Below are 67,577 nucleotides of genomic sequence, written 5' to 3'. Positions count from 1 at the left end.
TTAAAACGAAAAACGCAATTTTGCTAATTTTGGAAAATTTTGTTTTCACGCCGTACAATTTATGGTAAAAATGACATGTGTTCTTTATTCTGAGGGTCAATACGATTAAAATGATACCCATTATTATATACTTTTATATTATTGTTGCGCTTAAAAAAAATCACAAACTTTTAAACCAAATTAGTACGTTTATAATCCCTTTATTTTGATGACCTCTAACTTTTTATTTTTCCATATAAGTGGCGGTATGGGGGCTCATTTTTTGCGCCATGATCTGTACTTTTTTTGATACCACATTTGCTTATAAAAAAACTTTTAATACATTTTTTATAATTTTTTTTTAATTAAATGTATTAAAAAAGTAGGAATTTTGGACTTTTTATTTTTTTTTTTCGTTCACGCCGTTCACCGTACGGGATCATTAACATTTTATTTTAATAGTTCGGACATTTACGCACGCGGCAATACCAAATATGTCTATAAAAAATGTTTTTTACGCTTTTTGGGGGTAAAATAGGAAAAAACGGACGTTTTACTTTTTTATTGGGGGAGGGGATTTTTCACTTTTTTTTACTTTTACTTTTACATTTTTTTAAATTTTTTTTTACACTTGAATAGTCCCCATAGGGGACTATTCATAGCAATACCATGATTTCTAATACTGATCTGTTCTATGTATAGGACATAGAACAGATCAGTATTATCGGTTATCTTCTGCTCTGGTCTGCTCGATCACAGACCAGAGCAGGAGACGCCGGGAGCCGCACGGAGGAAGGAGAGGGGACCTCCGTGCGGCGTTATGAATGATCGTATCCCCACAGCAGCGCTGCGGGCGATCCGATCGTTCATTTAAATCGCGAACTGCCGCAGATGACGGGATCTGTATTGATCCCGGCACCTGAGGGGTTAATGGCGGACGCCCGCGAGATCGCGGGTGTCGGCCATTGCCGGCAGGTCCCTGGCTTCGATCAGCAGCCGGGATCAGCCGCGCATGACATGGGCATCGCTCCGATGCCCGCGGTTATGCACAGGACGTAAATGTACGTCCTGGTGCGTTAAGTACCACCTCGCCAGGACGTACATTTACGTCCTGCGTCCTTAAGGGGTTAAAGGGGTACTTCAATCAAATATTGTTTTTATTTATCCTTTATGCCCAGGCTGTCACCATTAAAATAATAAACTTTGACTTATCTGCCACCGATATCGGTCTCCTGTCTTCTTCCAGGTTTTGAGGCCTGGCAAGTAACACACAGTGGGTCATCTAATCATGCAATGGGGCCCAGGCACCAGGAAAAAAGCCGGGCCCAAGCCCATTACATGTCACTGCCACTCAGCCCATCACTGGCTAGGGCAGAACATCCCTGCGGTTGGCTTAGTTGACTTGTAGTGTTATTGAGCTCCGGAACCAGGGACATCTGCAGCACAGGGAAAGCGGCAGAAGGTAAGGTAAAGATGAATACTTTAAAGGAAAACGGTCACCCATTCACCCGCACTATAACCCAATACACCGGGTTATAATGCGGGTGAACAGGAGACAGATGCAGGGTCTCAAACCTTGAGTCTGGAGGCCCGATCCCCCAAAATGTCCCCCTCTTCCAGCGCTGACTTGTGCTCTGGAGGCGGGCCCGCCGGCTAGATTTAAATACTCTTAAAGGGGTACTCTGCCCCTAGCATCTTATCCCCTATCCAAAGGATAGGGGATAAAATGTCAGATCGTCGGGGTCCCGCTGCTGGGGACCCCCGGGATCTCCGCTGCGGCACCCCGCCATCATTACTGCACAGAGCACACTCGCTCTGTGCATAATGACGGGCAATACAGGGGCCGGAGCATCGTTACATCACGGCTCTTCCCCCTTGTGACGTCACAGCCTGCCCCCTCAATACAAGTCTATGGGAGGAGGCGTGGCAGCCTCGCCCCTGCATTAAAGTCCGTGACGTCACGAGGTGGAAGGCCATGATGTCATGAGAGACGGCACGATGCTCCGGCCCCTGTATCGCTGGTCATTATGCATAGAGCGAGTGTGCTCTGTGCAGTAATGATAGCCGGGTGCTGCAGCGGAGATCCCTGGGGTCCTCGGCGATCTGACATCTTATCCCCTATCCTTTGGATAGGGGGATAAGATGACTAGGGGAAGAGTACCTCTTTAAGCGCTGGTGTTTGTGCCTATTGAGCGCTCATCTGACCAACATTTATGAATATTTAAATCCAGTCTCAAAAGCGCAAATCAGCGCTGGAAGAGGGGGAACTTCAGAGGAGCGGGGTTCTGGACTGCAGGTACGTAGAGCAGTCCGAGACCCTTCATCAACCACATGTTTACCCGCACTATAACTCGGTGTATTGGGTTATAGTGTGGGTGAAAGGGTGACTGTTTTCCTTTAATGGTGGCAGTCTGGCCATATCGGATAAATGAAACATTTTGCTGGAATATCTCTTTAAAAGTAAACAAATGCTGTTTTGTTGGTGGCCAGGTCTGATGACTTTTGCTTTCTGGTGTCAGGAAATGCCCAGTCACTGGTCACAGTGCAAACTAGCTTTGACCGAGATATCTTATGCACAAAAACGTATCTCCTATCCACAGGATTGGGGATAAGTTTTAGATTGCTGAGGGTCCCAGTAGTTGGACCCCCTGTAATCTCCTGTATGGGGCTCTGGCTCTCTCCAGGGACGGAGCATGTACAAACCCCACACAAAGTGGCAGCTGACACCCCCCTTCATACATCTCTATGGGAGAGCCGTTCTACAAGCTCTATTCCTGGGGAGAGCCAGAGACTCATACAGGAGATTGCAGGGGTCCGACCACTGGACCCCTAAGGATAGGGGATAGGTTTTTGTTCATGATACTTCTCCTTTAACCTTGACAGTGGTGGAGAAAGAGCCAATCAGCAGGAATTGGGGGTTTCTGCCAACTAACAGAACAAAATACTATTTCTGAGTGCCCCCTGAAGCCTCCATATAAGAGATGGGGTCACACATCATATCCTCCCAGCATGCCCGGTTAGACACCCCTCCTCACCTGGCTATAAAGGCCTCCTGCCTCTGTCTCATCATCTCCTCCTTCCCCTTCTCGTAGTAGTCCCCCCACTGTTTGCCATGGTAGGACCGGCTGGAGGGGGCGCGCTCTCTGGAGCGGCTCCGGCGGTGGCCATTGCTGGCGCCCCGTTCTCGGGACTTGGATCTCCGGCTCTTCTTCTCCGGGGACCTGTCGCTGCTACTGCTACGATGTCGCTTCCGCGGTGAGACCGGACTGCGGCTTCGGGAACGGTGTACCGGCGGCATGCCCCACACCTACGTTGTTTACACGGAACCGGAAACTGTATCTACGGAAGCCGAGATGTGTCCTGGACGGAAACGCGCTGGTGACGTCACTCAGCGCTGATTATCCTTCTACCTAAAGCGTTGCATGACGGGATAGATATGCACATTTAAACACATAAGTTACTGTAACCTCTCCTGACAGCTCCTTTTATAATTTGTAGGGTTATTGTGCATACTTAGAGATAACACTAGACAGCCCCTTGAACAGCACTAAGGGAGAATTGTCGGTTTAGAGGGCGTGGCTAGAAAGGGGTTAACCCAAAATGACAATAATAACACTGGTATAAGGGAAGGGGAGACAACAATGGAGATGGAGACAACACTGCTGAAAGCCTGGATCATGTTATCTACAAAACTGTTACCCAACAAGTGGCCCTCCAGTTGGTGCAAAACTACAACTCTCAACAATTTTGCACCAGCTAGAGAGACACACTGATCTGCAGCATTGGTGGTCAGGGAATGGCTGCTGTGGTCTCATAATATATACCTCAGGATGACATCATGATGGTATTAAAGTAAGCAGAAAAGTGTATTAGGGTGCGTTCCCACACGGCGTATACGCAGCATATTTCACTCTGCGCAAAATTTACAGCAGTAACGGGAAATACGCTGCGTATTCCTTGCTCACTATACACACAGGGCTTTCCGGTGTGAGGTGTTTTTTTGCGCCCCCGTAGATCCATGCGTCCGCTCCTCCCCCAGCTCTCCAAACATTTCCGAAGCTAGAGCTGGGGGAGGGCAGAGCAAGGGAAGGGAGGAGGTTCACGCCCCCTCCCTCATCTCTCCTCCCTGAGGACGTAGAGCAGTGCTGTGCTCCCAATGAGCTCTATGTGTAAAGGGGGACATACTGCATGGGCTAAATGTCCCCCTTTACACATAGAGCTCATTGGGAGCACTGCTCTATGTCCTCAGCTCGGGGAGATGAGGGAGGGGACCTGCCGTGGAGATCTGCTCGGGGAGATGAGGGAGGGGACCTGCCGTGGAGATCTATGTCCTCAGGGAGGGGACGTGCCGTAGAGATCTGCGTCCAGCCGAGCTCAGGGAGGGGAGATGAGGGAGGGGGCGTGAACCTCCTCCCTCCCCTTGCTCTGCCCTCCCCGAGCTCTAGCTTCGGAAATGTTCGGAGAGCTGGGGGAGGAGCGGACACATGGATCTACGGGGGCGCAAAAAAACACCTCACAGCGGACCCGCCTGTCACAGTCACGCCAGCACACGGCCCCACCTCTAAAACTCACTACACGCATAGGGCTGCTGCCGAAAAGCCCTGTGTGTATAGTGAGCAAGGAATACGCAGCGTATTTCCCGCTGCTGCCGTAAATTTTGCACAGAGTGAAATACGCTGCGTATTAGCCGTGTGGGAACGCACCCTTAGGGTACATTCCCACACGGCGTATTTGCTGCGCATTTGCTGCTGCGTATTTTATTTTCTCTGTTGAAGTCAATGGGTAGGAAAATACGCAGCACCAAATACGCCACGTGGGAATGCACCCTTAGAAATTAATATCACCCTAGTACAGTCATGGCCATAAATGTTGGGACCGCTGAAATTTTTCTAGAATATGAAGTATTTCTCACAGAAAAGGATTGCAGTAACACATGCATTGCTATACACATGTGTATTCCCTTTGGGGGAGATTCATCAAAACCTGTTCAGAGGAAAAGTTGCTGAGTTGCCCATAGCAACCAATCAGGTCGCTGCTTTCATTTTGCAGAGACCTTGTTAAAACTGAAAGAAGCGATCTGATTGGTTGCTATGTGCAACTGGGCAGCTTTTCCTCTGAATAGGTTTTGATAAATCTCCCCCTTTGTGTGTATTGGAACTAAACCAAAAAGGGAGGAAAAAAAGCAAATTGGACATAATGTCACACCAAACTCCAAAAATGGTCTGGATAAAATTATTGACACCCTTTCAAAATTGTGGGAAAATAGTATTGGTTCAAGCATGTGATGCTCCTTTAAACTCACCTGGGTTAAGTAGCAGGTGTGGGCAATATAAAAATCACACCTGAAAGCAGATAAAAAGGAGAGAAGTTCACTTAACCCCTTAAGGACCGGGGTTTTTTCCGTTTTTGCATTTTCGTTTTTTGCTCCTTGCCTTTAAAAAATCATAACTCTTTAAATTTTGCACCTAAAAATCCATATGATTGCTTATTTTTTGCGCCACAAATTCTACTTTGTAATGATGTCAGTCATTTTGCCCAAAAATCTACGGTGAAATGGAAAAAAAATCATTGTGCGACAAAATTGAAAAAAAAAAAAAGCCGTTTTGTAACTTTTGGGGGCTTTCGTTTCTACGTAGTACATTTTTCAGTAAAAATGACACCTTATCTTTATTCTGTAGGTCCATACGATTAAAATGATACCCTACTTATATAGGTTTGGTTTTGTCATACTTCTGGAAAAAATCATAACTACATGCAGGAAAATTAATACGTTTAAAATTGTCATCTTCTGACCCCTATACCTTTTTTATTTTTCCGTGTATGGGGCGGTATGAGGGCTCATTTTTTGCGCCGTGATCTGAAGTTTTTAACGGTACCATTTTTGCATTGATAGGACTTATTGATCGCTTTTTATTCATTTTTAAATGATATAAAAAGTGACCAAAAATGCACTATTTTGGACTTTGGAATTTTTTTGCGCATACGCCATTGACCGAGCGGTTTAATTAATGATATATTTTTATAATTCGGACATTTCCGCACGTGGTGATACCATATATGTTTATTTTTATCTTTATTTACACTGTTTTTTTTTTTTTATGGGGAAAGGGGGGTGATTCAAACTTTTAATAGGGGAGGGGTTAAATGATATTCATTCACTTTTTTTTTGCAATGTTACAGCTCCCATAGGGACCTATAACACTGCACACACTGATCTTTCACATTGATCACTGGTTTCTCATAGGAAACCAGTGATCGATGATTCTGCCGCTTGACTGCTCATGCCTGGATCTCAGGCACTGAGCAGTCATTCGGCGATCGGACAGCGAGGAGGCTATCCCGAACAGCCCACTGAGTTAACCGGCAGCTTTTACTTTCACTTTTAGCCGCTGCGATCGGCGCTGCGCGCTATTAGCGGCGGGTCCCGGCTTCACTATGACTCCGGGCCCGCCGTGATATGATGCGGGGTTATATCACGGGAGCAGGACCAAGGACGTACCGGTGCGTCCTTGGTCCTTAAGGGGTTAATCTTTGCATTGTGTGTCTCTGTGTGCCACACTAAGCATGGACAACAGAAAGAGGAGAAGAGAACTGTCTGGGGACTTGAGAACCAAAATTTGGAAAAATATCAACAATCTCAAGGTTACAAGTCCATCTCCAGATATCTATATTTGCTTTTGTCCACAGTGCGCAACATTATCAAGAAGTTTGCAACCCATGGCACTGTAGCTCATCTCCCTGGACGTGGACTGAAGAGAAAAATTGATGAAAGGTGTCAACGCAGGATAGTCCAGATGGTGGATTAGCAGCCCCAAACAAGTTCCAAAATTTTCCTGCAGGCTCAGGAAGCATCAGTGTCAGTGCGAACTATCTGTCGACATTTAAATGAAATTAAATGCTATGGCAGGAGTCCCAGGAGGACCCCACTGCCGACACAGAGACATAAGCAAGACTACGTTTTGCCAAAATCAACTTGAGTAAGCCAAAATCCTTCTGACAAAACATCTTGTGGACAGATGAGACCAAGATAGAGGTTTTTGGTAAAGCACATAATTCTAGTGTTTACCGAAAAGGAATTGAGGCCTACAAAGAAAAGAACACAGTACCTACAGTGAAATATGGTGGAGGTTCAATGATGTTTTGGGGTTGTTTTGCTGCCTCTGGCACTGGGTGCCTTGAATGTGTGCAAGGCATCATGAAATCTGAGGATTACCAATGGATTTTGGGTCACACTGTACAGCCCTGTGTCAGAAAGCTGGGTTTGCGTCCGAGATCTTGGGTCTTCCAGCAGGACAATGGGGAAGATTTATCAAAACCTGTGCAGAGGAAGAGTGGTGCAGTTACCCATAGCAACAATCAGATTGCTTCTTTCATTTTTAGAGAGGCCTACGGAAAATGAAAGACGCAATCTGATTGGTTGCTATGGACAACTGCACTACTCTTCCTCTAGACATGTTTTGATAAATCTCCCCCAATTATCCCAAACATACGTCAAAAAGTACCCAGAAATGGATGGCAACAAAGCGCTCTGAAGTGACCAGCAATGAATCCAGATCTAAATCCCATTGAACACCTGTGGAGAGATCTTAAAATTGCTGTTGGGAAAAGGAGCCCTTCCAATAAGAGAGACCTGAAGCAGTTTGCAAAGGAAGAGTGGTCCAAAATTTCGGCTGAGGGGTATCATAGTTCATAAGGTTGAAAAAAGACCAGATTCCATCTAGTTCAACCTATATACATAATGAGACCCTACTGAGTTGATCCAGACGAAGGCAAAAAACCCTCATACTAGAGGTAAAAATTCCTTCCCGACTCCAATTATGGCATCAGAATAAATCCCTGGATCAACATGCCGTCCCTAAATATCTAGTATACATAACCTGTAATGTTATTATTCTTCAAAAATGCATCCAGACCCCTTATGAACTCTTTCACCATGACCACCTGCTCTGGGAGAGAATTCCAAAGTCTCACTGCTCTTACAGTAAAGAACCCTCGTCTGTGCTGGTGTAGAAACCCTCTTTCCTCTAAACGTAGAAGATGCCCCCTTGTTATAGATACAGTCCTGGGTATAAATAGAACATGGGATAGATCTCAGTACGGTCCCCTGATATATTTATACATAGTTATTAGGTCTCCCCTAAGCCTTCTTTTTTCTAAACTAAATAACCCCAATTCTGATAATCTTTCTGTGTACTGTAGTCCTCCCATTCCCTGTATTACCCTGGTTTCCCGTCATTGAACCCTCTCCAGCTCCACTATATCTTTCTTGTACACTGGTGCCCAGTACTGTACACAGTATTCTATGTGTGGTCTGACTCGTGATTTGTACAGTGGTAGCATTATTTTCTTGTCGTGGGCATCTATACCCCTATTGATGCACTCCATGATTTTATTTGCCTTGGCAGCAGCTGCCCGGGTGTAAGAAGCTTCATGATGGTTATAGGAAGCAACTGATTTCAGTTATTTTTTCCAAAGGGTGTGCAACCAAATATTAAGTTAAGGGTACCAATAATTTTGTCCAGCCCATTTTTGGAGTTTGGTGTGACATTATGTCCAATTAGCTTTTTTTCCCCTCCCTTTTTGGTTTAGTTCCAATACACACAGGGAATAAACATGTGTATAGCAAAACATGTGTTCCTGCAATCCTTTTCTGTGAGAAATACTTCACTTCCTAGAAAAATTGCAGGGGTGCCAACATTTACGGCCATGACTGTATATAAAACTTACCTATATAGTTTTGTCAAAAATTGTACCGGCTTCAGTGTATTTTTTTGTGTGATTCGCCTGACAGGAAGTTGTGTAGTTCTTTCATTTTCAGTTTGGTGTTGTCTTCAACTCTTCCGTCTCACTGAAGACCATGCACCATTTGCTTCTCAGGATGCTTGGCTGGATCTTGTCTCTTAGCTCAAGCCGCATCCCCTGAATGATGTCATCACCTTTGACTGGCCCCTACAGCCTAGATCAATATCTCCCTGTCATACACACATATAACTTTATTGGTACGTTTGGGGAAGAATGAGGTGTGTTTACAGCATGCTGCCTTGTGCTGAACAACGCCACAGGCAGAGGAGCAGACATGGAATAAATACAGCAGGTGCTGTAGACTGCTCTCTGTAAGGAAATGTTCTGCAGCAGCTCTGGGTGGGAAATAGGCAGGAGCACTGTGAAAGGGGAGAGAGCAGGGTTGAGATCAACAGCTGAGGGAAAGCAATAAATTCTGGGAACTGTAGTACTGGGCAACTGCTTAACTAGGACTTTTGGTGGTTTCAGAACTGGGGCAAACAGGTAAGCAATGCAATCTACTTCTGCAGCATTGTTTTATTATATATTTTTTTTTACCTGCTGTTGGAGTACCCCTTTTAAAAGGTTCTTAGGACAGACCATTCATATCAGATCCAACACCTGGTAACACCCACTGATCAGCTGATTTTAAGGGGCTGCAGCACTCTTTTCTTTGCTTCCAGACATAGCTCTATATATACTGCTCAAAAAAATATAGGGAACACTAAGATAACACATTCTAGATCTGAATGAATGAACTAATCGTATAAAATTATTTTGCCTTTACATAGTTCAATGTGCTGATAACATAATCACACAAAAATTATCAATGGAAATCAAATTTATCAACCCATGGAGGTCTGGATATGGAGTCACACTCAAAATCAAAGTGGAAAACCACACTACAGGCTGATCCAACTTTGATGTAATGTCCTTAAAGGAGAAGTCCCATGTAGAAAAAGTATTGTGTTTTAAATGCAGAAGCAAAAGTTATATCACTTTGTAAATCACTGACTTCACCCATCTTGTATATAAAACCTGTTTTTCTAGCTTCTTTGTTCAGAGAGGAAGTTCAGCAGCTCCCTGTTCTGATGACTTGCGACCCCCCATTGAGCTGCATTATGCTGGGGGCCGTGATGTCACAATTTCCCATAGTTCTGCAGCTTAGCCAGCTCTGTGCACGGCAAGGGAACCTCCCATGTGCAGCTTCAGCCAATCATAGAAGCCGCAGTGAGCTGAGCTCACTTGTCTTCATCTCCTCGGCAGGGAAGCATCTGACAGCCAGCTCAGTGTTTATAACAGCAAGAACGATGTCCCAATGTCCCGAGAAGAAGCAGAGGGGGAGGGGGAGATCCCTGCTTTCCCCTGCACTGATCACAATCTGACAGCAGGTCAGTCTGAAAGAACGATGTCCTGAGAATAGAAGCAGGGGGAGGGGAAACACTGAGCCTGCTGTTAGGAAAGTGATCAGTGTCTAGGTCAGTGTATCCCAACCAGGGTGCCTCCAGCTGTTGCAAAACTAAAACTCCCAGGCATGCTGGGAGTTGTAGTTTCACAACAGCTGGAGGCACCCTGGTTAGGAAGCACTGGTCTAGGCTGGGCTACTTCTATGATGAACTGAAAGGCATTATGGGAGACAGGAAGTCAGGGACCTCCATGGACCAGGAAGTACCGATCTTTCAGAGGGGATTGCAGGAGAAGTGAGAGGGTGAGATACATGAGGAGCAGATTGTCAGAATGGTGAGCTGATGCACTTTCACATGATAGAAAAAAAAAATTGTGACTTGGTCCATGATACTTCTTCTTTAAAACAAATCAAAATGAGGCTCAGTAGTGTGTGTGGCCTCCACGTGCCTGTATGACCTCCCTACAACACCTGGACATGCTCCTGATGAGGTGGCAGATGGTCTCCTGAGGGATGTCCTCCCAGACCTGGACTAAAGCATCCGCCAACTCCTGGACAGTCTGTGGTGCAACGTGGCATTGGTGGATGGAGCGAGACATGATGTCTCAGATGGGCTTAATCGGATTCAGGTCTGGGGAATGGGCGGGCCAGTCCATAGCATCAATGCCTTCCTCTTGCAGGAACTGCTGACACACTCCAGCCACATGAGGTCTAGCATTGTCTTGCATTATGAGGAACCCAGAGCCAATCGCACTAACAATGGTCTCACAAGAGTTCTGAGGATCTCATCTCGGTACCTAATGGCAGTCAGGCTACCTCTGTCAAGCACATGGAGGGCTGCCACCCCACACCATAACTGACCCACCGCCAAACCGGTCATGCTGGAGGATGTTGCAGACAGCAGAATGTTCTCTACGGCGTCTCCAGACACCACCACGTCTGCCAAGTGCTCAGTGTGAACCTGCTTTCATCTGTGAAGAGCACATGGCACCAGTAGCAAATTTGCCAATCTTGGTGTTCACTGGCAAATGCCAAACGTCCTGCATAGTGTTGGCATTTGTGGCCTGCTGGAGGTCATTTTGCAGGGCTCTGGCAGTGCTCCTCCTTGCACAAAGGCAGAGGTAGCGGTCCTGCTGCTGGGTTTTTGTCCTCCTACAGCCTCCTCCACGTCTCCTGATGTACTGGCCTGTCTCCTGGTAGTGCTTCCTTGCTCTGGACACTACGCTGACAGACACAGCAAACATTCTTGTCACAGCTCGCATTGATGTTCCATCCTGGATGAGCTGCACTACCTGAACAACTTTTGTGGGTTGTAGACTCTGCCTCATGCTACCAGTGGGAAGCCTATCAGGCTGAATTTGTGGGAGGGGCTTTGGCTATTTAACATCCATCGGCCCCTCGCTCTGGGCGTATGCTGGGTTGGCGAAATTGCGGGGGTTCTTTCGTTGCGTACGCTGGGTCAGGTGTGTGGTGGTGCAGGTAAGTGCCGGGTGACCGGCAGGTTTCTTTACTGGGGCCCTGGTCTGTTGCTATTGCTCCCCTCGTTTGGCGGGCAGGCTCTGGCACCCAGCGTGTTATGTAGGCGGCGGTCCGTCGGTGCAGCGCGTGCCCGGGCTGGCCGCAGTGAACACGGCCTCTGGATCCAGCGGCAGCTGGCGGCATGGCAGGCGCGGGGAGACGCGACCCACGTGGGTCTCCCTGTGCCGGCGTCTCACGTGTAACACGGGGCTCTGAATGGGCGGAGTCACAGCATGCCAGTGAGCCGGCGGTATAGCTCCACGGATGGCCAGCAGGTGGCGCTGAAAAAAAAAAAAAAATGTGTGTGTGAGGAAATGTGTTAGGCTTACAGAGTGTATTGGTACCATGCAATAATAAGGGGCTGGCTCATGGTGCACCGGTGTCAGGCCACAGTTCCTGACACATGCACTGTCGCAGACAAGGGGCAGCTTGTAAAGTTAATAATACGATAATCCATATTACTGTGGCTTCGGTTTAGGGGGGGGGGGGGTGGTCATGCATATCGGGGTACCGGGTCAGAGGCTTGGGGTAGTCAAGTAATTAGTGGGGTTGGGGTAGTTTCAGGCATAGGGGGGGGGGCTAGGGGGTGTCAGCATGTATGGGTCAGAGGTGGCAGGTGGCGCGTAAACCATATGGTTAGTACACTGTTAGTTTCTCTTGCAGATTAGGTGGGCTGTATCCAGTTAGGTGGTCGTTACGTTCCTGGTCATTGCAAACTTGGCTACGGTCAGTACCAACCGTACGGCGGTTGTTCATGTTATTTATTCACGTTTCACGGTGGTCATCACTTTCGCTAGCAGACGCTAGTTCACGTCATTTCAGTCAAATGCTTACATTAGTTAATGTTACGCACTGCTGCTGTTACACATAGGCCCTGAATCACTGTATATCTGACTCGACATGTCAGATAGGGTTCAAGGCGTCATTGCTACTGTCACGCATACAGAGCATTTCGTTTACACGGGTAGTGGTCACTGCGATCTTGACTCTTCTTCAAGGGTGACCACTTGCCTGCGGTGGTTGCTGACACGTATTCAGAGCCATCGCTAGTTAGTTAGAAACTGACACGACTCTTGGAGGGTAAGTCCGGTAGGGGTGGTAACAGGCAAGTTCAATGGGAAAAAGAGACTGATATTTGACTTGTCGGCTCCTCATGGGTCACTTGTCCCCAGTATCAACTCTCTCATTCCATCCGAGGAGTTTAGCATGCATTATTCTTCCATAGACCAGGCTATTCAGGTCATCTTGGCGCTCGGCCCAGGGACTTGGATGGCGAAGGCGGATATCACTGATGCCTTCAAGTTGCTGCCATTGCACAGGGACCAGTGGCAATGGTTTGGGCTCAAATGGCAGGGGGCATATTATTTTGCTTCTAAATTGACTTTCGGATGCAAGAGCAGCCCGTGGCTGTTTGACCAACTGGCCCAGGCATTGCACTGGCTGCTGGTTAATGTCTCTGGATGCAGCCAGGTCATCCATTACTTGGATGACTTTCTTCTGCTCAGTCGCCCGAGGGAAGAGCCGGACCAGTTGGTCAGATTGCTGAAACTGTTCACTGATATTGGGGTGCCAGTGTCTCCCAAGAAAACGGTCGGTCCAACTAAGTGTCTCACCTTTCTGGGAGTAATCCTAGATTCAGTCGCAATGCAAGTCAGCTTGCCCACTGACAAACTCAACCGTATCAGAGACACTATCCACAAGTACACGGTCTCTCAGGTCACGACCAAGGTGTTGCAGAGCTTGCTGGGAATGCTGGCATTTGCTATGCGAGCAGTTCCGCAGGGCAGAGCGTTCGTATCCAGAATATTGTCTTTGCTGCATGGTGTCCCGCATCAACACAGTAGGGTTTGGTTAGATTGCCAAGCCTTGGCTGACCTGAACATGTGGCACAATGGAATGGGACGGCTATGTTTGTCCCGCCAGCCTCCGAGTTGTCCCCCAAGATCTGCACCGATGCGTCATCTTCCACCGGTTATGGTGCAGTGTGGGGCGGCAGGTGGATGGCGGGCCAATGGTCCAAGCAGGTATTGGCTCTGGCAGGCTTCAGCAGCACTTCGGCACTTTTTGAGGTTTTCCCCATTGTAGCAGCTGCAGTGACATGGGGCGACAAGTGGTCAGGGCAGACGGTGGAGTTTCAGTGTGACAATCAGGCGACAGTGGCCATAGTCAACAAGGGCAGTTCCAGGCATGCTACTGTCATGTCATTCATGCGCAGGCTAGTCTGGGTGTCCTTACAACACAACTTCAATTTTGTAGCCAGACACATACCGGGGGTAGACAACACGGCCGCAGATGCTCTGTCCAGGGCTAATTTCCATCTCTTTTCACAGGTGGCTCCGCAAGAAGACGCAGTAGGAACACAACCCCCTTGCCTGGCACAATTAATCTTGGACTGAATTATTACACACAGGTGGCCCAGGAGTTAATGTCGGACGCCTTAGCCCCCAATACCAGAAAGGCCTATCAGGCAGCACACGACACCTTCAGGTCATATCTGTTGCAACATAGCATCCCCTTTTCTTACGACACCACTATCATTCTATCTTTCATCGGTTTCTGCCACTCTTCTCAGCACCTGTCTCATAGCACTATTAAATCTTACCTTTCGGGCATTCAGCATTTCATTTCTTTATCCCACCCAGACAGGCTATCTATCCTATCATCTCAGGCTGTCAAGGCTGCGCTCAGAGGGGTGGTGGCTCGTAGTGCCACAGCGCCACCTCTCAGGAAACCGATCAGCGGCGAGCTGTTCCGAGCCATGTCTGACGCATTAGCCAATAACCCGTTTGGCTTCGAGCGCAGTCTGATAATCAAATCTGCCATTTATCTAGCCTTCTATGGCTTCCTCCGGCCGGGTGAATTTTCATGTGTCAGGCGGGGAGCGACACATCCACAGAAGGCTCATTTAAGGTGGCAGGGTTCTTGGTTCGAAGTTTCACTGTCTGTCACAAAAACTTGCAGGTGGGGGGCGGTGGGGTGGGGTTGCCTTCAGGCAACAACTGGTGCCCGGTGGCGGTGTTGGCACAACTGGTTGAGTTCCTCCATGATAAGCCTCCGGAGTCGCCACTGTTGCCTTTCGGTGGGGGTGCTCTTACCACTTCTCTTTTCACATCGCATGTCCGCACGCTGCTTGGCAATTTAGGACACAACCCCAGAGAGTTCTCAGGTCACTCATTCCGCATAGGAGCAGCATCGGCGGCCTCCAGGCACAAGGTGCCTGTACATGTCATCCAGAAGTTGGGGAGGTGGCGTTCTGATGCATATACCACTTATGTCCCAGATCCCTCAAGGGAAATGGCAGAGGCATTTCAATTTTTGGCATTATAAATAAATGATACTTAATTACCCTAACTGGTGGTGTATTTTTGCCCTCTATAGGCGGACCCTCGACGCGGTTTTCAGGCACACCTCAACCGCTGTTCTATGTTATAAGTAGAGTTTTGTGTTAGGTCTTGGTAAATCTAGTTTCTTGCAGGTGGCCTTGCCAGGAGATAACAGGTAAGCCCATGCACGGTGCAAAGTCCTGACCACAAGTGGGAAGCCTATCAGGCTGAATTTGTGGGAGGGGCTTTGGCTATTTAACATCCATCGGCCCCTCCCTCTGGGCGTATGCTGGGTTGGCGAAACCCACCCTCCTCACCCTTTTCTTCATCACCATACATAAGGGAATGCCCTCTATAGGCGGACCCTCGACGCGGTTTTCAGGCACACCTCAACCGCTGTTCTATGTTATAAGTAGAGTTTTGTGTTAGGTCTTGGTAAATCTAGTTTCTTGCAGGTGGCCTTGGCAGGAGATAACAGGTAAGCCCATGCATGGTGCAAAGTCCTGACCACAACTAGAGTGAAAGCACCACCAGCATTTAAAAGTGACCAAAACATCAGCCAGGAACTGAGAAGTGGTCTGTGGTCATCAACTGCAGAACCACTCCTTTATTGGGGATGTCTTGCTAATTGCCTATAATTTCCACCTGTTGTCTGTTCCATTTGCACAACATCATGTGAAATTGATTGTCAATCAGTGTTGCTTCCTGAGTGGACAGTGTGATTTCACAGAAGTGTCATTGACTTGGAGTTACATTGTGTTGTTTAACCTCTTAAGGACCCAGGGCGTATGGATACGCCCTCACACCATGGGCCTTAAGGACCCAGGGCGTATACATACGCCCTGGCGTTTTCCGGTCTCTGCCGCGCGCCGGGCAGAGATCGGAACTGGATGCCTGCTGAAATCCTTCAGCAGGCATCCAGGGCAAACGCCGAGGGGGGCCATGTAGGCCCCCCATGTCGGCGATCGCCGCAAATCGCAAGGGAAATCGCCCTTGCGATCTGCGGCGATACCGGGCTGATCGGGTCTCTGGGACCCGACCGCCCGGTAATTTCGCATGATCCCGGCTGTCACAGACAGCCAGGACCATGCTGGTGCCTAGGAGCGAGGTGGCAAGCCTGCCACCTCCTCCTATACCTTGCGATCTGTCGGTTAGTTAACCAACCAATCGCAGGAGGGGGGGGGGGCGGTTACTTCCTCCCGTCCTGCCCGGCCCCTGAAAGTCCGGAGAGGACGGGAGGAAGACCGGAGTACGCGGCGGGGGACGGGGGAGTGCTGGGGACCAGCCCCGGTACTTACCTCGTCCCTGAAGACCCGGATCCCGGCGATGAAGATGGCGGCGGCGGCGACAGGTGAGTAGATCTTCAGCCGCGGTCGAGCCCTTTACAGCAATGCACGTCGCCGTAAAGCGACATGCATTGCTGTAATGGGACCCTGTAAACTACAACTCCCAGCATGCCCAGACAGCCCTTGGCGTCTGGGCATGCTGGGAGTTGCAGTTTTGCAACATCTGGAGGTCCACAGTTTGGAGACCACTGTGCCCTTCCAGATGTTGCCAAACTACACATCCTCAGCATGCCCTTACTGTCCAGGCATGCTGGGAGTTGTAGTTCTGTAACATCTGGCCCTTCAGATGTTGCAGAACTACAACTCCCAGCATGCCTGGACAGTTTTGGCATACTGGGAGTTGTAGTTTTGCAACATCTGGAAGGGCACAGATTGGGAACCACTGTATTAGTGGTCTGCAAACTGTAGTCCTTCAGATGTTGCAAAACTACAACTCCAAGCATGCTGGGAGTTGTAGTTCGGCAACATCTGGCTCTAAAGATGTTGCCGAACTACTACTCCCAGCATGCCTGAGAATGCTGGGAGTTGTGGTTTTGCAACAACTGGAGGCACACTGGTTGGGAAACATTGTCTGTTTCCTAACTCAGTGTTTCCCAACCCGTGTGCCTCCAGCTGTTGCAAAACTATAACTACCAGCATGCACTGATAGACTGTGCATGCTGGGAGTTGTAGTTTTTCAACAGCTGAAGGTCCCCCCTGTGAATGTACAGGGTACATTCACATGGGCAGGGGCTTACAGTGAGTATCAGGCTGCAAGTTTGCGATGCAGCAAATTTTGCGCGGCAGCTCAAACTCGCTGTAATCCCCTGCCCGTGTTACTGTACCCTAAAAACACTACACTACACTAACACAAAATAAAATAAAAAGTAAAAAACACTACATATACACATACCCCTACACAGCCCCCCTCCCCAATAAAAATGAAAAACGTCTGGTACGCCACTGTTTCCAAAATGGAAACTCCAGCTGTTGCAAAACAACTCCCAGTATTGCCGGACAGCCATTGACTGTCCAGGCATGCTGGGAGTTTTGCAACAGCTGGAGGCACCCTGTTTGGGAATCACTGGCGTAGAATACCCCTATGTCCACCCCTATGCAAATCCCTAATTCAGGCCTCAAATGCGCATGGAGCTCTCTCACTTCGGAGCCCTGTCGTATTTCAAGGCAACAGTTTAGGGTCACATATGGGGTATCGCCGTACTCGGGAGAAATTGCCTAACAAATTTTGGGGGGCTTTTTTTCTTTTCACCCCTCATGAAAATGTGAAGTTGGGGTCTACACCAGCATGTTAGTGTAAAAAAATAAATTTTTTACACTAACATGCTGGTGTTGCCCTATACTTTTCATTTTCACAAGAGGTAAAAGGGAAAAAAGCCCCCCAAAATTTGTAATGCAGTTTCTCCTGACTACGGAGATACCCAATATGTGGGCGCAAAGTGCTCTGGGGGCGCACAACAAGGCCCAGGAGGGAGAGTGCACCATGTACATTTGAGGTGATTTGCACAGGGGTGGCTGATTGTTACAGCGGTTTTGACAAACGCAAAAAAAACAAAACCCAACATGTGACCCCATTTCGGAAACTAGACCCCTCACGGAATGTAATGAGGGGTGCAGTGAGAATTTACACCCCACAGGTGTCTGACAGATCTTTGGAACAGTGGGCTGTGCAAATTAAAAATGTTGTACAGACCACTGTTCCAAAGTTCTGACAGACACCAGTGGGGGTAAATGCTCACTGTACCCCTTGTTACGTTCCTCAAGGGGTCTAGTTTCCAAAATGGTATTCCATGTGGGGGTTATTTTGCTCTCCTGGCACCATAGGGGCTTCCTAAATGCGACATCCCCCCTGAGCAAAATTTGCCCATTTTAATGAATTTTTTTTTTTTTTACGTATGCAAAAGTCGTGAAACCCGTGTGGGGTATTAAGGCTCACTTTATTCCTTGTTACGTTCCTCAAGGGGTCTAGTTTCCAAAATGGTATGCCATGTGGGTATTTTTTGCTGTCCTGGCACCATAGGGGCTTCCTATATGGGACATGCCCCCAAGCAAAATTTGCTCTCAAAAAGCCAAATAAGACTCCTTCTCTTCTGAGCATTGTAGTTCGCCCGTAGTGCACTTCAGGTCAACTTATGGGGTCCCTCCATACTCAGAAGAGATGGGGTTACAAATTCTGGGGGGTATTTTCTGCTATTAACCCTTGCAAAAATGTGAAATTTGGGGGGAAACACACATTTTTGTGAAATTTTATTTTATTTTTTTACATATGCAAAAGTCATGAAACCCGTGTGGGGTATTAAGGCTCACTTTATTCCTTGTTACGTTCCTCAAGGGGTCTAGTTTCCAAAATGGTATGCCATGTGGGTATTTTTTGCTGTCCTGGCACCATAGGGGCTTCCTATATGGGACATGCCCCCAAGCAAAATTTGCTCTCAAAAAGCCAAATATGACTCCTTCTCTTCTGAGCATTGTAGTTCGCCCGTAGTGCACTTCAGGTCAACTTATGGGGTACCTCCATACTCAGAAGAGATGGGGTTACAAATTCTGGGGGGTATTTTCTGCTATTAACCCTTGCAAAAATGTGAAATTTGGGGGGAAACACACATTTTAGTGAAATTTTATTTTATTTTTTTACATATGCAAAAGTCGTGAAACACATGTGGGGTATTAAGGCTCACTTTATTCCTTGTTACGTTCCTCAAGGGGTCTTGTTTCCAAAATGGTATGGCATGTGTTTTTTTTCCTGTTCTGGCACCATAGGGGCTTCCTAAATGCAACATGCCCCCAAAAAACCATTTCAGAAAAACGTACTCTCCAAAATCCCCTTGTCACTCCTTCGGTTCTGAGCTCTCTACTGCCGAACACTTTACATAGACATATGAGGTATGTGCTTACTCGAGAGAAATTGGGCTACAAATATAAGTATACATTTTCTCCTTTTACCCCTCGTAAAAATGCAAAAATTGGGTCTACAAGAACATGCAAGTGTAAAAAATGAAGATTGTGAATTTTCTCCTTCACTTTCCTGCTATTCCTGTGAAACACCTAAAGGGTTAAAAGGCTGACCGAATATCATTTTGTATACTTTGGGGGGTGCAGTTTTTATAAGGGGGTCATTTGTGGGGTATTTCTAAGATGAAGACCCTTCAAATCCACTTCAAACCTGAACTGGTCCCTGAAAAATAGTGAGTTTGGAAATTTTGTGAAAAATTGGAGTCTTCCAAAAGTAAAAACTTGTCAATTTTATGATGCAAACATAAAGTAGACATATTGTATATGTGAAATTTTTTTTTATATTTTGAATATCCATTTTCCTTACAAACAGAGAGCTTCAAAGTTAGAAAAATGCTAAATTTTCAAATTTTTTATAAAATTTTCAAATTTGTCACCAAGAAAGGATGCAAGTTACAATTTTTTTTTACCACTATGTTAAAGTAGAATATGTCACGAAAAAACAATCTCGGAATCAGAATGATAACTTAAAGCATTCCAGAGTTATTAATGTTTAAAGTGACAGTGGTCAGATGTGCAAAAAATGGCCGGGTCCTAAGGTGTAAAATGGCCTGGTCCTTAAGAGGTTCAGTGTTCCCTTTATTTTTTTGAGCAGTGTATTTTGCAGGGGCTCCACTTGGTATTTTTGCCCAGTAGCATTTATTTGGGACTGAGCTGGGGTAAGCTGTAGTACTATGCACAACCACTATACAATTTCCATGTATTTGTTTTTTTCATTTCCAATTCTGAACATTTATAGAATGATTCCCTTACGTCCTAACCAGTAGCACAGATGGGGTATTCCACCCCCCGCGAACTGGTAGGACAGATGGAAGTTTTACTGAACCTAATTAAACAATCAGTAAAGACACACCCACAACACCCTGTATAAGTAAGAGGGTCATCCTCTGCTCCATTGTGTTTTTTTCTGTCCTCCCGGACAGTGGGACAGATGGTGACTCCCTTACTCCTGTTATATAATAGGAGGGGGGGGGTTTCTTACTTGCAAATCTGGGCATAGTTTGCGCCCATCTGCTTCTATACCTCGGAGCCGCGACTCCAATCGCGGTCCTGGCCGGAAGTGCGTCAGCGGCGTCTGACGTCACTTCCTGTTTTTCTTTTCGCTCCCGGCTCGTTTTTTTCCGCCGTTTTTGCTAATAATACGGCGAAACCAAGCGAGGAGCCTCTTTCCATAACCCTCTAACTAATAGGGCTCCTTTCTTTCCTGTTTTTTAAGACAGGATTTCTTTATCTCTGTAACTCCGCCTTGTGGGCGGAGTCTTGTTTTGGCGCCAGCCAGGAGGATATTTAAACTCCCCCTAGGCTGTCATTCAGCCTCCTAGAGGGCAGAGCTGTTGGTACTTCCACAGTCCTGTCTTTTTGAGTCTAGTAGTGCATCCTTGCGGATACCACTGTTTCCCTATCTCTATATCTTACCTGGTCTCTTGCTGAGAACTTTGGGTATTTTAAATTATATTTTAGCTAGCCGCAATTTTTTTCTTGCCGCTACATTATCTAATCCGCCAAGCGCAAGCACCTCTCTTGCCATGACTGCAATACTCCCCTTGCGGATAATTATGAATTTTCCAGGTGCCCTCCTTGTAGGGCTAAGTCTCTACCTTCCCACCAGACTGAACCTACAGTCCAAGATATGTATATGTGGGTCTCCTCTAACATGTCGGCTATGACAAGCCTCTATTGAGGAGCTGAAACACGTTGTCCCTCAGAAACGCGCCAGACCTTCTTCACCTCCCAGAATGGAGACGTCTGTGGACGTGAAGCTGTCAATGGCCATCCTAAGCTGAATGTACCTGCTCTCATCAGATAGGTGGTCCCTGCTGAGGCAGACTGCTGCCCGGCAAGTACCGGCATGGGAGACTGTCTCTCAATCCTAGGTGCCATTGACATTTTAAAACAAAAGAAAAAAGAAAAAAAAAAAAAAAAAAAAGGATGAGGAGGTCACTGCATCCTATTTGTTTCCGCTGGAAAAGACCCAGCGTCTTCTGAGATCCATCCGGTCGGGGGACCAGGATGTTGATCCCGGGGAAGCCTCTACCTCCGCCTCTAAGGGACCTGGGGTCTTTAAAGCGGATGATACCCTTCTGTCCGTGCTTAGAACGGAATGGAAAAAAACAGAAAAGGGTCCGGTCTTAACTAAAAGATTTAAGACCATGTTTCCTATACAGGAATCTCAGCTTTCCTCCTGGGGCCCTGTCCCTAAGGTTGACATGGCAGTTGCCAAACTGTCCAAGAGGACAGTGGTCCCTGCTGAGGATGGGTCTTCCTTGCAGGATCCAATGGTTTGGAAGGCTGACTGTGCCATGAGGCGCTCCTACTCCACTGCTTCTGCGTCTGCATCAGTGGCGATAGCTTGTTCTGAGGTAGCAAACCTTTTGAAGACCCGCCTTTCTAACATCCAGTCGGATTTGGACCAGGGGGTTCCTAGAGATGAAATTCTTTCATCCTTCAAGACGTCCAATCTGGCCGTTGATTTTTTGTGCGATGCTTCCACCCAGCATCTTAAATTGGCCTCCAAGTCTATGGCCCTGGCTTCCGCTGGACGACATCCTCTGTGGTTAAAACCTTGGAAGGTTGACAACTCTTCCAAGAACACCTTATGTGCTATGCCTTACGAACCCGGCATTCTTTTCGGAGCTGAGCTGGACCTCATTATGGAGGGACTTTCTGACAAGAAAGGCAAGTCCCTTCCTTATTCCTCCTTTCGTGGTCGAGGGCGGCGCTCTGGGGGCGGATCAGCCCCCCAGCCTAAGCCTCAGAGAGAATGGGGTAATCAACGCCGGGGCGGAAAACGCTCCCGTGGCCCCAAAGACAACAGAAAGCTCTGACTGCGGGCTTCTACGAAGCTCTGGGTTCCTTGCCGAGGTGACCTTTCCAGTTTTCCATCCTGCCCCCCAGATTCCAGTTGGTGGTCGTCTTCACCATTTTTTCAAGCGCCTGGTCCCTCCACATTCAGGACCCTTGGGTCCTGAGATTAATCTCGGATGGTTATTCGATAGACCTCGAATCAATTCCTCCATCCAATTATGTGGAGACAAGAGTTCTTTCACCAATCAAACAGGGGGCGCTAGAATCCTACATTCTGGAATACATCCAGAAGAATGCCTTAGAGGAAGTTCCTCTTGCAGAGCGGGGGTCAGGAATTTATTCTCCAGTCTTCCTAGTTCCCAAGGTAACAGGAGACTGGCGGATGATTATAGATCTGAGATATCTCAATCAGTATGTAAAGCACAAACGCTTTCGTATGGAAACTATTCAATCTGTGGTCAACCTCATCTCGCCAGGGGATTACCTGGCTACTCTGGATCTAAAGGATGCTTACCTTCATATTCCTATTCATCCGGTATCCAGAAAGTATCTAAGGATCGCAGTTCAGGTAGGGGGAGTTCTAAAACACCTCCAGTTTGTAGCCCTCCCGTTTGGAATTTCTTCGGCCCCACACACATTTACCAAAGTGGTGGTAGCGGTAGTTGCTGCTCTAAGGCTCCAGGGGCTCAGCATCGTTCCCTACCTAGACGATTGGCTCCTCAGAGCTCCTTCTTCTGCGATCCTGTCCCAACATCTGCAACTAGCAGTATCCTTCCTTCACCAGTTAGGGTGGATAGTCAATTGGGCCAAATCCAATTTCCTCCCAACGACCTCAGTGAGGTTCCTCGGCTTCGTAGTCGACTCAATGTCCATGACACTTTACCTCTCTCCCGAGAGGAAATCTCGGGTTCAGGAATCGGCCCTCTTTCTCTCTGTACCCCGGAGAGTTTCCATTCGCACTCTCATGCGGATGTTGGGACTTACGTCCGCCACCGTGGATGCGGTTCCTTGGGCTCTTTGGCATCTACGCCCTCTTCAATCAGAGGTGCTCGCCACTTGGAATCTCAGGCCCTCGGGCCTAAACAAGTGCCACTCCCTGTCTTATCCAGTTCGGTCCTCTCTCAGATGGTGGTCTCACCTCGAGGACGGCAAGTCAATGATCCAACCCCCTTGGATCATACTTACTTCCGACGCGTCCCTTGTAGGTTGGGGAGCGCATCTCTTGGATCTGTTAGTGCGGGGATCTTGGTCTCCACAGGAGAGAGGGTTAACCTCCAATCTCCTCGAGATTCAAGCCATCAGATTAGCACTCCTCCACTTTGCTTCTCTTCTTCAAGGGAAAGCAGTAAAGATCCAATCCGACAGCATGACGGCTGTATTGTACATCAACAAGCAGGGAGGCACTCGATCACAAAGCCTCCTCAGAGAGGTGGGTCTGATCTTGGATTGTGCAGAGAGGAACCTAACCCACCTGTCGGCAGCTTCACATTCGGGGATCTCTCAATGTGATCGCCGACCGCCTGAGCAGAGGACTTTCAACTGGAGAATGGTCTCTCCATCCAGAGATGTTCAAACAAATAAATCTCAGGTGGGGTATGCCAGAAATAGATCTTATGGCAACAAGGTTCAACACCAAAGTGGTGAGATTTTGTTCCCGGTGCAGGGAAGACAACCCAGTAGCAATCGATGCTCTCTCAATCCCATGGAGGTTCAGGCTGGCCTACATCTTCCCTCCAATTTCCTTGATCCCAAGGGTATTGATGAAAATCAGGCAGGACCAAGCCTCTGTCATAGCCATAATTCCATTCTGGCCCAAGAGAGCTTGGTTTACCCAACTCTTGCAAATGAGTCGGGGACAATTCTGGAGGCTTCCCCCAGAGCAAGCACTAGTGTCGGGGGACACTCACAGCTGCTCAAATCTTCAAATGTTCAACCTGACAGCCTGGAGGTTGACCAGTCCCTTCCACATCTAGAAGGGCTTTCTAGTGCGGTCTTGAATACCCTCTCGCATTCCAGAGCGGAGTCCACTAACAGAGCCTATAAGAGAATTTGGACAACTTTTCAGTCTTGGTGCTCCAAGAAACAACTACCTGGACAGAATCCAGCTGTTGCCACAATCCGCAACTTTCTCCAGGAGGGATTAGACAAGAATCTATCTCCTTCCACACTCAGAGTTCAGGTATCAGCCATCTCTGCCTTTCTCAATAAACCATTTCTCAAGACCCACTAGTCAAAATATTCTTGAGGGGATCCTCAAAGTTAAAACCTACAATTATACAACCTGTCCCAGCATGGGACTTATCGATGGTGCTCAAGGGGTTAGCATCTCCCCCCTTTGAGCCCTTGGAGGAGGTGGACATGAAGTTCGTTACCATTAAAATAACTTTTTTACTGGCAATCACTTCAGCCAAAAGGATTGGGGAACTTCAAGCGCTCTCGGCACTTGAACCATATACTAAGTTTTTGCCAGATCGAGTGTTACTCAGATTCATGCCATCCTTTATACCTAAAGTTCCATCATTCCAAAATATTAATCAGGTTATATCCCTGCCAGTATTTTCTCCTCCTCCATCCTCCAATGAAGATAGTGCTCTTCATTGCCTAGATATCTCGAGATGTCTCCAGATCTATATAAGAAGATCTTTGGAGTTTCGGAAGGATGAAAATCTGCTAATTCTCTTTTCAGGACCCAAGAGAGGTCTTAAAGCTTCAAAGCCCTCCATCAGTAGATGGGTAAAAGATGCCATTCGTATTTCCATGGTATCCCAAGGTAAGGAGCCTCCTGAGTTTGTAAAAGCTCATTCCACCAGGTCTGTATCTACCTCCTTTGCGGAAAGGAGTCTTGTTCCCTTGGAACATATATGCAAAGCTGCTTCCTGGAGTTCACTCTCCACATTTATCACCCACTACAGACTTGACAGTAGATTGGCCAATTTCTCCTCATTTGGAAGGACAGTATTATCTGCCGTCAGGCATGAGAGCCCTCCCTCATAGGGTTTCTGCTTGCCATTTCCCCATCTGTGCTACTGGTTAGGACGTAAGGGAATCGTTAATTTCTAACGATAATTTGTTTTGCCTTAGTCCTAACAGTAGCACAACTTTCCCTCCCTAGTTAAGTTATTTTCTTCTATTATTTGCCTTTAGTTCTTCTTGTTACTACACAATGGAGCAGAGGATGACCCTCTTACTTATACAGGGTGTTGTGGGTGTGTCTTTACTGATTGTTTAATTAGGTTCAATAAAACTTCCATCTGTCCTACCAGTTCGCGGGGGGTGGAATACCCCATCTGTGCTACTGTTAGGACTAAGGGAAAACAAATTATCGTTAGAAATTAACGATTAATGGATGACAGAATGATAAAACAGCATGTCATATCCTCTGTATAACTATAGTGATAAATCCAGGGACCACTATATGGCACTCACTGTATAAAAATGCTGGGCCTTGTCTCCACTTGTGGTGGCTGCAGGCATACAGCATATTATATTTTATAATGGAAACCGATTGTTTTGCAAAGACAACCTCTTTTACATGTGTAGCTCCCTATATATTTGCAAATTTAGAAAGAAAGAGATTCACATTATTTGTTAATTAATTGCTTTTTCCTGCATAATCACTTAAATGTACGTGGGGGAAGGAGCTGACTTGCTGCAAGTGATCGGAGGAGAGGAAAGGGGCTCCTTTGGAGGAAGTTGGCCACTACTGTCAGAAACATAATGATTGGCTGAGGGGCAAAATGATGTATTGACCCCCCGCCAATAGGAAGTGGAGCACGGGGGGGACTGGGGGCAGTGATACTATAGGCAGCTGGGAGCGCAGGAGGTAAGTATAGTTTTTTTTATTTGTTTAATCAGGCACCCTGGGCATCTTTCTAGAAAAAATCTTATCACCCAGGTACCTCTATAAATCGATTATTATAATAGCTTGTGCATTTTTGAAGCAATCAGGTTGTGTTCACACTGTGCACTTTCGTTGCGTTTTTAACATGCATTCTTTGTCTTTATTGGTGAACTTACCGAAAGACATGGGGTTTCAGAAACCAATAGTGAAAACACATGTTAAAACACACACAGACACAAGAAGATGGGAGGTGTGACATCACGGTATTTTGGCCACACTAGCGGTATTTTTTAATTAACTCTCCCCCCCCCCCCCCCTGCTCGAATATAGAGTGATATGTGACACTATGCACTGTATACAGCAATCCCCCCCCCCCCCCATGCGGACCTCACCACTAGACTCTGGAGGTGGACGGGTTAATTTGCCAGCACTGGGCTGTGGGCTGTACGTGATGCAACGTGCAGCTACAGCAGTGAGGGGTGCACCCTGCTTTGGTGAGCCAAGATGGGGGATGATGAGGAGCAGGCACAATATTAGGTGACAGCCTATGTTTACTGTGGTTGCAGTTCAGTTTGTAGCTTAAAGATACCAGATACCATAGGCTTTATCAAGGCATGTAGTTAGTAACAGCAATTCCCAGTATTCCTTAACACAGCCTGTGGCTCTGCAGCTGGCCTAAAACTACAACTTCCAGCATGTTGAATAATTAAAGGGGATATCTTTTCTGTCTAAATGCTCTCTGAAAACACATCGGGATCTGTCGAGAGTAGAAGAAAATCCCCATAGAAAACCTCTTCTTCTCTGTGCAGTTGCAGAAACAGACAGAGGTGTCAGCAGAGAGCACTGTTGTCAGACAGAAAAGAACAACTCAACTTCAGCAGCTGATAATTAATGGAAGGATTAAGATTTTTTTTTTACTAGAAGTAATTTACAAATCTGTTGAACTTTCTGGAGCCAGTTAATATATAAAAAAAAAATTGTTTCCTGGAATACCCTTTTAACCTATACTATACTACTATATAGTGCAAGATGCTGGGAGTTGTAGTTTTGGTTTAGGGCAGCTGCAGAGCCATAGTCTGTATAAGGTATAGTCTGCTCGGTGTTGCAGTTAGTAACTAACTCCCAAATTTTATTAAAAAAAACAATGAAAACTACAAACTACAGATCATGGCGCAAAAAATGAGCCCACATACAGCCCCTTATATGGAAAATAAAAGTTTTATAGGGTGAGAAGACAAGATTTCCCCCCCATATGTATTGTATGACTTATATCACTTCCTGTGATGTCACGCATATATAATTAATTATGCAAATTAGTATGGCCGGTATACAGGAAAGGTGGCAACTCTACCAGCAGGTAGACAGGTGAGGCCAAATTTTCAGCAGTCAATTTCCAACTTGCTTGCCTTCTCCAGCGATGAAACCTGGTTGTCAATCAGAGCTGCCGTTACCGAGATTGCAGTGAAAATCCCATGCACTTAGAGTGTACCCTTCATATCCCATAAAAAAAGTATGAACATATAATCTTTATGTGTCTAGCACCTATACTTCTCTTACAAATACCTTTGTTTTGTTGCTCATTTGGTTTGTCATTCTGGGCTTTAGAGGTGGTGAGTCCTTACTCTGCATGACTCATCTTCTTCCCTGAGTCTGCTGTGCTGTGCGGAATATCTCCATCAATCACTGCAGGCTGCTCTGTAACCCCATCCTCTTTGTTTTCATGCTGCAGCCTGATAAAACAGGAGTGAGCAGAGAGTAGTGTTAGCCCCACCATCACTTTCTGGACTTTGCCCCTGCTAATGCTTCAGCATGGACAAAGATGATGCTGCAGCCAGACAGCGTTTTGGATGGCTCCTTTTTTTTTTTTTTTTTAAAGCCATGATTTCTATAAAAAGGAAATAATATTTTCTTATGAAGTATATTAGAAAAGTTTTAGAAATTTTAGATGATTAATGGTCAGCGTTATTCAGTCTCCTATTTAGACTATCTAGATGTACTAACCATTGGGAATCTTCATGTAAATTGCTGTATAGATGGCACCAAACTCCGTATTCAATATCACGAATGTACCCGCAGTCATCTCCATTATGTTGGAGGTGTGGTTCAGATATTGGTACGTTTCTTTATGTATGGTGGGGTTGTACTTCCATCAAACCATTTTGGAGGAAAATGTATGATTTTTTGCATTTGATTTTCCATGGGGACCTGGCCTGGCATTATTATCTCTGGAACTTGATAAATTCCCAATATCTAGTAGAGTTATACTTTTTCATGTTTTATGCATTATGGAAGTCTAAAGATATTCGTGATTTTACTAAAGTTATATCCAAAACTCGGTCCCGTGGTCCCGAGAAAAAAGTGCTTCTATGGGCGCTCACCTCCGTCACAGATGTAGTCCGTCACAGGTATGTGGATGTTTCCAAGAACTTGGTGAAATAAAACCGCTTGGACACTGATGTATTTAGAAAATAAAAAGAAGGTTTATTCCTTCAGCATGCAATACAGCAACGCGTTTCGAGGGGCGGGGACCCCCTCTTCGTCAGGCTATCTGATTGGGCAGTGCGGATGTCCTTTATTTATACCTCATTTGCCCGCGAAAATCACATGTGTGTGTTACATAACATGAATTAAAAAAATAGTAAAAAGCCATAGAAAAGAAGACGTTTACATTATCATTGGAAGTGAGCATTCTTTAAAATAACCCATTTAAAGAATAACCCCATTTAAAGAATGCTCACTTCCAATGATAATGTAAACGTCTTCTTTCCTATGGATTTTTACTATTTTTTTAATTCATGTTATGTAACACACACATGTGATTTTCGCGGGCAAATGAGGTATAAATAAAGGACATCCGCACTGCCCAATCAGATAGCCTGACAAATAGGGGGTCCCCGCCCCTCGAAACGCGTTGCTGTATTGCATGCTGAAGGAATAAACCTCCTTTTTATTTTCTAAATACATCCGTGTCCAAGCGGTTTTATTTCACCAAGTTCTTGGAAACATCCACATACCTGTGACGGACTACATCTGTGACGGAGGTGAGCGCCCATAGAAGCACTTCTTTTTTCACGGGACCGATATTCTTCCATTAAAGTGACCGTCCTTCGCCAGTGAGAAGGGGTCTAGTGCCGGCTGCACTCCTCCAATCTGCGTCCCCCAGAATAGTGGGAAACAAGCGTCTACTGGTGTTGTGCCCACGGTACAACACAAAAAGGTGAGCAAACCTAATTTATCAACCCAAAACATTATTCTGGAACGGCTGCTCCCCTTTTTTGGAGCCGACATCCATTTTTATTTTTTTCTTATACACTTAGAATATCCATTTTTTTACTACGCTTAGATGCGCACTGTGTCTCCTCTGTCTTTTTCTATATATTTCTATATCCAAAACTCACCACTCTCATAGTATGGAAGGTTTAATTGTCAGGGGAGAGGGTACTAGTAACAGGTATGATAAAGCATGGCTAAAATAGAGATATTAGATATTATGTTAGCTCTTTATACGAAAAAGTATATTTATTCACCCATTAAATAGAATTGATAAATTTTTGGTAAACTGCTCTTGAATAAGTTACTATTTAACGAATCAGTTACTATTTCTTTCTTTCCTTTCTCTTTTTTCTTTCCTTTTATTTTTTCTTTCCTCTCCTTTTCTTTTCTCTACTGTTTTGAACTGCACAGTAGTACAATCTAATGTTTATGTATATTCTGTAAAAAAAATTTATAAAAAATTAGGAAAAATAAAAAAAATGTTTTGCCAAGATGTACAACATATAAAAAGTTTTTGAATCTGACAGTGCTCATTTAAAGGTGCATTCACATCACAAGTTTGCTGTTGTTGCATTTGAAAGCTGTATACAAACGTATAGCAATCCATCTACATTGACCTACCATACAAAACTTACACAACTACATGGATCAGGTGTACATTTTTGTACTTTTTTTTTCGTGCACAAATCCGTGGTCCAGGCGCTGCTGCTGTGCCGATAAGCTGAATGGCAGAGGTGCTGGGTGTGAGCATCCTATTTTTACAGGAAGCCAATGTATGCATGCCTTGGAAGGCACAATTGTAGTGTGAACCTGACCTAACACTGATATGCTCTTATGGTGCCACCACTTTAGCCATAGTACAGTTGTTGTGCAGCTGTGTCAGATGATTGGAGGTGTAACATGCAATCCATGGTAACTTTTATAGACATTTCTACTGTGCTTTTGTTTCTGTCAACATATACATTTTAGGCTTCTTTCACACTGCCGTTCGGGAGCCGGGAGAATAGTGGGGGAAAAAAATAATGCTTGCGCCGTCTTTATCTTCCGTTATTCCCGTAAAAGAACAACGGCACCCAAAGGAACCCATAATAGTAAATGGGACCCGTTGTTGCCCTTTGTGCCCTGTCACGAGAACGACCATTAAGGTGTACCAGTCGTCAACAAAAACTTTTAATATAATGTAGATAATACCATTACGGTATATGTATATTTGTAATATATATTGGTTAAAAATTGTGTATATTTCTGGGTGAAAAAATGCTGTCCCTTCAGCTATTGCCTGTGTGTGTCTATGAGGAGTCCAAATACAGGAAGTGAGGGCAGGACAAGCAGGGTTCTGTGCAGGCTACTGGCTTGTCAATCATCCTGCTGTGTGAGCCAGGGGTGTGTCAAAGAGCCTCAGTGTACAGAGCCCTGCCAGAGTCCTGCGTGTCCTCAGTGTATAGAGCCCTGCTTGTCCTCAGTGTACAGAGCCCTGCTTGTCCTCAGTGTACAGAGCCCTGCTTGTCCTCAGTGTACAGAGCCCTGCTTGTCCTCAGTGTACGGAGCCCTGCTTGTCCTCAGTGTACGGAGCCCTGCTTGTCCTCAGTGCACGGAGCCCTGCTTGTCCTCAGTGTACGGAGCCCTGCTTGTCCTCAGTGTACGGAGCCCTGCTTGTCCTCAGTGTACAGAGCCCGGCTTGTCCTCAGTGTACAGAGCCCGGCTTGTCCTCAGTGTACAGAGCCCGGCTTGTCCTCAGTGTACAGAGCCCGGCTTGTCCTCAGTGTACAGAGCCCGGCTTGTCCTCAGTGTACAGAACCCCGCTTGTCCTCAGAGCTCTGCTTGTCCTCAGTCCACAGAGCCCTGCTTGTCCTCAGTGTTCAGAGCCCTGCTTGTCCTCAGTGTACAGAGCCCGGCTTGTCCTCAGAGTACAGAACCCCGCTTGTCCTCAGAGCTCTGCTTGTCCTCAGTGCAGAGAGCCCTGCTTGTCCTCAGTGTTCAGAGCCCTGCTTGTCCTCAGTGTACAGAGCCCACACAAATTATAACTGTAGGGACAAAATTATACACATTTTTTAACCAATGTATATTACAAATATAAATATAATGGTATTATCTACATTATATAAAACCCTTTTTGTTGACGACAGGTACACTTTAACCCCTTAAGGACCAAGCCAATTTTCACTGTAGGACCAGAGCGTTTTTTGCACATCTGAACACTGTCACTTTAAGCATTAATAACTCTGGGATGCTTTTACTTTTCATTCTGATTCCGAGATAATTTTTTCATGACATATTCTACTTTATGGTAGTGGTAAAATTTTGTCGATACTTGCATAATTTCTTGGTGAAAAATTCCAAAATTTGATGAAAAAATGTCAAATTTACATTTTTCTAACTTTGAAGCTCTCTGCTTGTTAGGAAACTAAACATTCCAAATAAATTATATATTGATTCACATATTAAATATGTCTACTTCATGTTTGCATCATAAAGTTGACATGTTTTTACTTTTGGAAGACATCAGAGGGCTTCAAAGTTCAGCAGCAATTTTCCAATTTTTCACAAAATTTTCAAAACCGGAATTTTTCAGGGACCAGTTCAGTTTTGAAGTGGATTTGAAGGGCCTTCATATTAGAAATACCCCATAAATGACCCCATTATAAAAACTGCACCCCTCAAAGTATTCAAATTAACATTCAGTAAGTGTGTTAACCCTTTAGGTGTTTCACAGGAATAGCAGCAAAGTGAAGGAGAAAATAGAAAATCTTCATTTTTTACACTCGCATTGGGTTCTTGTAGACCCAGTTTTAGAATTTGTACAAGGGGTAATAGGAGAAAAAGCCAAAATTTGTAACCCAATTTCTCTCGAGTAAGGAAATACCTCATATGTGTATGTCAAGTGTTCGGCAGGCGCAGTAGAGGGCTCAGAAGGGAAGGAGCAACAATGGAATTTTAGAGAGTTAATTTTGCTGAAATGGTTTTTGGGGGGCATGTCGCATTTAGGAAGCCCCTATGGTGCCAGAACAGCAAAAACACCCCTACATGGCATACCATTTTGGAAACTACATCCCTCAAGGCACGTAACAAGGGGTCCAGTGAGCCTTAACACCCTACAGGTGTTTGACGACTTTTCGTTAAATTTGGACGTGTAAATGAAAAAAAAATTTTTTCACTAAAGTGCAGTTTTTCCCCCCAAAATTTACCATTTTTACAAAGGGTAATGGGAGAAAATGCCCCCCATGTGTGGACATCAAGTGCTCTGCTGGTGCACTACAATGCTCAGAAGAGAAGGAGTGCCATTGAGCTTTTGGAGAGAGAATTTGGTTGGAATAGAAGTCGGGGGCCATGTGCGTTTACAAAGCCCCCCGTGGTCCCAGAACAGTGGACCCCCCCACATGGGACCCCATTTTGGAAACTACACCACTCACAGAATTTAATAAGGGATGAAGTGAGTATCTACACCCCACTGGTGTTTGACAGATCTTTGGAACAGTGGACTGTGCAAATGAAAAATAAAATTTTTCATTTTCACGGACCACTGTTCCAAAATTCTGTCAGACACCTGTGGGGTGTAGATGCTCACTGTACCCCTTATTACATTACATGAGGGGTGTAGTTTCCAAAATGTTCCATTATTCTGGCACAATGGGGGCTTTGTAAACACACGTGGCCTTAAATTCCGGACAAATTTTCTCTCCAAAAGCCCAATGGCGCTCCTTCTCTTCTGAGCATTGTAGTTTGCCAGCAGAGCACTTTACATCCACATATGTGGTATGTTCTTACTCAGAAGAAATGGGGTTACAAATTTTGGGGGGCTTTTTCTTCCTATTTTCCCTTGTGAAAATGAAAAATTTAGGGTAACACCAGCATTTTAGTGAAAATTTTTATTTTTTTTATTTTTCCCATCCAACTTTAATGAAAATACGTCAAACACCTGTGGAGTGTTAAGGCTCATTATACCCCTTGTTACATTCCGTGAGGGGTGAAGTTTCCAAAATGAGGTCACATGTGAGAACCGCTGTAAAATCAGCCACCCCTGTGCAAATCACCAATTTAGGCCTCAAATGTACACAGCGCACTCTCACTCCTGAGGCTAAGTTTCTACTTGTTTTTTTGTCCTGCATTTTTTGGTTTGAAAAAAAAAAACGCAAGAAAAAACGCCAGTGCAATTTCTTGCGTCTGACATTTTTTCTGTCATTTTTTTTTTCATTTGTGTGGAAATTGCATTTTTGGCCCCTTTGGCGTTTTTTTTTTTTTGGTACCAAAAATTTGTTGGGTACAAAAAAAAAAAGGATGCAGTAGTGATGAAAAAAAATTATTTAACGAAAGGTATATTTTTTATAACAAAATTTTAATCCATTTTTAATATAGTGTGTGTTTCACTTTTTTCTCTCTCTCTTTTTTGATATTTTTTAGGTAGTACTACTACTCCCAGCATGGAACACACTGTTCCATGATGGGAGTAGTAGTACCTGTACTAATAGACATATCGCCCGATGCGATCGTCCATAGTATAGCAGAGATGTGGAGCGGCTCTATTCAGCGCTCGCATCTCTGCTCTGTACTCCGGCCAGTGATGTGACTAGAACATCACTCATTCATATTTTCCGCCCAGAGTGGGGATTGGCCGGATGGTTGCAGCCAATCACCACTCTCAGAGGGAAATATGAATGAATGATGTTCTATTCACATCACTGGCCGGAGTATAGTGCAGAGATGTGAGCGCTGTATAGAGCCGCTCCACATCTCTGCAATAAATGGGATGATCGCATCGGGTGTCAGGAGTGACACCCGCTGTGATCTTTCCTTAACTGCAGGTACTACTACTCCCATCATGGAGCACACTCTTCTCCATGTTGGGAGCTGTAGTACCTGCAGTTAAGGAAAGATCACAGTGGATGTCACTTCTGACACCCGATGCGATCATCCTGTATAATGTATAGATGCAGGTGGCCGCTCTTCTATGGTCCCCTGCACTGACGTACATTAACACCTATTCATATTTCCCACAGAGAGTTGTGATTGGCTTGAACCATCTGACCAATCACAGCTCTCTGCGGGAAATATGAATAGGTATGTATATATACGGCAGTGCAGGGGACCATAGAAGAGCGGCCACTGCATCTATACATTATACAGGAGGATCGCAACGGAACCGGGGCGATCTGTCAATTAGTACAGGTACTACTACTCCCATCATGGAACAGTGTGTGTTCCATGCTGGGAGTAGTAGTACCACCTAAAAAATAAAGAATAAAAAGTGAAAAACGCACACACACACACACTACATTTTTATTATTGTCGGCTACATTTTTAGTTCCCTGCCCGCACACACAAATTGATCCCTGTTTAAAAATTAATAAAAATGTTGCTATAAAAAAGATAAATTTCGTTAAATACAATTTTTTCCATCACTACTGTATCATTTTTATTTTTTTTAATGGTACCCTACGAAATTTTATTAAAAAAGGTATCTCCAACACTTTTTTGGATCGCTAAAGTCCAAAAGAGAATAAAAACCACCTGAAAAAACGCCAAAGTTAAAACCCACATGGCATTTTTCTTGGCGTTTTTTTACTCCCAAAGACTTCTATGGGAGAAAAACGACACAATTTCAGGGGGAAAAACGCCAGTGGCTAAACATGCAGCGATTTTGCAAAACTGCCAAGGAGCTGAAAAACGCCAAAAAAGAGTGAAAAAACGCCAAACTGAAAAATGCCACGAGACATTGCGTTACAAATGTTGGGGCTTTTTTATTCCTTTTACCGCCTGTGAAAATTAAAAGTATGGGCCAACACCAGCCTGTTGGTGTAAAATGTTTTATTTTTTTACACTAACAGGCTGGTGTAGCCCCCAACTTTTCCTTTTCATAAGGGGTAAAAGGAGAAAAAGCCCCCCAAAATTTGTAGTGCAATTTCACCCGAGTACGGAAATACCTGTCAGGATCCGGACTGGTATGCGGAGAGGACACGGGTGGTGGATCCTCTGTGTCAGTGAGGTGATGGCGTGGGCCGTACCAGGGGAACTGAATCTAAGGGGTTACTGGTTTTCACCAGAGCCCGCCGCAAAGCGGGATGGACTTGCAGCGGCAGGTAACCCCCAGGTTGTTCCACCCGATAGCGACTCAACTTCACTGATGGCTGAGACAGGCGCGGTACACAAGGATAAGGCAAGAACAAGGTCGGACGTAGCAGAAGGTCTGGGCAGGCAGCAACGGTTCGTAGTCAGGGGCAACGGCAAGGGTCTGGGTACACAGGCAATGGAACACACAGAAATGCTTTCTCAGGGCACAAGGCAACAAGATCCGGCAGGGACAGGAAGGGGAAGTTGGTTTTTATGGAGTGGAAGTGCTAGGAACTAATTGGGCCAGGAACCAATTAATGGTGCACTGGCCCTTTAAATCTGAGAGACCCGGCGAGCGCGCGCCCTAGAGAGCGGGGCCGCGTGCGCCGGGACTGAGCAGAAGGACGGGGCCAGTAAGAGACACGGGATGCGACCCGAGGGCAGGCACGTCTCGCCGCGGGGGTCGCATCCCCGCCGAGGTACATAGAGCAGTGCTCCCGGTCAGACTCGCAGACCGGAGCGCTGCAAGCTGAGGAGTAACGCCGCGAGCGCTCAGGAGGGAAAGCGGGGCCCGGAGCGCTCGGCGTTACAATACCCCATATGTGGCCCTAAACTGTTTCCTTGAAATATGACAGGGCTCCGAAGTGAGAGAGCGCCATGCGCATTTGAGGACTAAATTAGGGATTGCTAGTGATTCACAAACAGGGTGCCTCCAGCTGTTGCTAAACTCCCAGCATGCCTGGACAGTCAGTGGCTGTCCGGAAATGCTGGGAGTTTTTGTTTTGCAACAGCTGGAGGCTCCGTTTTGGAAACACGTTTTTCATTTTTATTGGGGGGGGGGGCAGTGTAAGGGGGTGTATATGTAGTGTTTTACCCTTTATTATGTGTTAGTGTAGCGTAGTGTAGTGTTTTTAGGGTACATTCGCACTGGTGGCTTTACGGTGAGTTTCCCGGTAGGAGTTTGCGCTGCGGCAAAAAATTTGCCACAGCTCAAACTTGAAGCAGGAAACTCACTGTAAACCAGCCGTGTGAATGTACCCTGTACATTCACATGGGGGGGGGGGGGGTGGAATAAACCTGACAGACTGTGCATGCTGGGAGTTGTACTTTTGCAACAGCTGGAGGCACACTGGTTGGAAAACCTTCAGTTAGGTTCTGTTACCTAATTCAGTATTTTCCAACCAGTGTGCATCCAGTTGTTGCAAAACTGAGATGTAGTTATGCAACAGCTTGGGGTACGCAACCACAACTCCCAGCATGTCGAGAGAGCTGTTTGGGCATGCTCGGATTTGCAGTTTTGCAACATCTGGAGGGCTACAGTTTTAGAGACCACTGCAAAGTGATCTCCAAACTGTGGTCCTCCAGCTGTTGCAAAACTACAAATCCCAGCAAGCCCAGACAGCAAACTGCTGTGTGGGCATGCTAGGAGTTGTAGTTTTGCAAGATCTAGAGGTCCAAAGTTTAGAGACCAATGCACAGTGATCTCCAAACTGAAGCCCTCCAGCAGTTGCAAAACTGCAAATCCCAGCATGCCCAAACAGCAAACAGCTATCTGGGCATGCTGGGAGTTGTAGTTTTGCAACATCTGGAAGGCTACAGTTTTGAGACCACTGTATAGTGGTCTCAGACTATAGCCCTCCAGATGTTGCTAGGCAACTCACTGGCTTCCGTAGGATCCAGGGAGCCGCATCGCTGTCCTCTGCTGCCACCGATCACCGCCGCCGATCACCACCTGCTGCCGACGCAGATGGGTAAGTGGACCTTTGGCACCGGTCCCCGTTGGTTCCCCTTTCTGCCCAGCCTACTGTGAGTGGGCAGAACGGGGGAACCGAAAGTTAACCACCCCCCCCCCCCACCCCCGATCTGCTATTGGTCGATCGCTCCTGATCGACTAATAGCAGGGATTGGAGGGGTTGCACCCCTGCCACCTCACTCCTATCCCTTCAGGGGGATCATCGGTGTCTTGGACAACTCCGATCCCCCTTATTTTTCGGGTCACCGGAGACCCGTATGACCGGGAATCGCCGCAAATCAGGACCCCCTGGGAATTTGCGTGTACGTCCTTGGTCTTTAAGTACCAGGGAGCCAGGACGTACGCATACGTCCATGGTCCTTAAGGGGTTAAAGGCACACAAAAAAAATTTTACCGGCTGTTCTTGACAGGGCACAATAGCGTGAAGAGTGAAAGGGGCCTAAAATACATGAAAATTAAAAAAAGTATACATGATCGGATGCTGCAGTATGCCATACAGCAACGTCTGTTTTCCTTTTTCTTACATTGTAATAAAAAAGACCGTAACGTATACATATATATATATAAACAAACAACAAAAAACGTGGTTTCAAATGGCTGGAAGTGCTCAACCCCAAATGCGGTTGTGCATTTATACTGGGGGAGCAGATCCTGCCCTTGTAGTCCGTTGCTAGGGGCGATCCCCAGCATAAAAATGCATACAATGGAGGATGCCTGCTGCGGACTACAAGTGCCACAATAGAATCCTACACCAGATAAACGGTGTGGATATGTAACAATTAGAATACAATACAAGAATATGGATGCACTACTGTGGTAGATGTAAACAATTTTAACATCAGTGTTGAGGGATAGCCAATGTATTGTTTACATCTACCACAGTAGTGCATCCATATTCTTGTATTATATATATATATATATATATTTTTTTTTTATTTCTGTGCCCAATAGTGTAGTTGACTGTTTTGTTTTTGTATACAGCTAAATTAAAGGGGTAGTCCAGTGGTGAAAAACGTATCCCCTATCCTAAGGATAGGGAATAAGTTTGAGATCGCGGGGGGTCCGACCGCTGGGGCCCCCTGCGATCTCTCTGTACGGGGCCCCGGCTCTCTGGCCAGATAGCGGGTGTCGACCCCCGCACGAAGCGGCGGCCGACATGCCCCCTCAATACATCTTTATGGCAGAGCCGGAGATTGCCGAAGGCAGCGCTTCGGCTCTGCCATAGAGTTGTATTGAGGGGGCGTGTCGGCCGCCGCTTCGTGCGGAGGTTGACACACCCCCTTCCCGCGGGCTGTCGGGGCTCCGTACAGGAGATCGCAGGGGGCCCCAGCGGTCGGACCCCCCGCAATCTCAAACTTATCCCCTATCCTTAGGATAGGGGATAAGTTGTTCACCACTGGGTTCACCACTGGACTACTCCTTTAAAGGCACTATAACAGATATAGTGAAAGAGAAACAAAAACGCAGTGTGAACCCACTCTGGGGATTTCCTCTGGGGAACAATTATTTCTTGCCCCTTATATAGTGACAACATATACCCCATCGCTGTACAAAGCTTGTCATCACATCTGTCATCAGCGGTATAAATATAATACTCACCTCTGTCATCTGTGGTATAAAAACAAAGGACAACATTTTAGTTCGCTTTATTATTGCCACAGTATCAATGGCCGCCTTAGGCTAAGTTTCCATTTGTTTTTTTTTTTTTTTTTACAAAAATGCACAAAAAAATGCCACAAATGCTGTAAGGCATTTTTTTGGTGAAAGCAGCCAGATATTAGCTAAAAGTCAATAGGGATTTATAAAATACCAAACCCAAATGGCGTTTTTTCACTCATCTTTGGCGTTTTTCTGCGGTTTTGAGCTCAGTGGCAGTTTTCCAACATTATAGCATGTTGAGACCAAGGTGTTTTTTTTGTTTTGTTTTTTTAACAAAATCTTGGTGTTTCCCTCCCATATAAACAAACACCATAAAAATACGGCATAACATTAGTGTTTTTCTTTCCTCATTTCTTCAATAGAAATCTTTGAGTCACATGACTTGTCATGATAAAAAAGCAGGGGAAAAAACACCGAAGAAAAAAACGCCAAGACTAGAGCCGACTATTTTTGAAAAAACGCCACCAATAAAAAGACTAAAGCCCACTATGTGACTTATTATTTTTTTTTAACTTCACAAAAACTGCATCTTTGGAGGGCAAAATGACAGCGCAGTTATTTGTGGAGACTTTTTTCTAGTCAAAAAAAAAAAAAAAGAAGTCAAACCTGTGCAGAGGAAAAGTTGCTGAGTTGCCCATAGCAACCAATCAGATCGCTTCTTTCACTTTAAAAAAATAAATAAATAAAAAGGCCTCTGCAAAATGTGATCTGATTGGTTGCTATAAGAAACTCGGCCACTTTTCCTCTGGACAGGTTTTGAGAAATGCAATTACTCAGAGACCTTAGATACCGTACATATAGAAATGATTATAAATGACGCACTCTCGCTGCAGTCTGAACACTCCCTCATTCTGAGGTTTTTCCTTTCTACTCAGGAAACGTACAAACCACCTCAGACTTTCCTAGCGCTGATCAGACGTGACAGACGTGATCGGCTCATGGCGGCCCCGCGCTCCGCAATGACTCACCGGCCTGTCACTCTCGCCTGGCCACGCCCCTATAGCGGGCTCAGTGGGCGTGTCTACTTTGACATTTGACATCTATATTATCCAATGGTGGAGCAATACGGCTGCCCAGCCTACACCTTGAACCAATGAGAACTACCTAGAGGCGGAGCCTTCACAGTGTTAAGGTGACCTGCGCTGTGAGACCCCGGTTGCCATTTGCGAGCGGACTGGACCTGCAGCAAACATGTCTCTGTCTAATAAGCTGACCCTGGACAAGGTGGACGTGAAGGGGAAGAGGGTGGTGATGAGGTGAGCCGCTTCATGGGGCTGAGGCTCCCGGGTGTCATGTGCTGGCACCGGCAATGCTTCCCTGTCCTATGTGGGTGGGACTTTCTCCACCCCCAGCATATAGCTAGCACCAGAGCATCCATCCATCCATCCAGATCGAGCCGCACTTCTTCTTTCCACCACTATAGATGACTGGCAAAGCAATAACAAATCACAAAGCAGGTTCCCATTTCTTCTGGTTACTTTAGACCTCATCGATGCCTAAGGTTGTATTCACACATAGCAGCTGGGATGCGGTTTAAACATTTCCTCTAAATTGCTGCTTTATCGTGACTTGAGCAGTGTTTCCGAACGGTGCCATTCAGCTCTTGAAAAACTACAACTCCCAGCATGCCCGGACAGCCAACGGCTGTCCGGGCTTGCTGGGGGTTGTAGTTTTGCAACAGCTGGGGGCATCCTGGTTGGGGAAACCCTGCTTTACATCTTTACTCCTCCCCTCAAATGTGTTTGCCGGGAGTTGTAGTTTTGCAGCAGCTGAAGACACCCTGGTTGGGAAACACTGATGTGCAGGGTGTCTCCAGCTGTTGCAAAAAAACTGTTTCCATACCAGGGTGTCTCCATCTGTTAAACTACAACTCCCAGCATGCCCGGACAGCTGTTGACTGTCCGGCATGGTGGGAGTTGTAGTCTTGCAACAGCTGAAGGCACCCTGGTTTTGAAACCCTGCTTCCCGTCTTTACCCCTCCCCTGCAATGTGCTATAGACATACAGTAATCCTGAGCAGTCGGGATACCCCCGCAATGAGTCAAGGAGACTATGGGGGAGATTTATCAAAACCTGTGCAGAGCAAACGTTGTCCAGTTGCCCATAGCAACCAATCAGATTGCTGCTTTCATTTTGCAGAAGCATTTCTAAAAACGAAAGAAGCGATCTGATTGGTTTCTCTGGACAGGTTTTGCTAAATCTCCTCCTGTGTTTCCTGTCCAGGGTGTCTTTATGATCACATCTGCTCACAATTCCTGTACATCTACTGCACATTGCAGTCATTCATACAGTACATACTGTGGGGTTAAACATAAGTACATGACCTTCTCATCCATTTGGTTCAATCCCATTGATTTTTAATTGTGGGGGAGGGGGGGGGGGTTATATTTTTCATATAGGTGCTTAAAGTGTACCCGTCAGATCCAACAAAAACATTTTTTTAATATATCACTCAGTACCTAATCCTGACCATGTACATCTAATTTTTGTGTCTAACACCTTTATTTTTTTATTACACTTTTAATTTAGCTCACTAGTCTGAATTCCTCTCAAAGGGAGGGGGCGTGGCCTCAATGTGCAGGTCTCCGCCCCCTCCCTCAGTATGCTGTCTGCTCACATCTCCCCTAGGATTATCAAAACTACAACTCCCAGATTGTCCTCTCTGACAGTAGCGGGACACAAGCTGACAGTGGGGGGATTTTTCCTCCAGCTGTCAGCCCTGCGACCACAGATGTCAATCAAGGAAGTGTGTCCATGACATAGGTGATGACGCATGGACACAGCAGGACTAGTATGTGTCCAAGCAGGCTGGGAGGCAGTTGTTTGACTGGCTTTTTCAGTATTAAATACTGAACATTTTCTAATGAAAGCAATTGCAAAACCTATTGTTTATACATGATTTACAACATATCAAGTTTTTGTATCTGACAGTGCCCATTTAAGTAAATAACATTAGGACATGTCTCATTGTAAATGGAACCCAACAGCAGGTATGTTACAGAGCAGGAAGAGCTGAGCAGATTGATATACCGTATTTATCAGGGTATACCACGCACCGGCCTATAACACACACCCTCATTTTACCAAGTTTTTTTTACCCAAATATCCTTGGTAAAATGAGGGTGCGTGTGTGTGCATGCGTATACCCCGATACACCCGCAGGAAAGGCAGGGGGAGAGGTCGTCGCTGCCTGCTTCTCTCTCCCTGCCTTTCCTGGGGTCTAGAGCCCTGCTGCCGCCGCTTCTCTCCCCCTGACTATCTGTGCCGGCGCAGATAGCCAGGGGGAGAAGTGGCACCGGCAATGGGGCAGCGGTGCCGATAGCCAGGGGGAGAAAAGGGGCAGCGGCACCCATTGCTGGCGCCGCTGCCCCGTTGCCTCCATCATCCCCGGTTGCATAATTACGTGTTGCCGGGGTCGGGTCCACGCTCCTTCAGGCCTCCGGTGTGCGTCCCCTGCGTCGTTGCTATGCACTGCACGGCGCAATGACAAGTGACGTCATTGCGCTGTGCAGCACATAGCAACGACGCAGGGGACGCACACCGGAGGCCTGAAGGAGCGAGGACCCGACCTCTGCAACAGGTAATTATGCAACCGGGGATGGGGGAGGCAACAGGGCAGTGGCCCCAGCAATGGATGCTGCTGCCCCTTCTCTCCCCCTGTCTGTCGGCGCCGCTTCTCTTCCCCCCCCCCCCCCCGGCTATCGGTGCCGGCACCCATAGTCAGGGGGAGAGAAGGGGCAGCGGCACCGATAGCCAGGGGGAGTGAAGGGGCAGCGGCACAGATAGTAAGGGGGAGAGAACGGGCAGCGGCACCGATAGCCAGGGGGAGAGAAGGGCCGGCAGCAGGGCTCTAGACCCCAGGAAAGGCAGGGGGAGAGAAGCCGGCAGCGCTGGCGGTCTCTACACCTGCAAAGCCGCTGCAGTTCATTGATATAAAGCGCCCACTTTAAATCATTGAACTGCAGCGGCTTTTCGGCATATAACACACAGGTAGACTTTAGACTAAAAATTTTAGCTTAAAAAGTGTTATGCCGATAAATACGGTAGTTTTGTTAGGAAAAGATAAAAGGGGTGATGCTCCCCTAGACATCTTATTCCCTATCCAAGGGAATGTAGCATGGTGTAACTTTGTAATACACGGTTTTGGGGGGGACAAAAATAAAATCCTCACGGATGCCCTAGAAGCAGGGGCGTAACTATAGGGGGTGCCGAGGTAGCAGTCGCATCGGGGCCCCAAAGCGCATGTGCCCCGTAAGGACCAGTATTATAATTGGCACATGGGGTCCTGTTGCAGACTTTGTGTTGGGGACCAGAAGTTACGTCTCTGCCTAGAAGTGTATCAAGGGGCATTATGGTGGTGACCTGACACTAAGATTAAAGGGGTACTCCGCTCCCCAGCGTCCGGAAGGTTATTGTTCCGAACTCTGTGTGCGGGCTTCCGTGTTCAGGGCCGCCCTCTCGTGACATCACTCCCTCAACGAAAGCCTATGGGAAGGGGGTGTGACTTCCGTCGTGCCCCCCTTCCCATAGACTGTTGTTGAGGGGGGCGGGCGTGATGTCACGAGGGGCGGCCCTGAACACGGAAGCCCGCACACAGTTCGGAACAATAACCTTCTGGACGCAGGGCAGCGGAGTACCCCTTTAAGGGATTGTGCCCACCAGTATGAAGGAGGCGGCACCATTATGTTGCTGCTGTTCGTGTCCTTGTTGTTTGTATCTTCTGTGAAGGGCAGACTGAAGGTCGATGGAGATTGTCAGAGCATCTCATGGGAAATGCAGTACGATTATTGGCATTACTGCATCCATGTTGCAGAACCACAAGAGAAATAATCTCCCCCCCCCCCCCCCCCCCCCCCCAGTATGAAGGCCTAAGCCAATTACTAATTGCTTTATTTTAGCTAAATATTGCATATGTATACATATATATGGCTGCTCTCTAAATATTTCACTTCATGTTGTCAGTGTGATGTTAATGATGTTAGGGCATTGGACCTGGGTTTTGGGCCTCTACCTTGCTGACCTCCCTATTACATCGGAGTTTTATATTTTAACCTATTAATGTAAATTCCTTGGTTTTTAGTCTCCTCCCATAGGATTTATTTGCACATAGTAAATATTAGTGCGGTGTTTCCCAACCAGGGTGCCTCAAATTGTTGCAAAACTACAACCCCCAGCATGCCCGGACAGCTGTTGGCTGTCTGGGCATGCTGAGTTGTAGTTTTGCAACAGCTGGAGGCACCCTGTTGGGGAAACACTATTAGTAAGCTGAAGGGAAGGTCATTTGTGCTCCCATTCTAATAGAGCGTGTATACACGACCCCACAGATGTACGCTGGCATCAAGAAGGGCGAGAATTCTGTCTGACATCCTCTGAAGACTAAAATAGCTTTGCAGGGGTGACAGGAACGGGGACTGAGGCTTGGGTTTAACCTCTCAAGTGCCGTGTGTGTGTGTGATGCCTGTTACAAATTTTAACAGGAAATTCCTGTGTCACAATGAGCCACGATTCTGAAAGTGTTTGAACACGTGGCTCCGATAACTGCAGTTACTACAAGACATTGATGTGATGTTGAACATGAAGCTGTTCACTTGGCTTCTTCACACCCACTAATGGACTATGCCAGTGGTCCCAAACTGCGACCCTCCAGATGCCATTTATTTATTTTCTCTCAGAAGAGACTGTGCATGCAGTAATTCTTCTCCCATCAAAAAAACAGATACAGTAAACTTAACATTGAAGTCTATGGAAAACAGATGAACCTTTTTAATGTCCTCCTTTTGCATGCGTTTTTCAATCCATTTTTACTTCGGAGCATGCTCAGAACAAAGAGAAATTTTTGTTTAAGTGAACAATAACTGATCCAAGGGTATGTTCACACCACAATTTTACTGTATGGTTTCGGCATACGGTTTTATAAAAATAAGTGTGCAACTGTACAGAAAACCGTGCCCAGACTTCCCATTCAAAACCATATGCACCATAATGTATACGGTTGTCTCAGTTTTTCAAACCATACAGTTTTTACTTTATTTTTAGTTTATTTTTTTAAATTTTCCCAGACAGAAAACCGTGGTCTAACCATATAAGTTTTGTTTTAACATGGGAGTCAATGGGAACCATACAGAACTGTATGCGTGTACGTTTCTATGCGGTTTTTGGCTTTGCTCAGTTTTTTCTTTTCTTGGAATTTCAATCAAACAAGTAAAACTTTATTCATAATGGAGTGAAGTTAAAAACATTTTTTTTTTCTTAATTGGATGCAACCGGACATCATTTTTCAAACGGTATACGGATAAAAATTTGTACACAAGTTTTTGATAGTTTTAGTCAGGTTTTGAGGAATCCGTTTTATTTATTTAAATTTTTTTTTTTTTAATCAAAAACCTGATACAAAACTGTTTTGCTAAAACGTGGTGTGAACATCCCTTCTCCGGTCAAAAATAAAAACTGACTAAATAAAAAAATATATGTGTGTATGTATGTGTATATATATATATATTTTTTTTTTTTTTTTTTTTCTCTTAAACAGACAGATGCAAATGGATGTTAGCCACCCTAACATCCGTTTGCATCTGTCGGTTAAAAAAAAAAAAAAAATAATAATAATTTTTTACTTAGTCTTTATTTTTGACCGGAGAAGAACTGGACGGGTCTAGACAGCTGTGTGAAAGCAGCGTTGCTAAAATCTTTGTGTTCTGACTTGTTTGCTTTGGGGCATCCAGCCAAAATAACATTACAGTGGGTAATGATCAGTCACCAGAAGCGTTAACCCCTGTATACCAGACACTTGTCCGTTATACCACTGTATACCATGATGTATAGTGGCCTGTTCTGCGTACTGTGAACTAAGCGCACAATACAGGACTTGTTACAAGGTAACCTAGTAGACTGTACTGGGCCATATATACTTTTCAGTCCTTTACTTTGCTTGCAGTATTTTTGCCATAGACTTGGCTTCCGTTGTAAGAGCGGAGTCACCCAGCAGTGTTCATGTACTAGTGTTGTCTGTACACCATTAACTCTTAATCCTGTGACAAGCCTGGGTATTTCTAGGTAGGATATTGGCTATCCTGTCAATACGGTAAATGTCTAGATTTTGAGGAAGGTATGTCTAATAATGGGGTGTGCCGTGTACTTTACAGGACTGATTGCTACCGCATCATTCTGGCGTGGGCATTTAGAAATACAGAAGCTTTAAACAACTCTGCAAGTGTATCACAAAGAGACTCATCTTAGATCCTTTTTAAAAGGGTACTCCCCTGGAAAATGTTTTTTAAATCAACTGGTGCCAGAAAGTTAAACAGATTAGTCTATCACTTATATTAAAAAAAAAAAAATCTTAATCCTTCCGTTACTTATTAGCTGCTGAATACTACAGAGGAAATGGTTTTCTTTTTGGAACACAGAGCTCTCTGCTGACATCACGACCACAGTGCTCTCTGCTGACATCTCTGTCCATTTTAAGAATTCTCCAGAGTAGGAGAAAATCCCATAGCAAACACATGGACAGTTGCTAAAATGGACAGAGGTGTCAGCAGAGAGCACTGTTCCAGAAAGAAAACAATTTCCTATGTAGTATACAGACCCCTAAAGTACTGGAAAGATTAAGATTGTTTTTTTTTTTTTATAAAAGTAATTTACAAATCTGTTTAACTTTATGGCACCAGTTGATTTAAAGGGGTACTCCCGTGGTGAAGAAAAACATTTAAAAACAGTTAAAACAGATTTGTAAATTGCTTCTATTAAAAAAATCTTCATCCTTCCAGAACTTATCAGCTTTTGTATGCTCCAGAAGAAGTTATTTTCTCTTTGAATTTCTTTTCTGTCTGACCACAGTGCTCTCTGCTGACACCTCTGTCCATTTATGGAACTGTCCGGAGCATGATAGTTTTGCTGTTCCTAAAATGGACATAGGTGTCAGCAGAGAGCACTGTGATCAGACAGAAAAGAACTTCCTCTGGAGCATTCAAAAGCTGATAAGTTCTGGAAGGATGATTTGTTTTTTAATAGAAGCAATTTACAAATCTGTTTAACTTTCTGGCACCAGTTGATTTAAATTTTCCAGGGGGGTACCCCCTTTAAGCCCGTGTTTCTGTAAAGACACGGTTGCTAGGTCTTTGTATAGGCAGTGATGCCAGGGAATGTGTTTTTTAGAATGTTTCCATTAATAATGCACCAACTCATTTAGGATTCTGTAGCCTTAATGAGGCCTAGTGATGCTTATACAATAGGTGAAACTGATCTCTGGCTGTTGTGTAGATTTTCTACATATGTTTCTTATAAATAGTTCTATCCCTATATCTAATAAAGATAAATTACAGGTTTTCTCTTGTAGATAACAAAGGCTTACATTCCTTGCTTTCTTTTCATCTTCTAGGGTTGACTTCAATGTTCCTATGAAAAATAACCAGATTACTAATAACCAAAGGTAAGCTGATGCTTCAGTGATTCCCTCTGTGACGTGTCTAGTACTTGGAAACTGCATAAAGTACATGCTTTTACATCCGTGTTCTAAAGGACAGAATAGAATATCCTACTTTCCTTAAATATCTGACCTTTAGTGTTCCAGGCTTATATTATAATAAAGGAGGAGAAAATCGGAGGCTGAGATCGCACTGTTGCAGATAGGTTCAAGGATACTAGTAGGTGTCTTAAATTCTTTTATTCTATTCACACAACGCGTTTCTGGATATTAATAATCCTTTCTTCAGGCGTGGTCACGCCTGAAGAAAGGATTATTAATATCCAGAAACGCGTTGTGTGAATAGAATAAAAGAATAAGACACCTACTAGTATCCTTGAACCTATCTGCAACAGCGCGATCTCGGCCTCCGATTTTCTCCTCCTTTATTGTCTCTTACACGCCGGTGGATCCAGCGTGGGAAGCCGCAGCAGTTGCTATAACAAGCGCTCATCAGCGTTGTGCCTGGAATATGCACAATCCCACCAGGTGAGTGCGTTCCTCACTCACCCATATAATCTGACCTGGTCTGGAAGATCCCACACAGAAGCGCTCTGTTGTCTTTTGTCTTATAGGCTAAGATTATGACTGTGAACCTGAAGGTCCAACTAAGATGCTGTCACTTTTTCCCCCCCAAAAAAGTCTGCCACATCTGAATGCTGGCTTATAGTGGGGTCTACCAGGTTGCTGTTGGATGTTCTTGCATACTTGCCAGTTAGGACAGGTTTAGGCTCCATTGGGAGAGCTGGGCAGAATAGCGGGAGAAAAATGACTGCATGTGCCATCTTTCTCTCCCACTATTCATATGGGTGCCCAGCAGCCCCCCCCCCCCCCCCCATAATAGTAAATGGACCTGTTGGCCGTTGCTCCCTGTCATAATGGCCATTAACCCTTTAAGGACCGGGCGTTTTTCGGTTTTTGCTCTTTCGTTTTTTCCTCCTTACCTTTTAAAAAATCATAACTCTTTAAATTTTGCACCTAAAAATCTGTATTATGGCTTTTTTGTGCCACCAATTCTGCTTTGTAAGAACATCAGTCATTTTACCCAAAAATCTACGGCGAAACGGGGGGAAAAAAAATCATTGTGCGACAAAATTGAAAAAATACAGCCATTTTGTAACTTTTGGGGGCTTCCGTTTCTACGCAGTGCATATTTCGGTAAAAATGACACCTTCTCTTTATTCTGTAGGTCCATACGGTTAAAATGATACCCTACTTACATAGGTTTGATTTTGGATTACTACTGAAAAAAATCATAACTACATGCAGGAAAATTTATACGTTTTAAAATTGTGATCTTCTGACCCCTATAACTTTTTTTTTCCGTTTTCAGGGCGCTATGAGGGTTAATTTTTTGCGCCGTGATCTGAAGTTTTTGTCGGTACCGTTTTTGCACTGATCTGACTTTTTGATCGCTTTTTTATTCATGATATAAAAAGTGACCAAAAATACACTATTTTGGACTTTAGAATGTTTTTGCGCGTATGCCTTTTACCATGCGGTTTAATTAGTGGTATTTTATTTTTTTTTTTAACTCGGACATTTCCTTTTTTAACTCGGACTGTTTTTCTTTTTTTTTTTTTTTTTTTATTGGAAATGCCGGGTGATTCAAACTTTTATTAGGGGAAGGGATAATTCAAAGGGTTAATAACTTTTTTTTTTTTACACTTTTCCTTTGCAATATTATAGCCCCCATAGGGGGCTATAACAATGCATTTACTGATCTTTAACACTGTTCAATGCATCTCCATAGGGATGCAATGATCAGTGTTTTCGGCGATTGATTGCTCAAGCCTGGATCTCAGGCTTGAAGCATTCAATCGGCGATCGGACTGCAGGAAGGAAGGTAAGAGACCTTCCTCCTGTAGTACAGCTGTTCGGGATGCCGCGATTTCGCCACAGCTATCCAGAATGGCTCCCTGAGCTAACCGGCACTTTTTACTTTCACTTTTAGCCGCGTAGCTCAGCTTTGAGCGCGTGGCTAAAGGGTTAATAGCATGCGGCACCACAATCAGTGCCGCACACTATTAGCGGCAGGTCCTGGCTTCACCAAGGACATACTCATACGTCCTTGGTCCTTAAGGGGTTGAAGTCAGGAAAAAAAACTGATGGCCGTTCGCAACGTGGGAGCAATGGCAGTGTGAAAGGGGCCTCGCAGAAACAAACACTTGGGGGTCTTTATGAACGACTTTTATGACCACAAATTTCTGAGCAGTCACTTTTTTTCTCCTGTGGATAGCTCTCCCATTCATTTCAGTAAGAGAAAACCGCACTGCTTATGGAGACAATAACTACAAATGGGCTACAACTAATTGAATAGTTATTCACGAATTATTAAAACTATATCCAACACTTGGAGATTTGTACAGTTTTCTCTGCTGAAGACATTACCTGCACAAATCTCAAACTTTTGTCTGTCCCATGTGGACCTCCCCTTTATAAACTTGTCTTTTTCCTGGTTTTTATAAGTTATTGTTAAAAGGTCATTCTGATCTGGGAACCTCTGAAATACACTGCTCAAAAAAATGAAAGAAATTAAACACAATGTAACTCCAAGTCAATCACAATTCTGTGAAATCACACTGTCCACTCAGGAAACACTGACAATCAATTTCACCTGCTGTTGTACAAATGGAACAGACAACAGGTGGAAAATATGTGCAATTAGCAAGACACCCCCAATAAAGGAGTGGTTCTGCAGGTGTTGACCACAGACCACTTCTCAGTCCTTATGCTTCCTGGCTGATGTTTTGGTCACTTTTGAATGCTGGCAGTGCATTCACTCTAGTGGTAGCATGAGACTGAGTCTACAACTCACAAGTGGCTCAGCTAGTGCAGCTCATCCAGGATGGCACATTAATGGGAGCTGTGGCAAGAAGGTTTGCTGTGTCTGTCAGCGTAGTGTCCAGAGCATGGAGGCGCTACCAGAAGACAGGTCAGTACATCAGGAGACATGGAGGATGGCAACAACCCAGCAGCAGGACCGCTACCACTGCCTTTGTGCAAGGAGAACTGCCAAGCCCTGCAAAATGACCTCCAGTAGGCCACAAATGTGCATGTGTCAACTCAAACTGTCTGAAACAGACTCCATGAGGGCCTGACATCCACAGGTGGGGGTTGTGCTTACAGCCAAACACCGTGCAGGACTTTTGGTATTTGCCAGAGAACGCAAAGATTGCCATATTCGCCACTGGCACCCTGTGCTCTTCAGTGTGAACCTGCTTTCATCTGTGAACAAATGTGACAGTCTGGAGACACTGTGGAGAACATTCTGCTGCCTGCAACATCCTCCAGCATGACCGGTTTGGCAGTGGGTCAGTAATGGTGTGGCATTTCTTTTGGGGGAGGAGCACATCTGGGACATCGTGTCTTGCTCCATCCACAGACTTTCCAGGAGTTGGCGGATGCTTTAGTCCAGGTCTGGGAGGACATCCTTCAGGAGACCATCCTCCACCTCATCAGGAGCATGCCCAGGCGTTGTAGGGAGGTCATCAAAGTTGGATCAGCATGTAGTGTGGTTTTCTACTTTGATTTTGAGTGTGACTCCATATCCAGACCTCCATGGGATGATAAATTTGATTTCCATTGATAGTTGAATGTGCTGACAACAAAATCACACAAAAATTATGTAAAGATGAAAGTATTTCATACGATTAGTTCATTCATTCAGATCTAGGATGTGTTATCTTAGTGTTCCCTTAATTTTTTGAGCAGTGTACCGTATTTTTCATCCTATAGGACGCACCGGCGTATAAGACGCACCCAATTTTTAGGGGCAAAATCTAAAAAAATAAAGATTTTGAACCCAATAGTGGTCTTCAACCTGCGGACCTCCAGATGTTGCAAAACTACAACTCCCAGCATGCCTGGACAACTGTTGGCTGTCCGGGCATGCTGGGAGTTGTAGTTTTGCAACATCTGGAGGTCTGCAGATTGAAGACCACTGTATAGGAGGTAATACTCGCGTGTCCCCGCCGCTCTGGACCCGTCACCGCTGCCCTGGATGTCGCTCCATCGCTGTCCCTGTAGCTCTGGAACGTCTCTGCTGCCGGCCGGGTATCCTCGTTCTCCATCGTCGCCATCACGTCGTTACGCACGCCGATGCACGTACGCGATGATGAGGAAGGAGAGCGCCGGCCATACAGGGGATCCCTGAACGGAGAAGACACTGAGGAGGCAGGTAAGGTCCCTCCCGGTGTCCTGTAAGCACTAGCCGCGGCGGTCCCGAACAGCCGGGTTAGTGTCACTTTCCCTTCAGACGCGGCGGTCAGCTTTGATCGCCGCATCTGAAGGGTTAATACAGGGCATCACCGTGATCGGTGATGTCCTGTATTAGCCGCGGGTTGATGGCCGCTGGGACTGGCGCAATAGGGGTGTATTCGCCGTATAAGACGCACCGACTTTTTCCCCCCCCAGATTTGGGGAAGAAACTGCGTCTTATACGGCGAAAAATACGGTACTTGGCTTTAGTCTCTTCTCTTATAGGCTGGGTGAATGCTGGTCTTCTATAGGTTTATAGGACCCCTGGCTCCTTCCATGCCAAGCATTCTACAAGCTGGCTGGTACCCACAGTAATGCTTGAAGCGGGTGTCCATTCAATATATAGAGCGGTCACAACTCGCCATCCCTGATGCTTTGCTCGTCCTCCTCTCTTGCTCTCAGTATTAGTGCACACTTAGCTATGGCCGTTCTATATTTTCAATTCTTCCTGTGTAACTGAAAAGCCGGCATTGTTATTTAGCATGACTGTATAGGCTGATGTTGGACATTTTTCCTGGTTTGCTAGACTGCTGATGTGTCCAGTTTTCTTTGTCACTGATCTCTAGGATTAAGGCTGCTCTCCCCAGTATCCAGCACTGCTTAGACAATGGGGCTAAATCTGTTGTTCTGATGAGCCACCTTGGCAGGCCAGATGGTGTTCCCATGCCTGAGAAGTACTCCCTGGCACCAGTAGCTGTGGAACTGAAGTCTCTTTTGAAGAGGTAATAGAATGGTTTTATATTTGTTAAAATGGATTTGCTTGCAGACCAACAAAACCTGCGTCTTATTGACAAGACATAAATGTTGTCTCCTCATTATGTACGGAGTTATTAATAACTGCTTCTTACCCCTGGGGAATGGAATGTAATTTTTACTACCAAAGTTTTTGGGCAGAAGATCTGATAACGCAATGTCTTCCAACCAAGGTGCCTCCAGATGTTGCAAAACTACAAGTTGTAGTCTTGCAACACCTAGAGGCACCTGATGGGGAAAATGCTGGTTTTAAGGCTTCAAATGTAAAATGTATTTCTTAAGGAGATATAGTTCTTTATGATGGGAGGGGGGAATTTAAAATTTTTTTTTTTTTTTTTTTAAAACCTCTTCATACACTTGGTGTACAGAGAGATCGTTTTCCTGAAGGACTGTGTGGGATCAGAAGTCGAAGCTACATGCGCAGATCCAGCCCCTGGGACCATTATTCTTCTGGAGAACTTGAGATTCCATGTAGAAGAAGAAGGAAAGGGCAAAGATGCTGCTGGGAACAAGGTGACAAACAATGCAAAAAATTGACTCTGTCCAACGGGGTGAATCGCTCCCCTCCACCAACCAATCCTATCCTAGACCATCTCCGTTCTGAGAACTGGTTTGTCTTTCATGTCAAAACAGCCACAGGCTTCAGTCTGTTCTTTTCTAACGGAGGCCCAAGCTATTACATAGATCATTTAAACCTGATCCTATCTGTTGACCTTCAGTAAAATATCATAAGGTCAAAAGCCCTAGTAGTCTCTTAGACGCTTTCTATTTTAAGCAGGGATGACCCGGCTCAACTCACTGTCCTTGACTAGTTCTCCTACTGTACAGCGGGATGAATGCTGACCTATACTCCTGTGACCTTTACTGGCTGAAATGGGAGAACCAGTATGTGACCTTTGAGTTCACTTGTACAGTCTCTTTCACTTCTACCAGAGTATTTTCTGATCTGAGCCTTAAAAAAAAATCTTTTAATTTTTTAATTTTGAATCAACTGGCTCCAGAAAGTTAAACAAATTTGTAAATTACTTCTATTAAAAAATCTTAATCCTTTCAGTAGTTGTCAGCTGCTGAAGTTGAGTTCTTTTCTTTCTGACAACAGTGCGTTCTGCTGACACCTCTGCTTGTCTCAGGAATGTTAGAGGTTTGCCATGGGTATTTGCTTCTACTCTGGACAGTACCTGAGACAAGCAGAGGTGTCAGAGCACTGTCAGACAGAAAAGAACTCTACTTCAGCAGCTGATAACTACTGGAAGGATTGGAGATATGTATGTATGTGTGTGTGTATATATATATATATATATATATATATATATATATATATATATATATATATATATATATATTATTATTATTATTATTATTATTATTATTATTATTATTATTATTATTATTATTATTATTATTATTATTATTATTATTATTATTATTATTATTATTATTATTATTATTATTATTATTATTATTATTATTATTATTATTATTATTATTATTATTATTATTATTATTATTATTATTATTATTATTATTATTATTATTATTATTATTATTATTATTATTATTATTATTATTATTATTATTATTATTATTATTATTATTATTATTATTATTATTATTATTATTATTATTATTATTATTATTATTATTATTATTATTATTATTATTATTATTATTATTATTATTATTATTATTATTATTATTATTATTATTATTATTATTATTATTATTATTATTATTATTATTATTATTATTATTATTATTATTATTATTATTATTATTATTATTATTATTATTATTATTATTATTATTATTATTATTATTATTATTATTATTATTATTATTATTATTATTATTATTATTATTATTATTATTATTATTATTATTATTATTATTATTATTATTATTATTATTATTATTATTATTATTATTATTATTATTATTATTATTATTATTATTATTATTATTATTATTATTATTATTATTATTATTATTATTATTATTATTATTATTATTATTATTATTATTATTATTATTATTATTATTATTATTATTATTATTATTATTATTATTATTATTATTATTATTATTATTATTATTATTATTATTATTATTATTATTATTATTATTATTATTATTATTATTATTATTATTATTATTATTATTATTATTATTATTATTATTATTATTATTATTATTATTATTATTATTATTATTATTATTATTATTATTATTATTATTATTATTATTATTATTATTATTATTATTATTATTATTATTATTATTATTATTATTATTATTATTATTATTATTATTATTATTATTATTATTATTATTATTATTATTATTATTATTATTATTATTATTATTATTATTATTATTATTATTATTATTATTATTATTATTATTATTATTATTATTATTATTATTATTATTATTATTATTATTATACAAATCTGAACTTTCTGGCACCAGTTGATTTAAGCCCTTAACGACCACAGACGTAAATGTACGTCCTGGTTTGGCGGGACTTCCCGTACCAGGGCGTACATTTACGTCCTGTGTGACCGCGAGCATCGGAACAGTGCTCGCCCGTAATGGCTGACATCCGCGATTGCGCGGATGTCCGCCATTAACCCCTCAGATGCTGGGGGGGGGGGGGGGCCCTCTTCTCCGCGCTTTGGGCCCGGAATGACATTGCCTTGACGACGCACAGGGACGTTGCGCATGAACGTCCCTGTGCGTCATCGTCAAGGCAACGTAACTATTCCGGGGCCGGGCCCGAATCGCGAAGAGGCGACAGCCCGGAATGACTATCCCTCCCCACCGGACGGTCCCTGCAGCACAGATGGCCCGAACCAGCTCACCCTTCCTTCCCGCATCTGGGCATGCTGGGAGTTGTAGTTTTGAAACATCTGGAGGTCCGCAGGTTGAAGACCACTGAGGGCAGAGAGTTCACTTGAGTATAAGCCGAGGGGGGGGGGGGGGGGGGGTGGCGGGGTGTTTTCAGCACGAAAAGTTGTACTGAAAAACTCGGCTTATACTCGAGTATATACGGTATCTAGCCATGGGTATAATTTTAATCGTATTGACCCACAGAATAAATAACACATCATTTTTACCGTAATATGTATAGTGTGAAAACGAACCCCCTCCAAAATGTGCAAAATTTTGGTTTTCATTAAAATTTCCTCCGTAAAATTTTTTGGTGGGTTTGCCGTACATTTTATGGTAAAATGAGAGGTTTTATTACAAAGTACAATTGGTCACGCAAAAAGCAAGCCCTTATATGGGTCTGTAGATGGAAATATAAGAGTTATGGATTTTAGAAGGCGACGAGGAAAAAAACGAAAACACAAAAAAAATTGGCCTGGTCCTTAAGTTGAAAAATTCGAGTACCCCTGTTAAAAGGCACCATCTAAGCCAGTGTTTCCCAACCAGGGTGCCTCCAGCTGTTGCAAAACTACAACTACCAGCATGCCTGGACAGCCAAAGGCTGTCCAGGCATGCTGGGAGTTGTAGTTTTGCAACAGCTGCAGACACCCTGGTTGGTAAACGCTGATCTAAGCAGATTAGGTGCATTATAACCGGATATGAATTTGTGAATTAAGATTAGTGGTGAATATGTAGAAGTATATCGCCATTACTTGGTGCTGTGATCCTGTATAGCTGTCTGCATATTAGACTCTGTTATAATTTCGATGCACTTACTTTCAGACCAAGGCAGAGCCGGCAAATGTGGAAGCTTTCAGGGCATCTTTGTCCAAACTAGGAGACATCTATGTCAATGATGCTTTTGGGACCGCACATAGAGCTCACAGGTAAGGGGGTAGCCACCTTCATGTAAGTAAATGCTGGTGATGTAGTGTCTTGAGCTGCAGAAAAATAGCTAAGTAAATTGGTTACTTCCCCTGTGTACTGTTGTCTCGGGTGTACTGACACATGTGCTGGAGAGCCTGTAGGGAAGAGATGTAGTTGATTCAAAATAACTAGATGCCATATGGGTCTGAACTTCCTCGATCTTTGGGAATTTGAGGTCCATGGTGCTCTTTTGTTGTTTTAATGTAAGCAACATTTAATATCGCAAACCTGCCGACAAGGGAGATTACACATTGAAGTTGCATTTATTGTAACACAATGTATACACTAAAACGGAAAGCAATTTTAACCATTGATCAGATGCAACTACTGGCCTAAAAGTCTATCGGTAGTGTGGCCTGGGTTGTGCAGTGCGAATTTTGGCTATTCAACAGTTCATAAGGTTAGTTAGTAATATCTGGATCGCTGCCAACCTGGGAGATGGTACACTTTCTTTCCACATCTCTTCTATTTGCAGTGAGAAACTTTAAAGCAGTACTCCGGCGTGCACTTTTTTCCTTTTTATCCCGTCTGGGCTGCAGAATAAAAGAAAACACACTTTCTCTTACCTGCATACGCTCCCCGGAGCTCCGGTACACTCCGGTACAGGTGTTCGGTCCCCGGGCTGTATTCTTCTTCCTGTTAGGCTGAAGCTCCGTGTGACATGCCGGGCTATCACCAGCCGAGGCGGGACATCGCTGCGGCCGGTGATGGGCTGAAGCTCCGTTTGACGTGCCGGGCTAACAGGAAGTAAGAGGAATACAGCCCGGGGACCGAACACCTGTTCCGGAGCTCCGGGGGCTCATTGGCAGGTAAGAGTTTGTTTTCGTTTATTTTGCGGCCCGGACGGGATAAAAGGAAAAAAGTGCGCGCCGGAGTACTCCTTTAATATCACTGGTTTTCTCTATTTCCAACGTCGCCCTAGGATTATCTAAATGTGGTTCATAAGGGGGTCCTGGTTTTGTGTATGGCCTGTATATTGGTTGACTTGCAATTGAAAGAAATTTTTAATGACAAACTTTTTATCCCTTTCATCAAGATATGATAGGTGCCATATTACATTGTAACACTCCTTGCAGCACCCAGGCGTGTCTATTAACATGGTATTTCTATTCCTCCTCTAGCTCCATGGTAGGAGTCAAACTGCCTCAGAGAGCTGCTGGATTCTTAATGAAGAAAGAGCTTGATTATTTTGCTAAGGCTTTGGAGAACCCAGAGAGACCATTCCTTGCTATCCTCGGAGGGTAAGTAAGCATTAGTAGATTAGTGTCGCTTCAGGCCTTGCCTCAGTTTTCTAGCTTTACTGAGTTTTCTACCTGTTGTGAGTCTTGCATTGCCCTTTTAAAAAATAACTGTACAGGTGTCTACATGTACTTGAAGGCGTTTAAAAAAAAAAAAAAAAAAAGGAAATTTATTTTTTTTTTTTTTTTTTTTTGAGGGGTTTTATGGAGCCGGAGCAGACTGATAACACTCAGGGCCCCTGGACCAAAAAAAGGGTCCCCTGTGAGGCTCTGCCTCTGGTCACAATTCTGCCCTGCCCCACCCAAATCCCTACACACAAAATAAAGTGTTATTATATATAAAAGAAACACTACATAGGTAAAATAATTTTCATGACCAATAATACCAGTATACAAGGAGGAAATATATACCGCCATACTGTAATGAATAAAACCACTATACACAGATAAGTATACTATACAGGATCTGTATACTATATAAGTGATTATATACAGGACCATATAGCAATAGATACTAGCTTTAGAGATCTGTATACCATAAGTGATTAGTTAAATTTAGGGACTCACAATTACATCTCTTCTGATCAGTGGTGTCCTTCCGGATCAGACCGCCATGTCGATCTCCACATCTGCAGGACAAACAGGTTTCCAGTGCTGTCCCCTCCTCTACACAATCTTCCCATCTGTAGGCCCACAAACTGTAATAACTCCCTCCTTGGTGTCCTGCACAGTAAAAGGGAAAGTAGGTAGGTAGCCGGGTATGTAGGTAGATCAGGAAGCCAGTTATGTAGGTAGTTATAAACTAAAATTGCTTTCTGTTTTAACCATTGATCAGATGCAACTACTGGACTAAAAGTCTATCAGTAGTGTGGCCTGGGCTGTGCAGTGGGAATTTTGGCTATTCAACAGTTCATAAGGTTAGTTAGTAATATCTGGATAGTAGTATCCAGGTAGGTAGCAAGATATGCAGGCAGGTAGTTGGGCAGCTAGGTATGTGTAGGTAGTTAGGTATCCAGGTATAAGGGTATGCTGCTGTGACACTGAGCATTCATCCGTTATTAAACGTCCGTTTTCTGTGTAAAAACGGACATTTAATAACTGGTGAATAAATATTCATCCGTTAAGACCCGTTATCCCTCATGTACTGCCGAACACCTCTGCCTAGACTCCCACAACGGGGACTACTACTACTCCCATCATGGAACAGACTTCTTTACATGATAGAAATAGTAATTCCCTGGCTGCAGGAGTCTGCAGACAGCTGGGGAGGCTACATTAGTGTTTGTATGATGAGGGATTGATCGCACCGGGTTTCACTTCTGAGACCCGATGCGATCAGAAGTTATTAAGCAGGGGAGCGGGTGGCATGGTCCGCAACTCTGCAATGTATCAGTGTTTTAACTTTCATTTTTGAATCCCCCCATGGGGAAGCCGTGAATGGCCAGTACTGAGGATCCAATCAGGGCTCCCAGCGGGAGATTTAAAAATGAACATTGTGACTAGCAGGGGGGCCATATCTATATTAAAAGCACTGTGTGGGGCAATTAATAAATATATACACCCCCGCAGCGCATTAAATATATACCCCTTGCAGCGCTTCTATATACATATGCCACTGCAGCGCTATATGTGAAAAGCATTCTAGCAGCATCATCGGCCGCCCGATGCTGCTGATAGAAATACTTTTCATGCATAGCACTGCAGCGGCATGGGTATATAGAAGCGCTGTGGGGGGGCAGATAACGCTATGTCTGCTCCCCCAGTGCTTCTATATACATATATCCCTGTAGCGCTATTAATGAAAAGTATTTCTTTAGCAGCGCATAGTGCCAGCAGCTGTCTCCTGGCACTATAAGCTCCTTATAGAAATACTTTTCATTAATAGCGCTGCAGGGATATATGTATATAGAAGCACTGGGGGGGCCAGACATATAGCATTATCTGCCCCCCACAGCGCTTCTATATACATATGCAGCTGCAGCGCGATGTATGAAAAGTGTTTCTATTAGCCCGATGCTGCTGCTAGAATGCTTTTCACATATAGCACTGCAGTGGCATATGTATATAGAAGCGCTGCGAGGCTACATTATACATGCGCTGCGGGGGTATATATTTAATGCGCCGGCGGAGGGTCATATCTAATGCACTGCTGGAGTGGGGGGGCTAGATATATAGGCGGTCTGCCCCCCCTTTGCAGCGCAAATATCTTGCGCCCCCCCCAAAGCTTTTAATACCGCTATGACCCCCCTGCTAGTCACAATGTTAATTTTTAAATCTCCTGCTGAGAGCTCTGATTGGCTCCTCAGTACCAGCCATTCAGGGCTCCCCGCGGGGGATTCGAAAATGAAAGTTAAAACACACTGATACATTGCAGAGTTGCGGAGCATGCCGCCCGCTCCCCTGCTTAATAACTTCAGATCGCATTGGGTCTCAGAAGTGAAACCCGGTGCGATCAATCCCTCAGCACCTGTACTACAACCCCCATCATGGAACACTCTGTTCCATGATGGGGGTAGTAGTGCAAACACTTATGTAGCCTCCCCAGCTGTCTGCAGACTCCCGCAGCTAGGGAATTACTAATCCCATCATGGAAACAAGTCTGTTCCATGATGGGAGTAGTAGTAGTCCCTCAGCACTGCAGGAGTCTGCTGAGGTCACCTCTTCTGAGCATGCTCAGTAAAAATAACGTCCGTTATAACTGCCATAGACTTCAATGTTAAAAACATCCGTTAATTTATCAGTTTCTTGTGATGGGCGGGGGGGAAAGAGTGCATGTTCTGTTAATTCTTCCTTCACAACTAACTGCCGTTATTCATGAAGGACTATAACTGATCATAACGGATAATCAAAAAATCCCATGGACTTGAATGGGGTTTTGTAACTGGCGTTTAACATCCATTAAGGCTAGGTTCAGACTACGGAATTTCTGCCTGCAATTCCGCTTTGAAATTGCAGGCAGAAATTCCGCTCGGTAAAATGTACTGAATAATGAATGGGTTTTCCGCTCACAAATTCGCACTTCGGAATTTGAACAGAAAATCCGCTTGGAAATTTCCGCCTGAAGAATGGCATTGCTCTTTCTTCAGGCGGAAATCCGCGCAGAACACATTGCAGTCTATTGGAGACTGCAGTGTCCACGTGGTCCTAGCGCCGACTGATTCAGTCAGCGCTGGCCGCTCTCGGAATCTCCGGGCAGAAATTTTCTGCTGCCCGGAGATTCCGTAGTCTGAACTTAGCCTAAGACTTTTCTAACGGACGTTTATAACGGATATTTTGACGGATGAATTTTTTTATAGCGTGAAAGCAGCCTTAGGTAGCCAGGTAGTTGGTCAATAGGTAACCAGCACCCCTTCTCCCAGTGCCCTTCCAGAGACTAGACTCTGGATTCACCACTATCAGAGTGTTTTGTGCTAGTGGACAGAAAATAAGGTGTTTCTTACAGAAGTTACAGGTAGGTAGTGATCCCTAGTAGGTCATGTCCCCAGGTAGGTAGTCATGCCCCTGTAGGTAAATCCCCCCTGTATGAAAACCCTCTATGTAGGTAGTAGGTAGCCTCCTATTAGCTTGGTAGTATGTCCCCCTATATTAGCTATGCAGTAACATAGTAGATGGTCCCCCACATTCAGTATGGGCAGCAGAGGCCCCCAGATCTCCTGTATTGAGCCACACCTCATATATATCTATCTATTTATTCTATCTATCGGAGAGCCCAAGATGGCCAAAGGGCTCTCCCATAGAGTGATCTATATCCTGAGGATAGGGGAGAAGTTTTTTTCCACACTAATTCTTCTTCTATGTCCCATGTTAGTATTTGACACAAAAGTTGCCGCATTTATTAACCTCCAGCTAAACTGTTCCCTTGAAGGCAGATGTAATATCCACATGCTCATGAATGGCAGGTTATAATCCTACCTCAATCTGTTGGTTAAGTGACGTTTATTACTCAGATTGGATAATCTTCATTGTACAGGTCAGATTTAGGGCAGCCGGCAACTTACTTATACATATAAAGCTCTAGGGGTGAATCAGATTCTTTAAACTCAGTTTTCAATCTCTTCTAGGGCCAAGGTTAAGGACAAGATCCAGCTCATCAATAACATGTTGGATCAAGTGAATGAAATGATTATTGGTGGAGGAATGGCATTCACCTTCTTGAAAGTATTGAACAACATGGAGGTGAGGGTTTTATATTTTTTTTATTTTTTTTATAGGTTGTCACAAAAACACTGAAAATAGGATCAAATTTAAAGAGCCATAGGCACTAGCTACTGGTACAAGGGCAGATTAAAAATCTATTTCCAATATGATGCAGACAAGCCACAATGCTATATGGTTAAGGTTGCACAGGGGCCTACTATTATGCCTACTGTTCATGAGGGGTGTGGGGTGGCTGCTTGGTATTTTATCTACATACCATATTTTTCGCCCTATAGGACGCACTGGCGTATAAGACTCACCCAATTTATAGGTGCAAAATCTAAAAAAATAAAGATTTTGAACCCAATAGTGATCTTCAATCTGCGGACCTCCAGATGTTGCAAAACTACAACTCCCAGCATGCCCGGACAGCCGTTGGCTGTCCAGGCATGCTGGGAGTTGTAGTTTAGAAAAATCTGGAGGTCTGCAGGTTGAAGACCACTGCATAGGAGGTAATACTCACGTGTCCCCGCCGCTCGACCAGTCACCGCTGCCCTGCATGTCGCTCCATCGCTGTCAGTGTCCCTGTCGCTCCGGAACGTCTCTGCTGCCGGCTGGGTATCCTCGCTCTTCGTCGTTACACACGCCGACGCACGTACGTGATGACGAGGAAGGAGAGCGCCGGGGATCCCTGAACGGAGAAGACACCGAGGAGGCAGGTAAGGTCCCTCCCGGTGTCCTGTAAGCACTAACCCGGCTATTCAGTCGGGCTGTTCGGGACCGCCGCGGTGAAATCGCGGCGGTCCCGAACAGCCCGACTGAACAGCCGGGTTAGTGTCACTTACCCTTCAAACGCAGCAGTCAGCTTTGATCGCCGTGTCTGAAGGGTTAATACAGGGCATCACCACGATCGGTGATGTCCTGTATTAGCCGCGGGTCCCAGCCGTTGATGGCCGCTGGGACCGCCGCGATAGGGGTGTATTCGCCGTATAAGACGCACCGACTTTTCCCCCCCAGTTTTGGAGAAGAAAAAATGCGTCTTATACGGCGAAAAATATGGGGTAGAAGCATACAAATAGGTTGTAAGCCAGCATGGTGCACTACATGTTAAGTAACTAGCACTAGAAGTTGTGGCCCAACTATTCACTAGGCACACTTTCCAACACCTTCCACCACATTATGAAAAGAAAACACGTAAGGGTAATGTTTGGTTGCTGCAGTCCATGCGATTTGTTATATTGCATACAATTTTATTTTTTATTTTTTTTACATGATAGTACTTTAAATCTGAAAAGCTTAGGCCCTGTTCACACTATGGAGATTCTGAATGGAAGTTCCACAAGGAAATTCCAGGCAGATTCTGCTTGCAGCACCCTTCCATTAATTTCAGTGGAAATTCTACGACTTGGTTAACATGTCAAAAGTTGAACAAGGAACTGGTTTCCGGTAAGAGTGAATGTTTGTCATTTGTCAATAGGACAGCGTATGTCTGCTACAAATTGTTGTGGGAGTAAGCACCAGTTCCTGAAATTCCCTGCTGAATTTCTTCAGTTTTAATGTGCCCTTATGGACATGCACTGGACAGAACTTGCAATGTTCTGGTGATTTTTATTAGAAGTTCTGTCCACAGAGCAAGTAGCCCTGCTGATGTATAAACAGTAGTCAAAAGCTGAGAGTTAACGCTGGGTTCTCAAAGCTTTGGCGTCTCATGTAGTATAACTGCATGCGATGAGCTGCCATGCGATGCCATCCCATTATTGGAAAACATGGATTACATTTTAAATATTGTGTATGGTAAATCACTATGGCTGTGCGGCACACTAGGAAGGTGTTGAGCCCAGGGCTAAGCCAATATAATTAGACTTCATGTGTAGTCAGTCTTTTCTAGTGAATGGAAGATAGTGGCCACAAAACCCCTTTCAGTATGCCATTCAGTGATTTATTCCAGTGTCTGTCCAATACTCTACTTTGGGTTTACTCTTATTCAGATTGGCACTTCACTGTATGATGACGAAGGCGCAAAAATTGTAAAGGACTTAATGGCTAAAGCTGAGAAGAATGGTGTAAGGATCACCCTGCCTGTGGACTTCACCACTGCTGACAAGTTTGATGAGAACGCTAACACTGGAACAGCCAGCGTCTCCACTGGAATCCCAGCAGGTTGGATGGTGAGTTTTACCAGGATTGACAGAAAAAACATTTTAAGCACTGAACATGCATATAAAATGCTTTTGTAATGGGGGTGTAGCAGATCACCGGTATAATGGCACATACAGGCTCTGGATAAAAGTCATTGCTGCATGTATGACATCACTCAGAAGTACGAATGGGAACGGGCTAGCAAAAAAAAATAGGATGGTGGGAGCTACCCTTTAAAGAAGTGAGTGGTCATTCATACGAGGTTCCCATCATGAGGTGAACTTTTATTTTAACTTTTTTTTTGTTTTTTTTTGTTTACAGGGTCTTGACTGTGGACCAGAAAGTATCAAGCTGTTTGTGGAAGCCGTGGGAAGAGCCAAGCAGATTGTATGGAATGGCCCAGTCGGTGTATTTGAGTGGGACAATTTTGCCAAGGGAACCAAAGCAGTTATGGATAAGGTTGTGGAAGTCACAGGAAAGGGCACCATAACAATTATCGGTGAGTTGTACTGTGCATTCAGTTTATAGGGAAACTAATATAAGGAGTATAAGGAGTTGCTACAATATTGTTGGACCATCCTCTAAGATGGGCCTGATCAGTTGACGAAAGCGGCTGTAGTGCTCCTCATTATTTACCAGGCACAGCACTGTACATTTTGTAGGTGGTGCCGGTACATGGTATTGCAACTCTAACATTTACTTGAATGGGGATGAGCTGCGATACCAATGTAGCCACTACAAAATGCACTGGGTAAACAATGACTGGTGGGGTGTAGAGCCCTTCATCGGGATTGGGGTCCCGCAGAACACAAACTTGCGGGTGGTAATGAGATTGTTGTGGGTCCTGCACAGCCCTGCAAACCTCTGAAATTGCATGGGGCTTACCATTGCTTAAAGCTGTAACAATGTTTGCAGGAGCGGATGGGATTGGACATATGTTATGGAAGCAGGCGGGAGTGGAACACACCTTGCAATGTTGGGCGGTCATGGTCACAAATCCAGTGGGAGTTCTAGTGTGGTGCACTGATGCACTCTGGCCTCTAAAAGGGGTACTCTACTGGAAAACACTTTCTTTAAAATCAACTGGTGTCAGAAAGTTAAACAGATTTGTAAATTACTTCTATTAAAAATCTTAATCCTTCCAGTACTTATCAGCTTAATTTTATTTTATTTTTTTCGGGCGATGGTGGGGGGGCCCAGTGGTCGGACCCCCCTGTTTCGATAGGGGATAAGTTGTACATCCCAGAGGTATCCTTTTAACTCTTAACACCTGTTGATTTTAAAAGAAAAATGTCTTCCAGTGGAGTACCCTATTAAACTAGCTGATCCTGGGGAATGTCTGATATACCACATGGATAGGACAATATGAAAAGTACACGGGTTCCAGTCTGCAGCAAATCCGAACAATCTTCTCGGATGATTTAAAAAAAAAAAAAAAAAAAAAATGGCAAGTTTTAACCGGTTTGTGGGTGAAAAAGCAATACCCAGGCCAAATATCACAAACTGGAACTGTATGGATGCTTCTGGTACATTTTTTTTAAGCAAAGCAAAAAGGCTACAGGAGGCTTATATATACTTGTTGCCGTTCTTTAGTCTATATTTTTTTTTATTTTTTTACGCTTCTGTTATTTCATGCTTTGCCCACAGGTGGGGGAGACACGGCTACCTGTTGTGCAAAATGGGACACTGAAGACAAAGTCAGCCATGTGAGCACTGGAGGAGGAGCCAGCCTGGAGCTTCTTGAAGGTAATTTAAAGGGTAGTGGAAAAGAAATGGATTTGTCCAGCGCAGGATGATATTGAATAATATGCATATTATATGTGGGTTACTTGATACAGCCAAACTGTTCCGTAAATACCCATATGTATATGTGGACAGGCAACCATATTGGTTGTTAAAACCTATTTTGATATGTATAATATATTAATTTAAACATAGGTTGACCATTTCACTTTGTTGTAACTGGATCGCATATACATATGCAATCTGACATTATGTAAATTGCTTTTGATGAAGGGGGGTGGGGGGGGGGATGATGATGATGACAGGTATTATGACAGGTGGGGGATGATGAAGGGGGGGGGGGGGGGAGGATGATGACAGGCGGGGATGATGTATTTCCCACCCTAGGCTTATAATTGAGTCAATAACTTTTCCTGGGTTTTTGGGGTGAAATTAGGGGCCTTGGCTTATATTTGGGTCTTATATTCGAGTATATACGGTAGGATAGGGTGCAATACAAAATTTCTGCCTATAGCTAAAGGTCTAACCTGAACTGAATCTTTGTATTCTACCCCTATTTATAGGTAAAGTCCTCCCTGGTGTGGATTCTCTGAGTAACTCATAACCAATGAATATCAAGACATTACAAACCATTCTCGAGTGAGAGCAGTTGGGAGCCATGTCCTGGTGAATGAAAAGTTGACACCACAAGCACTTTTACCCTTAAATCTGACGGTTCTCAACTGGACAGTTACCAGGCTATTTATGCAATGCACCAAGGTTGTCAAGTAGTCTGTTGGTAGTTAAACGGTTAACCCTTTCTCACCATGTCCCTGTTCACAGCTTGTCTGGACAGATGAAATTGCAATGTGTGCTAGACCCCTGTTGTGTGGTGTATATTGTTTTGCTCCTAGATGTATATATTGCCCTTTAGATGTCTGGGGGGGTCTATGCTCTTCACCCAATTTTAAATGTATTCAGTTTACATGGCAAACTAAATTGGTGCCCCAGTACAATCTGCTCAAAATAAAACGCCTACCTTTCATCCTGGTCTTTATAATCAGTCGTTTTGGAATGCTCGTGTGAATGTATAGGACAGAGGGGGTTAACAGGTAGTGGGATAGTCTGCAACCACATCCAAAATCCCATAGCAATATGACATACTGTGATACCATACTGATATCTAATTATGATCTCGGGAAAAGTTGTCTAGTTGCCCATAGCAATCAATCAGCTTCATTTTTGAGGCCCTTTTTAAAAATGAAAGGAGCAATCTGGTTGCTATGGGCAATTGGTCAACTTTTCCTGTGCACAGGTTTTGATAGATCGTCTGCATAATGGCCCAGATTTATCAAAGAATGTCTATGATAGACCTATTTTTCCACATTTATTTTGAAGGTGCAGCAGGATGACTAATTTTACTCTGCTCTGCTGTGGAGGGAAAGGCTCTATCACATACACTTTTTCTAGACTCTTGTGAGGGAGGGAAGTAGACTCTACATTTTAGACTCTACAATCAAATTTAATTGCGGTGTCTAAGGGGTTAAAGCCGGCCCTCACAGGGATCGGGGATTTCTGGCATTAGAGATGGGTCCTGGTAACAGACAGCCACCAGGACCACCCAGCTATGACAAAAGTTGCAAATGATAAATGTGACCACAGCATGGTCAAAAAACAGTTCTAGGGGTAGGCAAAAAGAGTGAAACTGTCTAGATCAAAAGATGCATAATAGTCGCTAAATATACTGCTTGCGCCTGAACTGCGCCAAAACAGACAAAAAAATGCTTTAAAAGCAATGATTGGTCTCCAATGTGTCTGCCATTTTTTAGGTGTCTACAGTTTCATACATTGCTCAAAACAATAAAGGGAACACTAAGATAAAACATCCTAGATCTGAATGAACTAATCGTATGAAATACTTTCATCTTTCCATATTTGAATGTGCTGACAACAAAATCACACAAAGGTCTGGATATGGAGTCACTCGAAATCAGTGGAAAACCACGCTACAGGCTGATCCAACTTTGATGTAATGTCCTTTTTAAAACAAGTCAAAATGAGACTCGGTGATTGTGTGTGTGGTCTCCGTGTACCCGTATAACCTCCCTACAATGCCTGGGCATGCTCCTGATGAGGTGGTGGATGGTCTCCTGAGGTATGTTCTCCCAGACCTGGACTAAAGCATCCGCCAACTCCTGGACAGTCTGTGGTGCAACGTGGTGTTGCTGGATGCAGCGAGACATGATGTCCCAGATGTGCTCAATCGGACTCAGGTC

At 44.5% G+C, this 67,577-nt stretch overlaps 2 protein-coding genes across 2 annotated transcripts in view; one reads left to right on the top strand and one right to left on the bottom strand.

The window, feature by feature from the left end:
* Positions 1 to 3,362, bottom strand: part of NKAP (NFKB activating protein) — a gene marked incomplete in the record, with an annotated part of 20,879 nt that extends 17,517 nt beyond the window's left edge. The window contains 1 exon segment of the mRNA XM_056538281.1: positions 3,015 to 3,362. Coding sequence (XP_056394256.1) covers positions 3,015 to 3,277 — 263 coding nt within the window.
* Positions 3,363 to 39,840: 36,478 nt separating this feature from the next.
* On the top strand, positions 39,841 to 66,346 carry LOC130290524 (phosphoglycerate kinase 1). Its single transcript, XM_056538280.1, has 11 exons — positions 39,841 to 39,993; positions 47,114 to 47,164; positions 52,024 to 52,179; positions 52,579 to 52,723; positions 55,922 to 56,025; positions 57,187 to 57,306; positions 61,365 to 61,479; positions 63,429 to 63,608; positions 63,901 to 64,078; positions 65,227 to 65,325; positions 65,886 to 66,346. The coding sequence occupies exons 1-11, from the start codon at positions 39,929 to 39,931 to the stop codon at positions 65,924 to 65,926; spliced, it is 1,254 nt and encodes a 417-aa protein (XP_056394255.1). The 5' UTR covers positions 39,841 to 39,928; the 3' UTR covers positions 65,927 to 66,346.
* The last annotated feature ends 1,231 nt before the right edge of the window (positions 66,347 to 67,577 follow it).

This window comes from Hyla sarda, chromosome 9 (assembly GCF_029499605.1).
Source record: "Hyla sarda isolate aHylSar1 chromosome 9, aHylSar1.hap1, whole genome shotgun sequence".
In the NCBI taxonomy this organism is placed as follows: Eukaryota; Metazoa; Chordata; class Amphibia; order Anura; family Hylidae; genus Hyla; species Hyla sarda.
This window is presented reverse-complemented; position numbering and strand designations above follow the sequence as displayed.

Coding starts and splice junctions, on each gene's coding strand:
- LOC130290524 (XM_056538280.1), top strand. CDS start 39,929: ATGTCTCTGTCTAATAAGCTGACCCTGGACAAGGTGGACGTGAAGGGG. Junction 64,079..65,226: donor GGGCACCATAACAATTATCG/GTGAGTTGTACT, acceptor CTTTGCCCACAG/GTGGGGGAGACACGGCTACC. Junction 65,326..65,885: donor CAGCCTGGAGCTTCTTGAAG/GTAATTTAAAGG, acceptor CCCTATTTATAG/GTAAAGTCCTCCCTGGTGTG.